This window comes from Andrographis paniculata, unplaced genomic scaffold (assembly GCF_009805555.1).
Source record: "Andrographis paniculata isolate CXL003 unplaced genomic scaffold, ASM980555v1 Contig15END, whole genome shotgun sequence".
NCBI lineage: Eukaryota > Viridiplantae > Streptophyta > Magnoliopsida > Lamiales > Acanthaceae > Andrographis > Andrographis paniculata.
In genome coordinates, this window is record NW_026137435.1 from 2,274,143 (window position 1) to 2,328,238 (window position 54,096).

At 30.2% G+C, this 54,096-nt stretch overlaps 4 protein-coding genes across 4 annotated transcripts; 2 read left to right on the forward strand and 2 right to left on the reverse strand.

Moving 5' to 3' along the window:
* Nucleotides 1-15,282: 15,282 nt before the first annotated feature.
* LOC127260607 (uncharacterized) lies at nucleotides 15,283-18,603 on the forward strand. Its single transcript, XM_051288433.1, has 6 exons — nucleotides 15,283-15,605; nucleotides 16,294-17,084; nucleotides 17,241-17,446; nucleotides 17,520-18,269; nucleotides 18,452-18,454; nucleotides 18,559-18,603. Exons 1-6 carry the CDS (start codon nucleotides 15,283-15,285, stop codon nucleotides 18,601-18,603), a joined length of 2,118 nt encoding a protein of 705 aa, XP_051144390.1.
* A 1,238-nt stretch (nucleotides 18,604-19,841) lies between these two features.
* Nucleotides 19,842-21,715, reverse strand: LOC127260613 (uncharacterized). The gene is made up of 6 exons (XM_051288445.1): nucleotides 21,677-21,715; nucleotides 21,395-21,592; nucleotides 21,084-21,253; nucleotides 20,825-21,005; nucleotides 20,462-20,740; nucleotides 19,842-20,381 (listed from the first exon to the last, which is right to left on the reverse strand). The coding sequence occupies exons 1-6, from the start codon at nucleotides 21,713-21,715 to the stop codon at nucleotides 20,130-20,132; spliced, it is 1,119 nt and encodes a 372-aa protein (XP_051144402.1). The 3' UTR covers nucleotides 19,842-20,129.
* A 9,096-nt stretch (nucleotides 21,716-30,811) lies between these two features.
* On the reverse strand, nucleotides 30,812-35,432 carry LOC127260621 (uncharacterized). The gene is made up of 7 exons (XM_051288456.1): nucleotides 35,393-35,432; nucleotides 34,233-34,361; nucleotides 33,723-33,802; nucleotides 33,532-33,608; nucleotides 32,056-32,846; nucleotides 31,694-31,899; nucleotides 30,812-31,621 (listed from the first exon to the last, which is right to left on the reverse strand). Exons 1-7 carry the CDS (start codon nucleotides 35,430-35,432, stop codon nucleotides 30,812-30,814), a joined length of 2,133 nt encoding a protein of 710 aa, XP_051144413.1.
* Nucleotides 35,433-44,815: 9,383 nt separating this feature from the next.
* LOC127260437 (cytochrome P450 76T24-like) lies at nucleotides 44,816-53,266 on the forward strand. The gene is made up of 2 exons (XM_051288173.1): nucleotides 44,816-45,702; nucleotides 52,569-53,266. Exons 1-2 carry the CDS (start codon nucleotides 44,818-44,820, stop codon nucleotides 53,166-53,168), a joined length of 1,485 nt encoding a protein of 494 aa, XP_051144130.1. The 5' UTR covers nucleotides 44,816-44,817; the 3' UTR covers nucleotides 53,169-53,266.
* Nucleotides 53,267-54,096: the final 830 nt, after the last annotated feature.

Genomic DNA, 54,096 nt, shown 5'->3' on the forward strand with positions numbered 1-54,096 from the left:
TTGAGCTCATACAAAGATTTTTTCAATTTGATGGAATATGATTCTTTTGGCTTTGATTTGAATGATTCAGGTATGTTAATCCCTTTTGGGATTTTCATGTAGAAGTCATTGTCTAAGGAGCCATAAAGATAGGCACTAATCACATCCATTAATCGCATATCAAGATTATTGTGTACTCCTAGGCTCACCAAATACCTGAATGTTATTCCATCCATGACCGGCGAATAAGTTTCTTCAAAGTCAATATCCGATCTCTGGGAAAAACCCTGGGATACAAGTCTTGCTTTATATCTTGTGATATCATTATTTTCATTTCTTTTTCTCACAAACACCCACTTGTAGCCAACAGGTTTTACATTTACAAGTGTTTGGACTATAGGGCCGAATATTTTTCATTTATTCAATGAGTCCAATTCAGACTTAATTGCGTCTTTCCATTTTGCTCAATCATCTCTTTGCTGACATTCATCAACTGATTTTGGTTCATAATCCTTGGCATCTTTCATTATATCGAATGTTATAGAATATGCAAATGCACTATCAATATTTGTTTTCTTTATGTTCCAATATTTTCCACTGGTGGTATAGTTAACGGAAGTTTCAATAACTTCATCATCACTTTCATCAGAATTTTTAGTATCAACCTCTTCAGGGGTTATACTGACCTTTTCAGGTATCTAATCATTATTGATCTATTCACCAATATTTACAATTTTCCTTTTTCGTGGATTCTTATCCTTGGAACCCAACGGTCTGCCACGTTTTACGCGGACATTATGCTCATTAGCACTCGGCACTTTCCCTTCTGGGATATTTATTTTAGTTGGTGTATTTGCTACTGCAATATATGAATTTGTAACTCTGGCAGCATCATTAAAAGCATCAGACAATTGATTTGCAGTTTTATGCAAATGCACAATTCTTTCAACTTCAAGTTCATTATGTTTCGTATGAGGATCAAATTCAAGTGGTATTTTTCACGATAATTTTTTTCAGTTGATTATTATTTCCCCCTAATTTCGGGAAATGAGATTCATCAAAGTGACAGTCTGCAAACCTTGCAGTAAATAAATCACTCGTTGTTGGTTCAAGATATTTTAGAATCGAGGGTGATTCATACCCGATATATATACTCAACCTTCTTTGAGGCCCATTTTTGTGCGTTGAGGTGGCGCAATTGGCACATAAAACAGCACACCCAAAATTTCTCAGGTGAGATATATTTGGTACTTTTCCAAATACCAATTGAGTAGGGGAATAACAGTGATAACTTGTCGGCCTTATTTTCACGAGGGTTGTTGCATGCAATATGGTTTGTCCCCAAGCTGATACGGAAAGTTTAGACCTCATTAACAATAGTCTAGCAATTAATTGCAATCTTTTGATAAGAGATTCAGCCAGACCATTTTGCGTATGTACATGGGGAACAAGATATTCCACAGTAATCCCAATTGACATGCAGTAATCATCAAATGTATGTTATGAGTATTCTCCAACATTATCTAAACGTATTTTTTTTATCGGATGATCTGGAAATTGTGCTTGTAATTTAATTATTTGTACAAGTAGTTTAGCGAAAGCCATATTGCAATAGATATATTTATAATTATATTTTATATATATGTTGTAATATTAGTATAGAATTAACCAATTGAAATATTAATTATTTCTACCGCTAACCACTATTTTACATATTGTATATAATAATATAGTATATCTATGTATTATATTGTATATATATGTATTTAAGTATATGTATGTACTACTATAGGAAATATTTATATATATATGTACGTATGATATGTGTATGTATGTAAAGTAAACAAGCATTAAAGAGAGAGGGAAGATATGAGTGATTGATAGAGTAAATAAAGTGTATATCATTTCATTGCTTTCAATCATATTTATATGTACAAATTAAAGCAGGTAAGTGTGTTTGAATGAACCACGCTGCATCCACGTAAATGTCATGTAGTGTCTATGTTGACACTACGTGTATCAACAATATATATGTATTTGTGTTGAAATACTTGAGTCAAATAGAGGAAGAGGTAGGACCATGGCTACTTAACTTAATGAAGGCCACTGCTCTTAGACCATACATAATGCAGAATTCAATTTTGTTGTTCTTCAAATTTTTTCTCTTTACCACTCCATTCTATGTTCACATTAACAAAATTATTATTTTACTTAATATAAAATAATTTTTTTAATATAATATTACATTCACCTCATAAGAAAAGTACGATGGACTTTTTGTATGTTAATCTTTGAATATTAATTATTATATTAATACGTAGTATAAATTAATGGGCGCATGAGATGCAATCTCCGTTAAATCCTAACAGAAGAGAGATTTTTCGCGATATTTTAAAAACTACAAGTAGGTTTTATGAAATTTTAGGACCATAGGAGGTTTTCAGCCAATTCGGGAAACCAAATGTGAGTCTTTTGTTATTTTGCCTAAAAGAAAATTGATATATGTATAAAATTAAAATAATTGGCGTGTGTTCGTGTAGTAATTCTGAAAACCTCATCAAAGTTAAAAGGGAAAACTATTTTTTAGTGTAATAATTGACCTTTTTTTATCATTTTTGTCTCATAACTAGAGCCTGTATAAAAATCATCACGTAAGTAAAAGATTTTTTTGCACAATTGGTCCTCCAGCTTGAATATGCGCACGTGGCACCTGTCTGGCACGCAGGAACACATATATCCACTAGGTAGGCACAAAAAGTCACTTATGGGAATAAAATGATAAGAGAACAGTTACGCGACTAATTTACGTGTCCATCTGGGGCACCTACCTAGCGGACACGTGTGCTTTGGCGTGCTAGACAGGTGACGCATGTGCATCTCCAGCGTCGGAGGACCAATTTTGCAAAAAAAAATATTTTTTTAGTCCCGTAAGTAGACATCTTTATCATTTTAGTCATATAATTGGATGATGTTTTAAAATGGTCTTATAAGTGGAAAATTTTCAAATTTAGTCATTTGGCGCTAGAGATACCTGCATGGGACGCCAGAAGATACGTTGATAATTAAAGTTTTCACATTTAGTCATCTGACGGACACGTAAATAATTAAAATTTTTAAAATAAAAAATTGGACCAAATACAAAAATAAAATAAAATAAAATACATCAATATTTAAAGTAAATTAATTAATTAAAAATCTACGTGTCCATCAAGTGATGTTTACATGATGGACACGTGTTCTCTGGCGTGCCACATGGGTGCCACGCAGGCATCTTCGGCGCCGTAGGACTAAATGTGCAAAAAAAAGTATTTACAGAACTATTTTAAGAGAGCCTCTACTTTCGGGACTAAAATAATAAAAATATCTAATTACGTGATTAAAAAATAGTTTACCCAAAAATCATTTATGAAACGATTTCTATATAGACTGTCGTTGCGGGACTAAATGATAAGGATGATTAGTTACGGGACGGATGACTGTTCAGGTCGAACTCATCAAATTAATTAACAAAAAAAAAAACAATGAGTTAATTTAATTGAATAGATGAAAAATAAGCTAGCTACTAAAACAAAATTTAATCTAGCTAAAATAATAATATAATATATGTATAATAAAGTAGAAACTGAATGAAACAATTGAAATAAGTGATAGCGGATTTTGAGCGAGTACAAAAATGTGGAGTCGATGTGGCGAAGTGTTTGTTTTGAGATCTATTGTGATACTTAATGGTTAGATTATCCTGGATGAGATGTGCAGGATGACATTAATGTTCTAACAAAGAATTTATGTATAAGCGCAAGATAGTTTTGAGAAATGAGTGTGATCACACTTGTTCATTTAAATTTGATTCATGACTCAATTGATACTTGACCTTAGGAATTACATTAGAATTTCAAATCCACAACTAAGAATATCATTTCAAAGCAAAGCCCGGATATTTCTATGACCTGATCGGCAAACATTTACGTCTAATTAATTATTCTCAAATTGTTTAACTAGTGGTTCTATCTTTCTGATATATTCTTTAATCAAGGTTAAATTTAACTAACAATTAGGCAGGTCGACAAGACTCTTATGTATTTAATTTCTACGAGTGGTCTATACCCTATTAACAATGTGATACGAGTTGTATTTCAGAATAAAAATATATAAAACAATCAAAAGCTCCCTAAGTATATATGGGATTTGGATGCCAAGTTCGCACACAACATGCAAGGACTTTGCTCACAAAATGTTAGAAGTTCGCGCAAAGAATGCACGGTTGGCTCAAAAGTGAAGAATTCGCCTATAAATGCCAAAGTTCCCGATGCCGGTTCTACAATATTGACTTCTTCTTTGAATAACAAATTACTGATTTTGAGGGGCAATTTGACCTTTATAAAAAGAGAAAAAAAAAAAAAAAAAAACACTCAATAAAAAATTATTTAAATGAAAATATGCCATTGTAAAGATTAATTAACTAAATTTTCTAATATTAAATACTTAAATGGCACTTAATAGATAATGCTTAAAAATCTAAATAAAAAAACACATCAGTTTAATTAATTTATACATAAAAATAACTATAAAATACTATTAAAAATTAACAAGTTATATTTTACAAATAAGATGCAACAAGTTCAATTATTAGAATAAATCATTATAAATAAGACCAAAGTTTGACATAAATATATAAATATAAGTCATAAAAAATGTCAAAATCAAGAATTATCAAATGTCTTTCGTACTTAACATTCATTTGTCCTATTGATGACAATTCAAGGCATTTGTCTAAGAGGGAAAAAGAAAAAACAAATAAATGACAAGAAATCAATATTGTCGGTAAAGTGTGTTGAGTCATTTATACATCATTGTTATTCCACAGATTATAAATTAAGCCTCCAAAATATATATTCAAACCCAATTATTAAGAAGAGTTTGTAGAGATAATGCAACGTGTCAAAACTTTAATTATATCACCACAAAATTACTCCGTACAATAAATTAAGAGTTATTTGTTTGGGAGTTTTTATTTGCACAGTAAATTTTTTAATACGAATGTTGTTTGATATAATATAAATTTGACTTTTGTGATATTTTAAATATAAAATTAATTTTGTATAATACAAAAAATAAAAAAAAAATTAGATATTTAATTTAATATTTTTGGAGAGAAGAAAACTTATGAACAATTAAAATTAAAAAAAAAATATCACTCAAAGGAACACACCCTAAGATATAAGGCGGCCCGGTAGACTTTATTACGAATAAATAAATTAGCTACGATTTTTTTTATTATTATTTTTTTTTTTGTCATGTTAAGTTACATGTTAAGATAGTTGGCATACTCTTCACACTTGTTGTTTGTTAATCTTATTTTTAAGAACAAAATTCAACATTTTTGCTACCAAGGGCATTAAAAAGTAAACTAGAGTTTAAAAAATTAAATTAAGTGTGGAATACATGAAATGAAATGAAGGGGATATTATATAATTAACTTTACTAAAATTATCATTTATATTTATACTTAAAAGAATTTCAATTATTGACACATATTCAAATTCCAACTTAGTTAGGCGTAATAAATATTGATTGACCGAATAAAATAACAAATTTCGATGCTAATTTAATTTAGATAAAAATTAGACATGACTTATGAAGTAAAGTAAGGATTAAACTAGGCTAGACTAGGAAATAAAACTAAGCTAGCTAGATTTTTTTTTTTTTTTAAATAAAAAATAAAAAAATCTCTAAGCCTAAACCAACTAATAGATTATGGGATTACAACTTAAAGAGCCAAATACTCTCCAAGCCTAAACCATGGTGTGTTTGAAATTAGTGGATTATATATATATATATATATATATATAACTAATTAACTACTAAGTAAGAAAGCAACAAGTTATACTAAGAATTTATTATGTCTTGATATAGCAATATAACTATAAATTCGTGACTATGGGATCATAAGTTCAAACTTTTAATGTATCTCTAGATTTTATTTACCGTACACTCAAATAGTAATAGAACAAAATAAAAATAAAATCAAACTTTAACCTAATCGAATGATAACAAATATGATCTACTACTGCCAACATAATTAATTAAAAAAAAAAATTAGTAAGAGTCCGTTTAAATTAGTTTAAAATATAAATAGAAACAATTTAATTTTATATTTGAATAAATTTTTATAAAAGCATATTAAAACTGAAAGTGACTTGAAAGTGTCAAAATTACAAAAGAAAATAAATAAATTGTTAATGCAAATATATTTTTCTATTAAATTCTTATAATTTATTTTAAATTTTATTAACTATATTAAAAATTTTAAATAGTCTAATATAATTAAAAATATATTTATTTAATTTGGTAAATTATGGGTTTGTCTGGTTGTAATTTGAAACTAATTTGAAATGAGATATTGATTTGAATTTTTGTTTAAATAATAGGGTAAATTATATAACACATCCTTGTGTTTTACTAAAAATGCACAAAACACCCTGTATTTTATTTATTGCGTGAAACCCTTTTGTGTTAATGGAAAGTTTGCATGAAACACCTTCCTTGTCCAAAACTGATGTTTGGTTCGAAATAAAGACCTAAATTACGTAAGTTTTATACAAATAAAAAAGGTAAAATATCTTAAATAATTTTTTTGAATAAAATAAATAAATAAATAATTGATCAATCATTTATTTTTATAAAAATTAGACAACAATTTGTCTCAAAAACTATAAAATGAAGGATTAATCAATTATTTATTTATTTAATGCAAAAAAATTATTTAAAATATTTTGCATTTTTTATTTGTATAAAACTTGCGTAATTTAAGTATTTATTTAGAACTAAATATTAGTTTTTAACAAAAAAAAGTGTTTCATGCAAACTTTACATTAACACAAGAAGGTTTCACGCAATAAATAAAACACATAGCGTTTTGTGCATTTTTACTAAAACACAAAAAAGTTTTATATAATTTACCCTAAGTAATATTTTTATTGCAAGCTATGCATAATGAATAGTCTTAATTTTGATTTAATCGGTAAAAGAAAAAATTATATTTTAAAATTTTAATTTAATTATAATATATAAATTATAAATAAATTTACGTTGTAACTTTAAATTAATTGAATCTTTATGATTTATTTTAAAAATTTATTAGTTATGGTATTTAATAATTTTAGATTATTTAGTATAATTAAAAAATTATTTAAAATTTGATATATCAATTATGATTTTAAATTTTAAATTAAAACATAACATATATGTTAAAATTATAAATACATTTATAGTTTTAAAATTTAATTTAAATATAATATATAAATGAATTGTTTTTATATTATTATTATTAAAAATAAAAACAATAATTTTAGTTTAAAAATGTTATTATTTTTTTTTTCAGAAGTTGCAAAAACTTACTTCTACTTGAAATACAAGTGCTATTTTTTCGAAGTAGAAGTAAAAGTGTTTGGCAAAAACAGTGTAAAGGAGGTCTAAATTCGACAATCTAACTTAATGCTTCTTTATTAGAAAAGAAACTAACCTAAGAAATAATTACTACATACGCCCGTCTTTAAGGATCTCGTATACTTTTTACGTGTTATTTTTTAAATATTAATTATTATATCGAAACGTTGTACAAATTAAGTAAAAATTACAAAAATACTTCCATTAGTTTCTTATAATACTAATAGAAGGACATTTGTACAATAAATTATACAAATATAAGAATGTTTTTAATGTTAAATACAATTACACAAAAGATAAATGTGATCTTTAAAGTCAGAGACGTAGGAAGTATTAACTAATCAGCAAATCAACTAGTATGCCTATATATACAATTTGAACATAGCTCAGACAAATTTAGGATTAAAACGCACTCTATAGACACTGTTCAAATTTTAAAATTAAAATCCTAACCTTCTTAACCTACAACTGTAGCCTTTACTTTTTTCCACAGAAATTGTCGAGAAATATTATATTTTTTAAAACGTCACATCATAAACATAAAATATTATTATATTTAATAATATAAAATATTATACTCCCTCCATCCACAAAAAAAATATACAATTACTTTTGGTGCGGTGTTTAAGAAATAATAGTATTTTAATTATAGTAGGTAGTTAAAAGTAGTGTAATGACATTTTTGCTCTTGTTTTTTAGTGTAAAAGTAATGATGTGATGTAAAGTAGGGGTATTTGTGAAAAAAAGTAAAGTATTTAATGAAATGTTTACTTTGTAATTGGACGTCCCAAAATAGAAATATGTATACTTTGTAGCTGGACGGAGGGAGTATTTAATTAAAATTATCTATCAAATCAACTTTTACACACACAACATAAACAAATATTATATTACACACACAACATAAATTATTTAATAATATAAAATATTTATATTTTTTAAAACGTCACATCAAACTTTCATTTTAATCATTTCAAAAATATTTTTTAATTATATCTAAATATCATTTAATTCAAACTATCACATCAACGTATCATCTCTCTCAATAAAATAATAATTTCTTCCAATATAATCATTACAAAATTCAATCCCCCAAACAAACACAACTTACAAATTCATACTTTAAAATCCTCAAAAATCCAATTCCAAAATCCAATCCCCAAACAAACACACCCTTAATTGCTCATTCAGTCCCGCTAAATTTTTAACATTAATGTGTATACAAGAATTATGTAAAATATAATTATTAAATAATTAATAAAATATATTAATAAAAATAATTATTGTATAATAAAATAATTATAGAGTAAAATTATGAAAATTAAATGATTTAATTAAACTTAAGTAATTTAAAAATTATGAAATTTATAATGTGATTAAAGTATAGGGTAAACTGTTTTTTTAGTCCGTAACTGGACCCCCTTATCACTTTAGTTCTGTAAGTGGAGCATGTCGCAAACTAGTCCCATAAGTGAAAGATTTTCGCTGTGTTAGTCCTCCAGCGCCGGAGATGCCTGCGTGGCTCGCCGGAGGTGACGTGTCCGCCAGGTGTTGCTGACCTGGCAGACACGTGGATTTTTTTATTTTTTTTTCATTTTTTTAAAATTATTTTAAAACTTATTTTTATTTTTATTTTCATTTTTTTGTATTTTTTTATTTTGTCTAATTAAAAAAAAACTAAAAAAAAAAATCCACGTGTCCGCCAGGTGTCGCTGACCTGGCGGGACACCTGGTGGACACGTCACCTCCGGCGAGCCACGCGGGCGTCTCCGACGTCGGAGGACTAAAACAGCGAAAATTTTTCACTTATGGGACTAGTTTGCGACAGACTCCACTTACAGGACTAAAATGATAAAGAGGTCCAGTTACGGGACTAAAAAACCAGTTTACCCTAAAGTATATAATCATATTTTAAAAAAAATAATACTTCCTCCGTCCCGTAACAAACTATCAATTTTCTTATTTTGGTATTTCCCATAACAAACTATTCATTTCTATTTTTAGCAACGGTATTCTCTACCTCACATTACAAATACCCTTACAACTTACAATATATTACACAAATGTTCGTTTCTACTTTATTCCTACTATATATCAATATAATACTAACATAAATAAAACTACATACAAAATGTAAATGAATATTTATTTATAGAATAGAGGGAGTAAATTATATGGAACAAGTAAAAAATTAAGATATTTTATGTGAGACAAAAAAAAAATAAAAAATTAATTAATTAATTAATTAATTGACACAAAGACAACTATTACATAATGATCTATGAAAGCACTAAGCTAGTTTACACTATCAAAACAGAGTCTAGGCTAAAACCTACCATAACTATGTATGTTATACACTTGGCTAAAATAGATTCCAAGAGGCTAACTAGCAAGTTAATAATTTATGTTTAAAATAATTGATTGTTATTAGATGATAATAAATGAGTATTTTATTTAAAAGTTGGACTGATGCACATAGTTTATTTATTCATATATATTATCGGAGTTAATCAAACACGTCATCTTCAAAGTGAATATACACTACGAACGAATTTTGTCTGGAATTAGAAGTGGATCATTGTAATAATAGAATATTTATCCATCAATCCACGTATGCCCAAAAGGTATTAAAACAATTTTACATTGATAAATCTCACTATCTAAGTACATCAATGATTGACAGATTCCCTAATCCTAGTAAAGATCCATTTAGGCCAAGAGAAGAAAATAAAGAAATACCTGGCCCCGAGGTACTATATTTCAGCACTATTAGCGCATTGATGTACCTTGCAAATTGTACCAGGCAAGATATATCATTTTCAGTAAATCTACTTGCCAGGTTTAGCGCATTTCCCACAAAGCGCCACTGGAATAAGATCAAGCACATTTTTCGTTATCTTCAGGGGACTCATGACCTTGGTTTATTTTATTCGAGTGAATCTCGAAATGAATTAATGGGTTATGTTGACGCTAGTTATCTGTCTGATCCACACAAAGTAAAATTTCAAACTGGCTATTTATTTACTTGTGGCGGAACCGCAATCTCTTGGAGATCTGCTAAACAGACGATAACAGCTACTTTTTCAAACCATGCTGAAGTTTTAGCAATTCACGAAGCCATTCGTGAATGTGTTTAGTTGAGGTCTATGACTTATCATATTTAGAAAAATTGTGGCTTGATTTCTGATGATATATTACCTCCTACAATATTATTTGAAGGTAATGCAGCTTATATAGCTCGGTTAAAAATAGGATATATTAAACACGATCAGACAAAGCACATATCTCCGAAGTTCTTTTTCACTCACGATCTTAAAAAAAAGTGGTGAAATTAATGTGCAACAAATTCGATCGTCTGAAAATTTTGCAGATTTGTTTACGAAGTCGCTACCGACTGCAACATTCAAAAAATTGGTGCAAGGAATTGGAATGCGTCGGATGAAAGACATCAAATAAAGTTCAAAACAGGGGGAGCACATTAATACAAGAATGATGTACTTTTTTCCTTCGCTATGATTTTTTCTCACAGAGTTTTTTCATAGTAAAGTTTTAACGAGACATATTATTCGTATAAAGCATCCAAGGGGGAGTGTTGTACACATCTTAAATACGTGTACATATAATGGATGCATTAATGGCTTATACGTTTATGATACGTAGGCAAATTGTGGACAAATTTATAGCCATTTGTTGATTATTCCTTTTACTATAAATATAGCTATCTTATATATTTAATAGAGTACAGGAAGTAAAATACAATCTCTCTCTGATTTTCTTTATTTTTTTTCCTAATTCTCGTATACCCACGCACAATAATATATATATATATATAATATAATATATATACCTATCTAAATATATTTACATCATATACATAAAAACTACCATATATATTTTAATATTAAATATAAATATTTAATACTTTCAAACATTATTTATATTACATATTATATATTTTATTGAAATAAAATATTTAAATATACTGTAGTATTTTAATTTTTTAATTATACGTATAAATGATTAAAAAATCAATAACATGACTCAATAAAAATAATAAAATAATATTTTAATATAATGTTGTTAATTAAGTGGTGGGTGCCCAAAAACAATCAAAATAGTCAAAATAGTATGGCGGCACATTTGGTTTGCAAAGTTCATATTTCCAAATGTATTATTAAGAATGTGTTTATTTTGAGGGAGTTCGAAAAAATTGGCTTTAACTTTGAATTAAATATAAATTTTAAGATAAATTTGAATTTTTTTTATTTTATTTTTAAATTGGTAGACTTTCGGGATTTTCATATATATATATATTGATTTAGTAATTAAAAAATATTAATGATGTAAATATGTAATATTAAATTAAATTTATAAAATTAATAGTAATATGATTTGAGTATTAATTTATGTTAATTATAAATAAATATTCTTTATTTATTTATTTGTATTATATAAAAAAAATTATCTACAAATTATATACATGTCATATATTTTTCTCGTACTAATATAGTTGACATTTTTAATTATGGACACAATATTTAATGTAATGATATTTAATTAATTAATAATTATGAGTTATGATATTATTTTTATATAATTAATAATATTGATAGTTTTAAAAAATAAATTTAATATATGTGATTAAAAAAATTAAAAAATATATTTAAATTTTTTAAAAATTATTTCCTCCGTCCCACATAATTTGTCCCTATTTTCTATTTTCGTCCGTCCCACATAACTTGATCTTTCTATTTTTGGAAATATAATTATGCACTTTAATCGCATTTTAAATTTTAAGTTTTATAATTTTCTTAATTTTAATTCAACTATTTACTTATCTTAATCTTAATCTATAATTATTTTTACTAAATAATAATTATTTTTACTAATACACTTCTTAATTACTTACTAATTATACTTTACCTAAATTCTCGTGTCTACAGTAATACACCCATATTACATGGGACGGAGGGAGTATATGGTAAGAAAAAATATATGTAATATTGATATCATTTTGTAGATAATAATTTTTTTTATAATATAAGTAAAATAAAAAAATATTTTTATTTATAATTAAAATTAATTAATTTTATAAGATGTGAAATTTTAAATATAAATAAAAATATTTATTTTTCTAAAAAAAAAAATTTAATTGCTAAATATATTTTAATTTAATAAACTTTATGTAAAATAAAAATATATCAATTGTAATAAACGAAAAATATATATTTTATTAAAATTTAAAATTTAAAATAATTAAATAATTAATTTGTTACATTATTGCGCGGTCATCCAAAACAATCCTATGTTTAATTTAAATAAATAAATAAATAAATAAATAAAGGAAATGCACACCCAACAAACAGTCAGCTTACAGAGGGCCATGGGAATAGATATGCATGTCATTGTCATAGTATTGAAGCCAAACTATGCTCACAAAGTTAAAAAAATCCTCAAATCATACTGAAAATACATACTCATAATTCCTTATTTTTTTATTATTAATTGTCTATTTATGTTACAAAAAATAAAATTTAATTTAATAATTTTAGTTGAAAAGACACAACCAGATAAAGGGTCGTTGACTTAAAAAATTAGTATAAGTCAAAAGTAGAAGCAGTTCGATTTTATATTTGGATAAATCATTATAAAAATAGCTTTTTGTAAAAAAATTGTTTCGATATTACAGAGTTGAAAGTGCTTTTAAACTATTAAAATTACTTAAAATGACATGTTGCTAATATAATAGTATTTTTCTATAATATTTTTATAATTTATTTTAAAAATATAAATTATATTTAAAGATTTTAAATTAAAGTATAAAAAATATACTTTTAAAATTTGATTATTTATATTTTAAAATTTTAATTCAAGGTTAATATATCAATTAAAAAAAAAATTACAATATAATATTAAATTATTTGTATTTTATAATTTAATCTAAAATTTTATTAATTATATTTAATAATTTAAGTATAATTAAAAAATTTATATATTTCTATTTAAATTTGGTCTTTCAATTTTAAATTTTACTCCAAATATAATACATAAATTAAAAATAATAATTTAATTATATTTTTGTATTTTTATTAAAATATAATATATAAATTATTTATTTTTATATTATATTATATTATTGTATTGTATTTATTATTATTATTATTATTATTATTAAAGATAAAAAAAAGTAATTTTAACTAAAAAGTGCTTCGGAATATTCCAAAAGCTACCATCAATGTGCTTTCGAAAAAAAACACTTTTCACCTTCAAAACTGTTTCTGCTTTTGGACAGAAGTCGATACAAACAAGTGCAAAATGTTTTTAGAAGTAGAAACAAAGCTTATGTAAGAAGTCAATTCAAATGGGCCAAACTCAAGATCACTAACACAGGGGCCCATTAAAAAAAAAAGTAGAAAAACAATTAACCATTTTTCTGGTGGTAATTGCATGACAATAGCGCTGATGAAAATTCAACGATTTTCATTTAATTATAAGAAATAGGTTGGGTTAGGCAACTCGATCATAATGTGACAATAATCTGATTATAATATATTAATATTAATTAATTTATTTATTTATTATATATAAGAATAATTCTAATTTGATAATTAGATTTCTTATTAATTTAAATTAAGTTCAATCCTAAATGATTTAGGGCATGTTTGACAATTAGCTTATAGCTATTACCTGATTCAATTAGCTGATAGTTGTTAGCTGATTCAATTAGCTGGTTTGACTAGCTGATTCGATTAGCTGTTTGTATTAAAATGTTTGGTAAAATATAATGACAATTGAGGACATTTCTATTTTATGTTTATTTCTAATATATTCAAATGTTATTTTGAGTTTAGAATGTTTAAAATTTTTTTGTTATTAGTTATTGAAAATCGTAGAAGTGTTATAAAAATATTTATTTTTATTACAGTTAGATTTAAAAAAATAATATATTTTTATTAAAATATATAAATAGTTTTTTCTAGTAAAATATAAAATAATAAATTTTTCGTGTATATATTTATTATGTTAGTTATCGATTAGTTCACTATATTTATAATTTTCAATAAATTTAACGGACAATTGGGCAAAAAATCCCTCTGTCCATTTATCATTTGGGATTCAGTCCCTAATGATAAAAAATTGTTCTGCACTCCCCCCTTTTTCCTTCTTCCTTCTTCTTCCTCCCTAATCGTATTTCTCTTCATTCTGTTTCTCTTCGCGCAAAAAATTCTTGTCAAGCCGTTGTCCTCTTCCGTGAGCTCAAAAGCCACATCCCGCACAGGTAAGGTTCTTAATTGTTCGCCCGATTTTACATCGCCGCTTCTTGTCTGGTTCGATTGAAAAATTTCCTAGGGCACTCTCCGAATCCTGTTCCGGTTCCCTGTCGTCGGCGGTCGGTTGATTCGGTCGAAGAACTACCGAAGGCTGTCACCGGTTCCGTGGCCCGTATTTCTTGGTCTCCGGTGAAATTAGATGTACCAAGTGTGTTTTTGTGTCGGTTGATTCGGTCGAAGAACTACCGAAGGCTGTAACCGGTTTCCTGGCCCGTCTTTCTTGTTCTCCGGCGAAATTAGATGTACCAGGTGTGTTTTTGTATCGATATCTTAGTTGAAAAATTATTATCTGGAAGAAAATGTTTGGGTATTATTTAGGGTGATTTTGATAATAAATTTTGTTGCTATTTAGGGTTTAAGGGTAATATTTATTTTGTGAAATGGGTAATGTGTTGCTATTGAGGATCAAGACATTTCTAGAATTCCGTAAGAACATATGATTTTAGTGTATTTTGTGTAAGATTATCTAATCGCCCATACGACCTAATATAGTTCATACATTCATCGGTTGGATCGCTAGGTTCCGATGGACATGGAGCAAAGTAGTCTGAAATTATTAATTATATGTTCCTACGAGGGTGAGCATCATGTAATTCGTTTAGAAGAGGGCACCACGCTGGAGGATCTTTACCGGAATATATCGAAAAGATGGAATAAAGTGAGTATTGAGGCGGTAAAACTCCAATATATTGCACCTATTCAGAAAAGCTACGTGACATTATTGTGTGACGATGATGTCGCCAATATGTGGAGAATGCATATCTTGTTAAAGGTAATGTTTGTGGATATGATTGCACGGTGCAGAAGCGAGCACCAGAGCGTGCCTCTCCGAAGCACGGTTGGACGCAGGTACGTTACTCATCATTTGTAATTAAGTAGTCTTTATTAAACTTTGTTATAGAATGCAGTCACTATTGTTCCTTATGAAAGAATGCAGTCTGTAAGCACTTATAATGCAGTATGTAAGAATGCAGTCTGTAAGCGCTTATAATGTCATGTTCAACACATGTAAAAACATATTGTTTATAGGTTACGTTAGTAATAATTCTTTCATGATATTGGCATACAACAATACCGTGGTATATTGTTGCGATGTTGTTTGTAGGTAGTAAGTATCCACCTCCGCGATTTTGTAGCAGCGCGGTGCAGAACGAACCACTGAAGAGATTGTAAAGATATGTAGTGGGGCTATAACGTCTTGAAGGTATTTAACGATTTTCACTCCTTCTTCACACGCCACTGTCAATATCCTCTAGCAATCCGGTTTAGGTAGGTGTACCATGATCGATGCGTTGAAATTTCTGTAGCCCATGGCATTTACTGCATCACGTAGCCTGCTGCGGTGAATAGATGCAGTTGTTCTTTTAAATACCCTGGATGACACGGTAGGTAACCATAGACACCGTGGACATACTCGGTTGAGTAAGATGGGTACCCATGTTTTTCCATTTACTCTGAAAATATCTATTACCATATAAAATTAGAACTACTTACATCTGATATAATTTTCATTCTTATTATTGTATTTGTAATGTAGGGGCGAGGCCGAATGTTCTGGATTGAACGAAGATTGCGCCGATGGTATCTTTATTCCCGACGAAAGTACTAGTCTAATTGCAATGCAGAGATGCATTGTCGGGGAAGGGCAGACATTCAAGGGACCGCAGGAGTTTGGAAAGTTACTGAAGAATTATTCTATTGCCACTCAGAAACACTTCAGGTACCAAAAGAATGATTCGAGCAAAATTATTGCGGTGTGCATCGACAAAGGCTGTGGTTGGCGTATTTATACATCCTTCCATGCTCGTGATGCATCATTCAGCATTCGTAAGTGCAATTTACATCACATATGTACTATGAGTCTATTGCAATCAAGAGATCATCCAGCAGCCGATGCGAACTGGATTTCTGAGGTCTACAAAGATAAGATACGTTCTATGCCAGCGTATAAGGCATCCGACATCCGGGAGCATATCCAAACAGATTATGGGATTGACGTGAAATATCATAAAGCATGGCGTGGCAAAGAGAATGCGATAAGGGCAATTAATGGTGGAGGTAGAGACAGTTTCTCACAACTTCCATGGTACTGTCATGCACTTCGGGAGTCAAATCCGGGAAGTATTATAGACTGCGAAGTTGAGCAGGCAACCAAACGTTTCCAACGCCTTTTTGTTTGTTTAGGTGCATGCCGGCTGGGTTTTTTGAGGGGTTGCAGGCCCCTACTCTTTCTTGATGGGACACATATAAAAAACAAACACAAAGGGTGTCTGCTAAGTGCAATTGCAGTGGATGGGGATGATGGGATGTTTACTTTAGCATTTTCTGGTACGTAATTTGATATTAGCTACAGTTGTCATTTTGTTAGAATGCTGGGTATAGCTGTTCGTGTATGCTGTTTTCCATGCTCTCTTTAGGCACGTATGTACCCTTATACGTTGGAAACCTTTGTAGTTATTTGTGTTCTTATTTGTTGACTTGCAGCTGTGTCTACGGAAAATGATGAAAATTGGGAGTGGTTTTGCTGGAAGCTGCGATCTGTTTTAGAATGTGAGGGACGTACGGATTGGAAACAGTACACATTCTTCTCGGATCGGCACTCGGGTTTACTAAAGTCAATCTCGTGCGTCTTTCCCGGAGCACATCATGCGTACTGTCTCCGACACTTAGTGGACAACTTCCGTACCCAGGTATATGTACGTCAATATTAATCTGTAATGAACATCACTGGTTATGATCAGCCATAAAATGTCTTTTTTTTAGGTTATGCGGAGATACCCAATGCATAATAAGAAACGATGGACCGCTGTCTTCAATAAGGCCGCCTATGCTCCGTTGAGGAGAGATTTCGAAAACCACATTAGTTCTGTGGTCGAATCAATGCCATTGGCCAGGGACTTCATTACCCAATCACACCCAGAATGTTGGGCAAATTCACTATTCAGAGGCACTCGTTGGGGAATAATAAATAATAACATTGCTGAGTCATGGAATAGTTGGGTGAGATCCGCGAGGTCAATGCCATTCGTTGGGATGTTATATACCATTAGAAGGCAAGTGATGGTAATGATGAATGAACGCCGCGAAAAGTCGGAGATAATGCACGGAAGGCTCTGTCCAAAACAGGAGAGCAAGTTGGCACTATCGTACATGGCGTCTCGACGGCTACAGTGCAGTTCATCCTCTAGAACTGTATTCGAGGTAACAGATTGTAATGAAAGATACGCAGTCGATTTGGAGGCGCGCAAATGCTCTTGTCGAGAATGGCAAATGTTCCGATTGCCCTGCAAGCATGCCTGCGCTTGCATTGAAAAATGCAGTATGTCAATTTATGATTTTTGCGATCTTTACTATAGCATTGAATCTTACAGAAAAACGTACCAGGAGCCAATAAATCCCGTACCGACGCATGATATGGACGTGATTGTTGAAATTCAGGCGGACCAAATTCACCCTCCTCCGTCGTCTGTCCAACCAGGCCGGCCAAAGAAGCGAAGGTTCGAGTCCCAGCAGGTAAAGAATGCACGGAAATGTGGTCGTTGTGGGCGTCTTGGACATAATAGAAGAAGTTGCAAGCAACAAATAGCTTAGCGAACCTTTTTTTCATTGTACATCTTTTTGGCTTCCAGGAGTATATATTAAGACAGTAGGTACATATTCAATAGCTATATTGTAATTGTTTTTTGTGTCTCTAGGATGTAACCGGTTGGATCCATCGACTTATTTGCAGTAGTAAGTGGTATGTAGCCCTCTCACGCAGGTATATGATGAAGTTGTGAAGGTTCATAGTTATATTCTGCAGGTATATTTTTCATGTACTGAGGCATTTGATGATGTAGCTCTGTAGGGACGGATGGTTAATGTAATCTCTAATTGTTTTGAAAGTACATGCTATCCTATTTTTGGGTTATTACTAGGAGGTATAGTTGTTGTATTACACTCGTCATACTAACCAAGTGCATGTGTCATACAACTTAAGTATTTGTTGATGCCTTCTTTAACCATCAGCAGTAAATAAATGCTATTTGAAGAAAAAAAAAAAAAGACCGTTTCCCCAGCCACAGGTAACCAGGGCATACATAATTGCAACTGAAGTATAATGTCACGGTTGTTGTAAGTACGCAATAGCTTACAGAGGGTATATGAATAATGATTCCAACATATAGGGTTGCGGTCCGAGTACAAACCATATTTTATTTTGTTTATACAGTATTCTAATTGTATTACCGTGTAATAACTTGGAGGCGTAGCATTGATTAAAATTCAGCACACAGCTACGTACCAGACTTCCATATGCCACATAACTATATTGCGGTTATATTATCGTGTCTATTCTATTGTGTTCTAATTCAATTAACGGGTAAGCGATGTAAGTATAATCTGTGGCCTAAAACACGCCATTCAAGATTATGGGGTTGACGAGCAACACTACCATGGTTAAGCCAATACACTCTTACCATCAGTTCATGAATATTTTAAGAGAAAAGGCCGAGTCCCCACCCGTAGGGTACTAGAGCATTTGAAATGGTAACGGAAGTATAAAGGCTATTTCCGTAGGTACATAATAGATACTATAGGGTATTTGTAATAATGACTCCGTTACTTATGCATCCGAGCTAAGTACCAGACTCGCTGAACGAGGTACACAGATTGCGTATGCGGGCATCTGTGTTGTAGTTGTAGGTATCCTAGTTGTAGGTATAGTAGCACTTCTCTGTAACCACGTGTTGCTTAGCATTCCGCAGGAAATAGTTGATTGTAATCTAGACGTTGGCCCACACGCAATTACCAGACACCTATGTCCCGCACAAATATTTTGTTGTAATATGATCATGTTTTTTTAGTATTGTTTGTTTTAAATTAACGAGTAAGCCCTTGCAGTATCTCCGGTCGATTAAAACATGGCGTCCAGTAGGGTTTTATGAGAAACGCCGACACGGTTGAACTGATTCAAAGTGAACGCTATTTCAGTGATCAGTGCAAAAGAAATGACCAGTCCCACAAACGCAAATGACTAGAGCATGTAATATATAAATGGAAGTACATACTAGTTTTCCGTAGGCACATAAAAGCTATCAACGGGTATCACCACACAACGCAGGTATATAATGAAGATGACAAATCAATCCACATAAAAGACATTTACCAATTCCATCACCTCGATACACAATGCAATAACTTCCCAGATCAATCCAAATTGAAGACATTAAACAAATCCATCACCTCCACACAACACAATAACTTCCCAGATCAATCCAAACTGAAGACATTCAACAAATCCATCACCTCGCCACACAACGCAAAAACTTCCCAAATCAATCCAAATTCATTACATGTGTTAACCTGCCCTATTTTTCCATCGGGGTCTACGTTTCAGAAGGGGGGACCTTTCAATATCCTCGCCGCAATCGTGCCTCGGTAGCTCTTGACATCGCCGAAGTCCTCGCCGAGGACACCAACGAGATTGACATCTGGACCTGCCCGCGCATAACACTCTGCGAACATGCAGACTAAAGGTCCACAGTCCAACGTTTCACCCTGGTGTCGGCATCTAATGTACTCGGGCATGTCGCTGACCATAGGCCATAGTCGTGACGCGTTCATATACAACGATAAAAATCGCGTCTGCACAAATAACGTTACTCTTTCGTTAAGGCATTCACCCTACCCATAGGCAATTAATTATGATCATTCGAAAGACGTACCAATTTCTTTGCATTCCCCTGGCCGAAGGGGTCGCGCATTGAGTTACACTCCAACACAACACGTTTGACGGTATCCAGTATGCAGAGATGCCAGTGGAACCGGGTGTGTACGGGTAGAAATATGTACCGGCACCCAGACCGGATTTTGTCCATGATTCCGGCAATCTCTTGGCCTACGGTCACTTGCAGCGAGTTGGCAAACGCGAGTACATTACCCTTATTGATGCTCGGCTTTTTCGCTCCCCTGCTTGGTCGTGATAGCGCGTCGTTCACGGCTTTCTGAAAATCGAACACAGCAACCAACGCAATAATAACAATGTGATTTGTAATACTAACCGTATAAATTCCAAACAGGATACTCACCGCTACGAACCATGGCACACAACCACACCGCACCTGCGGATTGTGTTGGAGCTGATATTCATTGCTGCATAGATGATATAGGTACGCGTCGATGACTTCGCCTTTCACAGCTTCGTCAAACAGTAGTTCTAAAACGGCATCGGACGAGACAGACACGACGCCCTGCTGCCATACAGTGTCCCTACAACATGATAGTCGCAAACGGATAAAAACATCGATTGAGATAAATATATAAAGCCTTAATAGTGAATAGCAATACCGGACAGCGAATGACGCGAGAAAATGTTCAATGGTGTTCGTCTCATCCTCAGATAAGGAACCCTTTCCACAGTAGCTGTCATTATTGCGATATCCCTCCCACTTTTGTGCTCCAGGGTCTGCTACAACCTTAGCATCCGAGTCCCCATCGTCGCCGACGACAAATGGTTCCTGAACCAACAATGAAGATAATCATGTTTCCGTAGGTATCTGTATTTATTGTACAGGTATTGACGCAGAAACACTAGGTATTTAAGAATCTATCTGAAGTATTTTGAGCCAGACGACTTATATTTGTATGGAACTACGTACCAGCTCATTATTGACGTCGACCGCTGACTTTCCTTTCGCCCTCCGTGTTTTTCTCGCTTTCTCAATTCGCGGTGTCGACACAGGTGTCACGAATTCAGGCTTCTTCTTTCTCTTCCGATCCTTACGTGCCATTACACCACGTACAATCGATGAATCTGCGGCCCTGCTACAAGTCTCACGGTCGGAGTCATCGCCCTGCTACAATTTCAACAAAGCAAATAATCATTCAACAGATAGACAACTACGACCTACAAATTGTACTTACTATATTAATTAGCTTACCTTGACATCTATCGGTGCAACATAAGGAACAATGGCCATCAATTGGTTAAACTCTAACAGGCTACCAACCCCTTCGTCATCTGACTCGTTTATCGGATCAACTTCGGCCAAAAGGATGTCCATTTTTTTTTGCTTCGGCGCTCGGTATTCGCTTGCTCTTCCGCTGCCTCCTCGGGATCCTCCTCAGTCTGACTCTCCTCCTCCCCAGTTTTTTCCTCCTTCTCCTCCTCCTCCTCCTCTTCACCCTGACTCTCCTCCTCCTGACCTTGCTTCTCCTCCATGTCGGCCTGCTTCTCTTTCCTCTCAGACTCCACAGCCATCCGGTCTGCTGTCTCTTCATCCCCATAGTTTGCATCACCCTCCTCGCCATCGCTCTCGTCCTCACCCTCACCTTCACTGTCGTCATCGACAACACCGGCTCTAGATCTTTGTAATTTATGAGCAAGTCTGGCAATTGCAGTGTCTTTCTTCCGCAGCTCCACCTTCAATGCCGCAATTTGCTGCGCTGCTTCCTGCAACATATGTTAATAATGTCATATAAGAAATTATTTTATCCATTTACAACGGTAGCAACATTGAATAATGCATTTACCTCTGAAGCATGACAAATTGCACGAACGAACTTTTCTTCCGTGCCTATCCGATAGAATTCCTGAACATCTGACCGCTTTAGGGATGTCAATTCACCAACTGCATGAACCCTGGACATTGGACCGAGGCTATTCAGCCACCGAAAGAGACGCGGTACCTTCGGAAGGCACCGTGCCTTGTCCAGAGTTGGGACCCTCTCATTGAACCACCCCTGCACATATTGTAATAGACATTACTGCCAACAATAATACATATTGTGCAATATACCAAAATAAGTAGAAAAAATTAACAAATCCGATATTACATTGCTTACCAACAAACCCGCGGTGCAGCCTGTCAAATATTTTTTCCCGGACTTGAAGTCGCTTATAGACTTCAACAGATAACGGTGACTCGCGGGTCCCCACGCGTAGTCACCAATCGCACTCAGGTCTTCCACATACGGTAACAAAAAAAGGGGTACAGAATAATTCGAAGAACAAAATAAAATATTTGCAAAAACAAACATAATAAAAAGACGAGCAACATCCGCAACAGAAAGAGGCTCCAGCCCCTGCAACAGAGCCTCACGCAGCTTCTGCAACACCTGCCCGCGGGTTACAGAACGTGGCTTGCTCCCAAAAATTCGAACAAACCATTCGCTTTCGACCGATGTATTTTCGGTCACGTAGACTCCTTTCGCGTGTAGTCCTAAGACTACAAAATATTCTTCAACTTCAAACGGAAGCTCAATGTCACTTCCAATCTTGAAGGACATAGATTCCGAACTGAAGCTATTGACGAGGGCAACAAGTCGGTGCCATGGAAACTTCATTTTCGGGCAATCCAGAAAATGCCCGAATGGTGTCATGTTTATAGCTGCGATGTGTTGGTCTCTCATGTGTTGCTTCAGTTTGGCCAGCTCATTATGAAAAAAAGGTAATGCAAATCGGTTGATCACCGATTTGTGCTCCTTGCCTGGCCTGTAAGTAAAAACCATAAGTCCACGTTATCCAAATCTCTAATTTAGTTAAAAGTTTTTCACAATTTAGCAGGAGTAAAAACGCATTCCGAGTATACAACAGTGCCGTTCAGGTATATTAATTGGCAAATTAGACCAAACAAATTAAACTCCTGGTGCCTAATATTACCGCATTTATCAACCCACAAATATGACTATTTACCGAACAATCCACCAAAAAACCTAAAATATGCAACTTCGAGTAACTAAACAAAATATACATCTCCAAAATTAACAAAATCAAAGATAAAAACAGATAAAATCACCCAAAATCGGCCGAACCGGGTTTCCTGGCCAAAAATTCGAACAATTTCAAACCACCCGTTGAACTAACACAACACCGAACACCCAGGGCTCCTCATCACTAAACCGAGGCATACAAACACGGGACCAAGGCTTCTACCCAAACAATCGAGTAAACTACGATATAAAATTCGATTGTCAACAAAATCATAAAACGAAAAGGGTTTCGACCAGACACTTACTTTTTTGAACTCCTCGTGGGGGATCGCGGCGGATTCGCGGTTTTTCTCACCATTTCGCTGAACAAAATGTCTTACTGCTGATCGTCGAGTTCGCGAGGGACGATTTCCTTCTCGAAGAACTAGGGCTTGAACGGAGAGTGAGTGAGGGGAGTTAGGGAATGTTTCAGTTTTTAAATCGTGCATATTTTCTGTGATTTTTTTTTAAAAAAAATCATCACAAAATAAGGTACGCAGTATTTAAATGGAATTATCTAATCGTATACTGGGGGTAGAGCGGGAGGTAATGTAGGTATATATTATAAAATTGGGAGTATTTATTAATCAATCGTAAGTACATGTTGCATATACAATTGTGATGGAGTACAAAATACAAGAAGGGAGTTATAACATATCTAATCAATAAAGTAGGGACTGCAGATCAATTAATTTACAGTGGGGACTGAATTGCAAGCAAAATACACTGACAGGGATTTTAGTCCAAGTCTCCCTAAATTTAATTTATTTAATATATTTTTAGTATAAAATTTATATAATGTAATTTTAATATAAAAATAAATTATTAATATTTATATTTTCTATTTTATGTTGATTTTAATAAATTTATATATTTTACAATTAAAATAATTTTTATATAAAATTAATTATTTTAAATTTATAAAAGTAAAACTATATTATAATAAAATATTCTAATATAATTAATAAATAATCAAAATATATTTATTTGTGTAAAATGCATAATAGATTTTTAAGGGCATATAAGGAATAAATTTTTTTTAATTGAAAAAGCTATTTCAAAACGCTGGGTAAGTTAGCTTTTCAAAAATTAAATTTTTGAGTCGAAAAAGCTATTCCAAAAAGCTAATTTAGCAAACACCTAAATTAATTTTTTAACTGATCAAACAGCTAAAAGCTAATAAAACTATTTGCCAAACATCCCAATCATATTCACTATACATATTATATTGGAATCAACAAAAATTAACATTATATGACAATCTCATACAAAATAATTGAATATAAGTCAAATATTTCAATTAATTTATACATATGAGTCAACACGAATCCAATATTATAATAAACAAGTCAAATCAAAACTTAGATATTTATCCATTTAAAATATTTAATTTGATACAAATCGATGCCTCGTCACCCAATCTATTGTGGGTCACGTGGATATCACATGGGAACCACATAAGCACATAAGACAAAGAGTTTTGTCGTGACAACTACAGACAAAAGTTGCATTGATAGCAAACAGGGGCCGACCCAAAAGGTTGACATGGGGGCTGCTAACCAACCAAAATCGAGCAAGACAAAGACTCTCTACTCTAATAAATTTTATAATTTATAATTTATTTTTAATTTAATGAAATTATCTAAATTTAAATTTATAATTATTTTTATTAAAATAATACTCCCTCCGTCTCAAATACTGTATCTGCTACACTGTAGACACGGTATTTTAGGAGGGGTGTAATTAGTAGATAATTAAGAATGTATTAGTAAAAATAATTATCTTATAATATAAATAATTATAAATTAATATTAAAATAACTAATTAGTTTAATTAAAATTTTAAAAAATAAAATTAAAAAATTTAAAATCAGATTAAAGTGTGTAATCATTTTCCAAAAAAAAAATGACATGATATGTGGGACGGACAGAAACGGCAACGTAGACTTGGTATCTGGGACGGAGGGAGTATAATTTATAATTTATTTTTAATTTAATGAAATTATTTAAATTTAAATTTAAATTTATAATTTTTTTTAATTAAATAATAATTATTATTTAATTAATTTTTAATTAATATTTTTTCCAAATTTCTGAATCTAAACTAATTAAGATATTTTTACTAGACGCAGAGAGTTTGTTTTAATGACCTTATTAAATTTTTTAAGATTAATTTTGTTTACTCAAATAAATTTTTACCGATATCATTCCAATATATAATACTCTTTTCATTTTAATTTAAAGACTATTTTTAAATTTTGTAGTAGATTAAAAAAAACAATACTAATATTATTGATTTGTAGAAATTTGTAAGATAATTTGTTAAAAAAAATACTAATATTATATAATACTAATAAATAAAAAAATATATTTATTTATGTATAATAAACATAAGATAATTTTATAAAAATATAGATAAAAATATTTATTTATTGAGGATAGATAGAAGTAAAAAAAATAAAAAAAATTAATGAGTTCCACATGCATGTGTAGGAGGTTTGAAATTTTATTAAATTGATTTATATTTGTTAAATATGTTTAAAAATTAAATTGTTAAATTTACTATAAATAGAATTATAGATCTTATTTGGGATGGACGAAAAAAAAAAAAAAAAAAAAAAGGGTGGCGGGACGAAAGAAATACTAATTTTTTATCATCACACAAAAAATTAATAGTTGACATAAAATATTATTTTTTTATAATTTATTTTATTTCAAATAAAAAAAAATTAAAGCAAACTAAAATACTAAACAAACAATTATTTTTAATAATATTATGCTTATGTGTGTGTGTGTTTTTTTTTTTTTTTTTTTGTCAAAAACAAACCAATCATTTTTTTAAACAAAAATTAATATATTACACACATTTATTATTTTTAAATTACCGCACAATTTCTTATAATATATAAAAAAGTACTTTTAAACTATTCTGCAAAATAGACCCACAATAATTTTATGGTAGAAATTTTATACTATAATAAATAAAAACATAAAACGAACCTTTGTTTCAATTTTTAAATTTGAATTTTGATTTAAATATATTGTATATGTATTGTTATATTATTTTATGATTGTAGATAATAGTTTGTTTGTTTTGTGTTTCAATTCAATTTTTTTACTAGTAAATTTGTATTATTTTAATAAAAATATATTACTCCCGCTATTTCATAATAAAATATCTATTTTTCTATTTTAGCCCGTTTCAATCTTTATATCACACGTACTAATAAGGTTATTTTAGTCATTTCTACTTTATTCCTACTACTACATGTAAAAAATAAATGAATATTTAATTATGGGACGGAGGGAGTATTATTTTTTTTTATATAAAATATCAAAATAAAATAAAGGGAGACTTGGACTAAAATCCCTGTCAGTGTAATTTACTTACAATTCAGTCCCCATTGTAAATTAATTGATCTGCAGTCCCTACTTTATTGATTAGATATGTTATAACTCTCTTTTTGTATTTTCTACTCAATCACAATTGTATATGCAACATGTACTTACGATTGATTAATAAATACTTCCAATTTTATAATATATACATACATTACTTCCCGCTCTACCCCCAGTATACGATTAGATAATTCCATTTAAATACTTCGTACCTTATTTTGTGATTTTTTTTTTTAAAAAAAATCACAGAAAATATGCACGAATTAAAAACTGAAACCTTCCCTAACTCCCCTCACTCTCCGTTCAAGCCCTAGTTCTTCGAGAAGGAAATCGTCCCTCGCGAACTCGACGATCAGCAGTAAGACATTTTGTTCAGCGAAATGGTGAGAAAAACTGCGAATCCGCCGCGATCCCCCACAAGGAGTTCAAAAAAATAAGTGTCTGGTCGAAACCCTTTTCGTTTTATGATTTTGTTGACAATCGAATTTTATATCGTAGTTTATTCGATTGTTTGGGGTAGAAGCCTTGGTCCCGTGTTTGTATGCCTCGGTTCAGTGATGAGGAGCCCTGGGTGTTCGGTGTTGTGTTTGTTCAACGGGTGGTTTGAAATTGTTCGAATTTTTGGCCAGGAAACCCGGTTCGGCCGATTTTGGGTGATTTTATCTGTTTTATCTTTGATTTTGTTAATTTTGGAGATGTATATTTTGTTTAGTTACTCGAAGTTGCATGTTTTAGGTTTTTTGGTGGATTGTTCGGTAATTAGTCATATTTGTGGGTTGACAAATGCGGTATTATTAGGCACCAGGAGTTTCATTTGTTTGGTCTAATTTGCCAATTAATATACCTGAACGACACTATTGTATACTCGGAATGCGTTTTTACTCCTGCTAAATTGTGAAAAACTTTTAACTAAATTAGAGATTTGGATAACGTGGACTTATGGTTTTTACTTACAGGCCAGGGAAAGAGCAGAAATCGGTAATCAGCCGATTTGCATTACCATTTTTTCATAATGAGCTGGGCAAACTGAAGCAACACATGACAGACGAACACATCACAGCTATAAAAATGACACCGTTCGGGCATTTTCTGGATTGCCCGAAAATGAAGTTTCCATGGCACCGACTTGTTGCCCTCGTCAATAGCTTTAGTTCGGAATCTATGTCCTTCAAGATTGGAAGTGACATTGAGCTTCCGTTTGAAGTTGAAGAATATTCTGTAGTCTTAGGACTACATGCGAAAGGAGTCTACGTGACCGAAAACACATCGGTCGAAAGCGAATGGTTTGTTCGGATTTTTGGGAGCAAGCCACGTTCTGTAACCCGCGGCCAGGTGTTGCAGAAGCTGCGTGAGGCTCTGTTGCAGGGGCTGGAGCCTCTTTCTGTTGCGGATGTTGCTCGTCTCTTTATTTTGCTTGTTTTTGCAAATATTTTATTTTGTTCTGCGAATTATTCTGTAGCCCTTTTTTTATTACCGTATGTGGAAGACCTGAGTACGATTGGTGACTACGCGTGGGGACCCGCGAGTCACCGTTATCTGTTGAAGTCTATAAGCGACTTCAAGTCCGGGAAAAAATATTTGACAGGCTGCACCGCGGGTTTGTTGGTAAGCAATGTAATATCGGATTTGTTAATTTTTTTTACTTATTTTGGTATATTGCACAATATGTATTATTGTTGGCAGTAATGTCTATTACAATATGTGCAGGCTTGGTTCAATGAGAGGGTCCCAACTCTGGACAAGGCACGGGGCCTTCCGAAGGTACCGCGTCTCTTTCGGTGGCTGAATAGCCTCGGTCCAATGTCCAGGGTTCATGCAGTTGGTGAATTGACATCCCTAAAGCGGTCAGATATTCAGGAATTCTATCGGATAGGCACGGAAGAAAAGTTTGTTCATGCAATTTGCCATGCTTCAGAGGTAAATGTATTATTCAATGTTGCTACCATTGTAAATGGATAAAATAATTTCTTATATGACATTATTAACATATGTTGCAGGAAGCAGCTCAACAAATTGCGGCATTGAAGGTGGAGCTGCGGAAGAAAGACACTGCAATTGCTAGACTTGCTCATAAATTGCAAAGATCTAGAGCCGGTGTTGTCGATGACGACAGTGAAGGTGAGGGCGAGGACGAGAGCGATGGCGAGGAGGGTGATGCAAAATAGGGCAGGTTAACACATGTAATGAATTTGGATTGATTTGGGAAGTTTTTGCGTTGTGTGGCAAGGTGATGGATTTGTTGAATGTCTTCAGTTTGGATTGATCTGGGAAGTTATTCTGTTGTGTGGAGGTGATGGATTTTTTTAATGTCTTCAATTTGGATTGATCTGGGAAGTTATTGCATTGTGTATCGAGGTGATGGAATTGGTAAATGTCTTTTATGTGGATTGATTTGTCATCTTCATTATATACCTGCGTTGTGTGGTGATACCCGTTGATAGCTTTTATGTGCCTACGGAAAACTAGTATGTACTTCAATTTATATATTACATGCTCCAGTCACTTGCGTTTGTGGGACTGGTCATTTCTTTTGCACTGATCACTGAAATAGCGTTCACTTTGAATCAGTTCAACCGTGTCGGCGTTTCTCATAAAACCCTACTGGACGCCATGTTTTAATCGACCGGAGATACTGCAAGGGCTTACTCATTAATTTAAAACAAACAGTACTAAAAAAACATGATAATATTACAACAAAATATTTGTGCGGGACATAGGTGTCTGGTAATTGTGTGTGGGCCAACGTCTAGATTACAATCAACTATTTCCTGCGGAATGCTAAGCAACACGTGGTTAAAGATAAGTGCTACTATACCTACAACTAGGATACCTACAACTACAATACAGATACCCGCATACGCAATCTGTGTACCTCGTTCAGCGACTCCGGTACTCAGCTCAGATGCATAAGTAACGGAGTCATTACTACAAATACCCTATAGTATCTATTATGTACCTACGGAAATAGCCTTTATACTTCTGTTACCATTTCAAATGCTCTGGTACCCTACGGGTGGGGACTTGGCCTTTTCTCTTAAAATATTCACGAAATGATGGTAAGAGTGTATTGGCTTAACCATGGTAGTGTTTCTCGTCAACCCCATAATCTTGAATGGCGTGTTTTAGGCCACAGATAAAACTTACATCGCTTACCCGTTAATTGAATTAGAACACAATAGAATAGACACGATAATATAACCACAATATAGTTGTGTGGCATATGGAAGTCTGGTACGTAGCTGTGTGCTGAATTTTAATCAATACTACGCCTCCAAGTTATTACACGGTAATACAATTTAAATACCGTATAAACAAAATAAAATATGGTTTGTACTCGGACCGCAACCCTATATGTTGGAATCATTATTCATATACCCTCTGTAAGCTATTGCGTACTTACAACAACCGTGACATTATACTTCAGTTGCAATTATGTATGCCCTGGTTACCTGTGGCTGGGGAAACGGTCTTTTTTTTTTTTTTTTTACTTCAAATAGCATGTACTTATTGTTGATGGTTAAAGAAGGCATCAACAAATACTTAAGTTGTATGACATATGCACTTGGTTAGTATGACGAGTTTAATACAACAACTATACCTCCTAGTAATGACCCAAAAATAGGATAGCATGTACTTTCAAAACAATTATATATTACATTAACCATCCGTCCCTACAGAGCTACATCATCAAATGCCTCAGTACATGAAAAATATACCTGCAGAATCTAACTATGAACCTTCAAAACTTCATCATATACCTGCGTGAGAGGGCTACATACCACTTACTACTGCAAATAAGTCGGTGGATCCAACCGGTTACATCCTAGAGACACAAAAAACAATTACAATATAGCTATTGAATACGTACCTACTGTCTTAATATATACTCCTGGAAGCCAAAAAGATGTACAATGAAAAAAAGGTTCGCTAATCTATTTGTTGCTTGCAACTTCTTCTATTATGTCCAAGACGCCCACAACGACCACATTTTCGTGGATTCTTTACCTGCTGGGACTCAAACCTTCGCTTCTTTGACCGGCCTGGTTGGACAGACGACGGAGGAGGGTGAATTTGGTCCGCCTGAATTTCAACAATCACGTCCATATCATGCGTCGGTACGGGATTTATTGGCTCCTGGTACGTTTTATAGTAGCATTCGCAAAAATCATAAATTGACATACTGCATTTTTCAATGCAAGCGCAGGCATGCTTGCAGGGCAATCTGAATATTTGCCATTCTCGACAAGAGCATTTGCGCGCCTCCAAATCGACTGCGTATCTTTCATTACAATCTGTTACCTCGAATACAGTTCTAGAGGATGAACTGCACTGCAGCCGTCGAGACGCCATGTACGATAGTGCCAACTTGCTCTCCTGTTTTGGACAGAGCCTTCCGTGCATTATCTCTGACTTTTCGCGGCGTTCATTCATCATTACCATCACTTGCCTTCTAATGGTATCCAACATCCCAACGAATGGCATTGACCTCGCGGATCTCACCCAACTATTCCATGACTCAGCAATGTTATTATTTATTATTCCCCAACGAGTGCCTCTGAATAGTGAATTTGCCCAACATTCTGGGTGTGATTGGGTAATGAAGTCCCTAGCCAATGGCATTGATTCGACCACAGAACTAATGTGGTTTTCGAAATCTCTCCTCAACGTAGCATAGGCGGCCTTATTGAAGACAGCGGTCCATCGTTTCTTATTATACATTGGGTATCTCCGCATAACCTAAAAAAAGATATTTTTTGGCTGATCATAACTAGTGATGTTCATTACAAATTAATATTGACGTACATATACCTGGGTACGGAAGTTGTCCACTAAGTGTCGGAGACAGTACGCATGATGTGCTCCGGGAAAGACGCACGAGATTGACTTTAGTAAACCCGAGTGCCGATCCGAGAAGAATGTGTACTGTTTCCAATCAGTACGTCTCTCACATTCTAAAACAGATCGCAGCTTCCAGCAAAACCACTCCCAATTTTCATCATTTTCCGTAGACACAGCTGCAAGTCAACAAATAAGAACACAAATAACTACAAAGGTTTCCAACGTATAAGGGTACATACGTGCCTAAAGAGAGCATGGAAAACAGCATACACGAACAGCTATACCTAGCATTCTAAAAAAATGACAACTGTAGCTAATATCAAATTACGTACCAGAAAATGCTAAAGTAAACATCCCATCATCCCCATCCACTGCAATTGCACTTAGCAGACACCCTTTGTGTTTGTTTTTTATATGTGTCCCATCAAGAAAGAGTAGGGGCCTGCAACCCCTTAAAAAACCCAACCGGCATGCACCTAAACAAACAAAAAGGCGCTGGAAACGTTTGGTTGCCTGCTCAACTTCGCAGTCTATAATACTTCCTGGATTTGACTCTCGAAGTGCATGACAGTACCACGGAAGTTGTGAGAAACTGTCTCTACCTCCACCATTAATTGCTCTTATCACATTCTCCTTGCCACGCCATGCTTTATGATATTTCACGTCAATCCCATAATCTGTTTGGATATGCTCCCGGATGTCGGATGCCTTATACGCTGGCATAGAACGTATCTTATCTTTGTAGACCTCAGAAATCCAGTTCGCATCAGCTGCTGGATGATCTCTTGATTGCAATAGACTCATAGTACATGTGTGATGTAAATTGCACTTACGACTGCTGAATGATGCATCACGAGCATGGAAGGATGCATAAATACGCCAACCACAGCCTTTGTCGATGCACACCGCAATAATTTTGCTCGAATCATTCTTTTGGTACCTGAAGTGTTTCTGAGTGGCAATAGAATAATTCTTCAGTAACTTTCTAAACTCCTGCGGTCCCTTGAATGTCTGACCTTCCCCGACAATGCATCTCTGCATTGCAATTAGACTAGTACTTTCGTCGGGAATAAAGATACCATCTGCGCAATCTTCGTTCAATCCCGAACATTCAGCCTCACCCCTACATTACAAATACAATAATGAGAATGAAAATTATATCAGATGTAAGTAGTTCTAATTTTATATGGTAATAGATATTTTCTTCGTAAATAGAAAAGCATGGGTACCCATCTTACTCAACCGAGTATGTCCACGGTGTCTATGGTTACCTACCGTGTCATCCAGGGTATTTAAAACAACAACTGCATCTATTCACCGCAGCAGGCTACATGATGCAATAAATGCCATGGGTTATAGAAATTTCAACGCATCGATCATGGTACACCTACCTAAACCGGATTGCTAGAGGATATTGACAGTGGCGTGTAAAGAAGGAGTGAAAATCGTTAAATACCTTCAAGATGTTATATCCCCACTACATATCTTTACAATCTCTTCAGTGGTTCGTTCTGCACCGCGCTACTACAAAATTGCGGAGGTGGATACTTACTACCTACAAACAACATCGCAACAATATACCACGGTATTGTTGTATGCCAATATCATGAAAGAATTATTAACGTAACCTATAAACAATATGTTTTTAGATGTGTTGAACATGACATTATAAGTGCTTACAGACTACATTCTTACATACTGCATTATAAGTGCTTACAGACTGCATTCTTTCATAAGGAACAATTGTGACTGCATTCTATAACAAAGTTTAATAAATACTACTTAATTACAAATGATGAGTAACGTACCTGCGTCCAACCGTGCTTCGGAGAGGCACGCTCTGGTGCTCGCTTCTACACCGTGCAATCATATCCACAAACATTACCTTTAACAAGATATGCATTTTCCACATATTGGCGACATCATCGTCACACAATAACGTCACGTAGCTTTTCTGAATAGGTGCAATATATTGGAGTTTTACCGCCTCAATACTCACTTTATTCCATCTTTTCGATATATTCTGGTAAAGATCCTCCAGCGTGGTGCCCTCTTCTAAACGAATTACATGATGCTCACCTTCGTAGGAACATATAATTAATAATTTCAGACTACTTTGCTCCATGTCCATCGGAACCTAACGATCCAACCAATGAATGTATGAACTATATTAGGTCGTATGGGCGATTAGATAATCTTACAAAAAATACACTAAAATCATATGTTCTTACGGAATTCTAGTAATGTCTTGATCCTCAATAGCAACAAATTACCCATTTCACAAAATAAATATTACCCTTAAACCCTAAATAGCAACAAAATTTATTATCAAAATCACCCAAAATAATACCCAAACATTTTCTTCCAAATAATAATTTTCCAACTAAGATATCGATACAAAAATACACCTGGTACATCTAATTTCGCCGGAGAACAAGAAAGACGGGCCAGGGAACCGGTGACAGCCTTCGGTCGTTTTTCGACCGAATCAACCGACACAAAAACACACCTGGTACATCTAATTTCACCGGAGAACAAGAAATACGGGCTAGGGAACTGGTGACAGCCTTCGGTAGTTCTTCGACCGAATCAACCAACCGCCGACGACAGGGAACCGGAACAGGATTCGGAGAGTGCCCTAGGAAATTTTTCAATCGAACTAGACAAGAAGCAGCGATGTAAAATCGGGCGAACAATTAAGAACCTTACCTGTGCGGGATGTGGCTTTCGAGCTCACGGAAGAGGACAACGGATTGAGAAGAATTTTTTGTGCGAAGAGAAATAAAATGAAGAAAAATACGAGTAGGGAGGAAGAAGAAGGAAGAAGGAAAAAGGGGGAGTGCAGACAAATTTTTTATCATTAGGGACTGAATCCCAATTGATAAATGGACAGAGGGATTTTTGCCCAATTATCCCTAAAATAAATAAAAACTAAATTTTTTAATCAAAACAAATTGATATATATATATATATATTCTATAGATAACTGAACAATTAAACAATAAAAAGTAAAAAATTAATATAAAAATAACAAATCCTCATGATATATATTATGTACTTTATTCTAATACATATTTTCAACTATGCATTCAATTATCAATCTTCGACAAGTATGAAATCAAAATCAAAACCAAACACAACCCAATGTTTTTCCTATATAATTTCTAGTTCATTATTCTTTGGATGTATATCTCACAAAATTCAATGACAATTGTAACTTTTTGAAACTTTATTTTATATATTTGTAATATTTTTTAAATGAAAAATATTGAATTAATTACTATATTTTATAAAATAAATAAATAATTTTATTTTTTTTTAAGAAAAAATGTTAAATTACATAATACTCCCTCCGTCCCACATAAGTTGTCCCTATTTTTTATTTTCGTCCGTCCCACATAATTTATCATTTTTATTTTTGGAAATATAATTATGTATTTTAATCACATTTTAAATTTTAAATTTTATAATTTTCTTAATTTTAATTAAACTATTTACTTATTTTAATCTCAATCTATAATTATTTTTCCTAAATAATAATTATTTTTACTAATATACTTATTAATTATTTATTAATTATACTTTACCTAAATTTTCGTATCTACCGTAATAAACCTAAAATATGTCGGAGGAGTAACAATCTAGTGTAATTATCATGAACTTGATTACCATTCGTTAGGGCAACTCCAACCCCTCTAAATTCCCCCATTTTTGTAGCCCGCTACAGTGTTACTCCATAACATTGTACACTCCACTCCATTTTTGGAGTGAAGTTTGTTTGGTGTTTTGTGGTATTTGTGTAGTTTTATTATTTTTTTGGAATATATTGTGTAATTTTATTTTTTTGAAAAATTATGTATAATTTTATTTTCTGAAAAATGATATAATTTTATTTTTTATAAATAATGTATAATTTTATTTTTTTAAAAAGTGATATATAATTTTACCTTTCGAAAAGTGATATATAGTTATATAGTTTTTTAAAAATAATGTGTAATTATATATATTTGGATTATATTGTAAAAATAAATTAAAATTGTGGTGTAATTTATAAATATAAAAAGTTATGTAAAATAATATAAAAGATGAATATATATAAAATATACTTTTTAGAGTGAAACATTGAAGTTTATAGTTGGAGTAAAATTACTGTAGATCAACTGCATTTTTACTGTAGCTACTGCAAAAATGAAGGAATGGATCGGAGATATCTTAATAAGATACAATCATGATAGTGACGTTCTCTTAATTAGTATTTATTGTTTCAGTTACAATATTGTTAAATCAATATAGAAATATAAGGCGGACAATAAATATTTGATACTTTTTTTTATAATATAATATACCATAAATATATTTTGACACTATATAATACTCCCTTCGTCCAAAAAAAAAAAAGTATATAATTATTTTTGGCACGATGTTTAAGAAATAATAGTATTATAATTATAGTGGATAGTTAAAAGTAATATAATGACATTTTTGTCTTTGCTTTTTGGTGTAAAAGTAATGATGTGATGTAAAGTAGAGGTATTTGTGAAAAAAAATAAGGTATTTAATGAAATATTTACTTTGTAATTGGACGTCCCAAAATAGAAACATGTATACTTTTTAGCCGGACGGAGGGAGTATAATTTTATTTAATATTTCATCCGTCTCGAAACTATAGTCTTGATTGTGTTGGACACGAAATTTAAGAAATTTTGATATTATATTGATAGTGGATAAAAAATATAGGTAAAAAATATTTTTGCCCTTGTGAGTATATTAGCGTAAAAGGTAGTGACAATTGTGTAATAATAATGAAAGAGTAAGGTTAGTTTTATAATGATATGGTTATTTGTGAAAATAAGACTATTGTTTTGAAATGGACAAAAATAGTAAACAAGACTATTGTATTGGGACGGAGGGAGTACATTTATATAAGTAATTTTAACATAAAATATATTTATATTTATATTTATATTTATATAATATAATACATAGTTCTGTACAATATCATATTATATTGTTCTATATAAAAAAATGAACTATCAGTCTAATATGTATTGCCTTCGTCCTACCACAATTGATACTATTTCTATTTTGTCTGTCCTATTACAATCGACACTTTTCTATTTTTAGTAATATCAAAATATATTTAACAAATATAAATCAACTTAATTAGCTAAGTAACATACAACATTATAAATGGCATACGACTCACTCTCAAAACCTATTTATTTTTATCTCTCTCCTCAAAAAAGTAAATATTTTTATCTATATTTAAAACTACACATATTTTATAAAATTGATTTATGTTAATTATAAATAAACAAAAATATTTGTTTCATTTACTTGTATTATAGAAAATTTTATTCTTTATAAAATGATATCCATATTGTATATATTTTTTAATTGCTATATAATTTTTAAATATTTAAACATATATTTTAAGTTTTTTAATTATATATATTAAATTTACTTTAAAACTATAAATATTATTAATTATAAAAAAGAATAATATGATAATATCATAACTAATTATTATTAACTAATTAAATATTATTACCTTAAATATATATCGTATACCCAATCACCGGACTCAATTCAAATGGGACGGATGGAGTATATGATTTGACCGGCATGATAACCGTCTAGTATATATTACATAAATTAAAATACCATAAAATGATGAGCAAGAAGTCAAATTTATTTAGGTTTGGTAGACTTATATTAGGGTGGTCATACAGAATATTTTTTTCTAATAAGATTGGCAATATATAATATTTATATTCTACTTATTTATTATTATTATTTTACAAAATTTAATAATCTAATACAAAATATTATTTATTATATTACTAATATAATTACTCATCACCCATATCATAAAAACATTTCAAACTACAATACTAAATAAATAATTTTATTTTGTATTAATTATAAAGTTTATTTAAAAATTTTATATTCTTCATATCTGTATTTAAAATATTATTAAAAAATACTCTATCCGAGTCAAATGTATCTATTTGATTTTTGCAAACAGATTTAAGTATATTACTCTATTAGTCTAGGATAAATTGTCCACTAGACACAAAAATTTAGATAAAGTATAATTAATAAATAATTAAAAATATATATTAATAAAAAAATTATGCTCTAATAAAAATAATTATAAATTAAAATTAAGATAATTAAATAATATAATTAAGATTAAGATTAAGAAAATTATAAATTATGTAATTTGAAATTCGATTAAAATGCATAATTATATTTCAAAAAAAAACAAAAAATGATAAATTATGTGAGACAGACCGGAACTAGAAAATATGGACAATTTATGTGGGATAGAGAAAGTAATATTTTATAGATAGGTGAATTTAAAATCTATTTTAATGAAATTATATGAAAACTAAAAGTATTTTGGTATTTAATTGAAATGCATTTGTAGAGTATTTTGGTATATAATTGAGATGCATTTGTGTTCAAAAAAAGAAATTAATACTTTTGACTTAGACATACAAAAATATTGAAATGGATATCTTTAATTCCGATGAAGAAAGTATAATTTTGTTTCCTTGAGTTTTATATCCGTTATTCATCCCATTTTTTTCCCAAAAAAATCAAATCAAACACATATTTTTTATTTTTTATATTATACTAAAAATCAATTTTACATTCAAAACATCACATCAATACCTATTTATATCGCATCATACAACTATTCAAATTCAAAATTTTTACTATTCAAATCCCGACTCAAAATCCAAACCCCAAAACAAACACACCCTAAATAAATGCATTATATTTTTTCACAAAATATATTATAAAAACTACTATTCAAAGTTTAAACCAACTCCCAAAGTTTGTACTATTAAATTCAAAATTTTGAATGATTTCAAAAAAAATTGTTCGATTTTCATCGGTTTGAACATACTTTTGTAACCACAGTGAATAGTGAAGTGATAGATATTAAATCAACTGATTAAATTGATTTATAAATTATTTTGTTTAAAAATATATATTAAAAAAAAAGAATTTGTTTGATTTTTATTTGGAATTGATTATCTAATTTGACTTTTTATTTAAATTAATAATTTAAGGTGATATTTTGTAATAGAATAATAATATATTTTTATACACGAAACCAAGATTTGTTTTATCTGGTATTAAACGGGAGCTATGAATAATATTGAAATATATTAAATATTTAATTTTATATTTAATAAATTTATATTTAGATTTGATCTTATTCATACTTATATTGTCTATCGAGTTCGTTTTATATCGTCTATATATATATACACGCCATTTATTTTGACGAGTTTATTTTGTATTGTCTATATATATATATATATATATGCCATTTATTTTGATTATCAATAACACAATTTTATTATTTTCTCTAAAAAAAATTCAAATACAAAATAATACGAATTAAATAATAGTTTAATAATATTTTGGAACTATTGGAAAAGTCTACTTGAAACGGTGGAAGAAGACAGATGACAAGCACAACCTTGCGATCTTCCTGGGTAGTTTATGAGTTTTGATACGTCCGGCCAAAAAATATAAATATCCCGTCCTTATTTTATTATTTTATATATTATAAAAATATTTTAAATTATACTTCTTTTATACCAATTCAAAATATTATTTTATCGAAATATTATCGTTTGTTTCACTTCAAAGTATCCATTTTTTATTTTTTTATAAATAAATCATACACTAATACCAAAATACTTTTAATTTTATTTACATTACAATCAGACCATTACACATGGAGTTACTTTATACGTAAAGTTAAAGGACAAAAATATTAAAAACTCTTACACACCTCCGCTAACTAATAAAATATTATTATTTTTAATCTACTATAAAACTCCAAAAGATCCGGGGCATGTTTGGCAATTAGCTGATAGTTGTTAGCTGTTAGCTGATTCAATTAGCTAATAGCTGTTAGCTGATTCAATTAGCTGGTTTGACTAGCTGATTCGATTAGCTGTTTGTATTAAAATGTTTGGTAAAACAACTGTTTGATATTAACTGTTTATACATAAAATGACAATTGAGGACATTTCTATTTTATTCTTGTTTCTAATATATTCAATTATGTTTTTTTGAGTTTAGAATGTTTAAATTTTTTTGTTATTAGTTATTGAAAATTGTAAAAGTGTTATAAAAGTATTTATTTTTACTACAGTTAGATTTTAAAAATAATATATTTTTATTAAAATATATAAATAGTTTTTTTTTATTGAAAATGATGTAAAATATAAAATAATAAATTTTTTGTGTATATATTTATTATGATAGTTATCGATTAGTTCATCATATTTATAATTTTCAATAAATTTAATTTATTTTTAGTATAAAATTTAAATAAAAAATATAATTATTAATAATTTATTTTTAGTATAAAATTTATTGTTGAAAAAATACATCAACAATATCATTTTGTAAAAAATATTTTTTTAATAAAATAGAAAAAAATTATCCAAAGAAAAATATATATATTTTAAAATTTGTTGGTTGTACAGATATAAAAAATATATATTTATATAATTTATTATATTTCTTTCTCTCATCTTTCTATCCGGACCGACTACCTACTAGACAGTTCTCCTCTTTGTCATCCAACTAATTCAGTATATATATCATTTCGTAGAAAATAATTTTTTAATAAAATAGAAAAAAATTATCCAAAGAATTTTTTTTTTAAAATTGGTTGGTTGCACAGATATAAAAAATATATATTTATATAATTTATTATATTTATTTCTTTCCTCTTTTTGTCCCAACCGACTACCTACTGGACGGTTCTCCTCTTGTTATCCGACCAATTCAGTATATATATCATTTCGTAGAAAATAATTTTTTAATAAAAGAATTTTTTTTTTTAAAATTGGTTGGTTGCACAGATATAAAAAATATATACTTATATGATTTATTATATTTATTTCTCTCATCTTTTTATCCCAATCGACTACTTACTGGACGGTTATCTTCCTCTTTGTCAGCCGACCAATTCAGTATATATCATTTTGTAAAAAATATTTTTTTAATAAAATAGGAAAAAAATATCCAAATAAAAATATATATTTTTTTAAATTGGTTGGTAGCAAAAATATAAAAAAAATATATATTTATATAATTTATTATATTTATTTATCTCATCTTTTTATCCCAACCGACTACCTACTGGACGGTTCTCCTCTTTGTCATCCGACCAATTCAGTATATATATATCATTTTGTAGAAAATAATTTTTAAATAAAATAGAAAAAAAACTATCCAAAGAAAAATATATATTTTTTTAAATTGGTTGGTTGCACACATATAAAAAGGTCCGTGAAAAGGAGGTTGGACGAAGAAAGATGAGACAACAGACACGGAGGTTGGGCGAAAGGAAGTTGGGGGAAGAATGATAAAACGGCAGACACGGAAGTCGGGCGAAAGGAAGTTGGGCGAAGAAAGAGGAGACGGCAGACACGGAGGTCGGGCGAAAGGAGGTCGGGGGAAGAAAGATGAGACGGCGATACGGAGGTCGGGCGAAAGGAAGTGGGGGGGAAGAAAGACGAGACGGCAGACAGGGAGGTCGGGCGAAAGGAGGTTGGGCGAGCCAGTCGGATGGTCCACAGTCGGTTGGTTCGCCGTCGGTTGGTTCTCAATCAGATTAGTACGTCGGATAAGCAGGTCGGATGGTCTGCAGTCGGATAGGTAAGTCGAGCGGTCCGCAGTCAGTTGGACTGTGGTCGGACCAAATGAGGTCAGTTGATAGTGAAGTCGGTTGCTGCGGAGGTCTGCCGATACAGAGATCGGCTGATATCGAGGTCGGTTGCTGCGGAGGTTGGGCGAGCCAGTCGGTTGGTTCGCCGTCGGTTGATTCTCAGTCAGATTAGTAGGTCGGATAAGCAGGTCAGATGGTCCGCAGTCGGATAGGTAAGTCGGACGGTCCGCAGTCGGTTGGACTGTGGTCAGACCAAATGAGGTCAGTTGATAGCGAAGTCGGTTGCTGCGGAGGTCTGCTAATACAGAGGTCGGCTGATATCGAGGTTGGTTGCTGCAGAGGTCGGCTGATATCGAAGTCGGTTGCTGCGGAGGTCGGCTGCTATGGAGGTCGGTCGAAAGAGTAGACGGCTGATTTGGTCGCATGAGAAGTAGGTGAACCGTCCAGTCGGGCTCACATAAAAATTTCAATAAATAAATAATATAATATAATATAATATAAATATATGTATTCAACAGCCGTCCGGTCGGCCGCAATTTTTTGTTTTGCGTGCCCATCAAATTCAAAAACCCTGCATTAGTTTCAAATGCATTTTTAATATATCATAGATTTAAAATATTATAACTAAATTATTGTATTAAAGTAAATTTTACGATCTACAAAATGATATCCATATCAATATATTTTCTACAACTAAATCACTACAAATTAACTAATGGAATTGAAAAAACACAAACCTCAACAATACACAATATCTTCAGTATAGGGGTAAATTGACAAATTTAGCCATACTTGCCAACAATATTACCGGTACGTATAACTAAGGTAATTTAGTAGGAGGGGTAAAATAGTCATTTTATGTAGTCATTTTCACATCTTGGTATATGTAAGTATTAGGATATATAAACAATTGTTTGATCTTAGATATTTTTATGATTTTGTTTTGTTGATTATACCCTTCGTCCCAAAAGAGTTGTCTTGTTTTTTTTATTTTCGTCCGTTCCAAAACAATTGTCTTGTTTCCTTATTTAATAATCGTAGTCCCCCACTTTATAACAAAATTATTCATACTTTTTCAAACAACTCCTAATTATTACTCTAACCTACTTTTTAAAATCTTTAAAAAAAACGAAAGTATTTTAGTCTTTTACATTTTACTTTATAGACATTTTCAATTAAATACTATTATTTTTTAATTCTCGTGCCAACTCCCAACAAGACATCTCTTCTGGGACGGAAGGAGTATTATATTTCTCTCTTTATTTTGGTTTCTTACAAAATCAATAGGGTGAGCAGGCTTCTACAATACAAGACAATAGCAATTGTATCTATATGTAAGTAGTGACAAATCTAAAGAAAGGCTTGAGGATTCGCAGACCTCCTATAAAGCCCAAAATTTTACTTAATTATTTAGTGTTGATATACTTTTTATAATATAATTATGCTAATTTATCCCTCAAAATATTAAGATTACCATCTTGTTATGTCTTTATTTTTCGTAATTAATATTTAGACAGTGCATAATCTTGGATTATTCTTTTGACTTGTTTAGATATAAACCATATGCTTGTACTATTTTTTGCTTTTGTAACTTATTTCGAACCAATTCTTCGGGTCGGCGGTGTTTTGAAACACATATACAATAATAATACATTGTCATAGAATTATAAATTTTAAGATAATTGTTGAAATAAATTATTATAGTGATTTCTTAAATCATGATCGAAATATTTTTTTAAATAAAAAATAATCTTAGAATGGGATACTTTTTTTTAATGTAAAAATAAGGTTAAAAAACCATTCAAATATTAGTAGATTTTTTTGTCTTATTCTTCATACTAAAAATTAAAATATATATATATATATATTATGATACTTCAAATAAAGAATAGTTTATTATTATTATTATTATTATTATTATTATTATTATTATTATTATTATTATGTAATAGTATTCTCAAATAAATAAACATGTTGCATATGATACAATCTAGATAATTATTTATATGTAAATAATATAAAATTTAAATTCAAATAAAAAAATGCGTTTTTTTTTTTTTGAATTCATGCCAGTACAATATTTTGCATTAAAATGGTTTATTTGATTTATATCATGCATTCATATTTATATTTAAATACTTATTTTATACACTCCTCTGTTGCTCAGTACTAAGGCCATCTCCAATCCATCTACTCTATTTATTCAGTTTTAACTTAAAATGTGCAGTTGCTACGATAATTTTACTCCAACCATAACTCTAATTTTCACTATTATTTTTCAAATATTCAAATTTTCCTATTATTTTAAACAAATTTTTATTTTTATAATTTAAAATAAAATTTTAAAAATTTTAAAAAATAAAAATTAAATTTTAAAAATTAAAAAAATTAAAAAATATATATAGCAACCCAAAAATTGGCGTTGAACGTTGGATTTAGCTTGGGTTGGAGACAACCCACGCCAAAAATACCAACCCAGCGCCGTTAAAGGCGTTGGGTTGGAGATGCCCTAATTAATTATGTCGTTTTATTTGGATAGAAAAACTCTCTTTAGTCTCTAATAATTAATTATGCTATTTTATTTGGACACAAAAATTAAAAGTAATAATAGTTTAATATATGAGTGGAATAAGCAAAAAAATAAAATAGAATATTTTAAAATTTTACTAAAGAATCGATAAAAAAAAAAAAATTATATAAAAAAAAACTAATAACAAATTAATTATTTTTATTAAAATAAAAATATTTAATTTAATAGATTGCATATAAGAAAAATGTAATTATAGCGACCAAAAAATAATATACTATCTCCGTCAATTTACAATATTTATATTTATTTTTTGTGTATTAAATTTTTAATATTAATTATTATATTAAATCATAGTATAGGTTTAAAAAAATGATAAAAATTATTAATGTCTTATAATATTAATATAATAATATTTGTATAAAAAATTGTATAAATATAAAAATATTTTTAATACTAAATAGAATTATGCAAAATAGTTAATGGCAGGCGTACAAGCGAAGTATTATCGAACACGTAGCAAAATTTTCTAAGGGTGTTTTTGTTTGGGGGTTGAATTTTGGATTGAAATTGAATAGTAAAAATTTTGAATGTCAATAATTGTATAATGTGATATAAATATGTGTTGATGTGATGTTTTGAATGTAAAATTAATTTTTAATATAATATAAAAAATAAAAACAGGTATTTGATTGAATGTTTTTAAAAGGAAAAAAATTGAATGAATAATAAAATTTGAAAAAAATCCCCGAACAAACACATCCTAATAGTTGGTACGCCTAATTCTCTCTATATGTATCTATATATATATATATATAAATTGGGCAACAATCAAACTTGAGTACTCAAAAAATCATGGACCTGATTTTCACACTACTCGTCTTCATCTCTCTCGCCGCCGCCCTATGGTTTCGCCGCGCCCTCAAGCGAGGTCCGGGGCTCAAGCTCCCGCCAGGGCCCCTCCCGCTTCCCATCTTCGGCAACATTTTCTCACTCGGCCGGAAGCCCCACCAGTCCCTGGCCCGGCTAGCCCAAATCCACGGCCCCATCATGCTCCTTAAACTCGGCAGCCGGAGCACCGTCGTGATATCCTCGCCGGAATCCGCCAGGGCCGTCCTCCAGAAGCAAGACCAAGCCTTCTGCAACCGCTCCACCCCTGACGCCATCCGAGCCCTCCGCCACGACACCCACTCCGTCGCCTGGATGCCCGTCGGCGACCAGTGGCGCACCATCCGCAGGCTCTGCAAGGACAAGATGTTCTCCGGCCAGCGCCTGGACGCCGGCGGCGGCGTGAGGATGGAGAAGCTGAAGAAACTGGTCGGACACGTGGACCAGTGCTGCGAGTCGGGCCGGGCCGTGGACGTCGGGAAAGCGGCCTTTACGACGTCGTTGAACCTGATGTGGGCGTCGCTGTTCTCCGCCGACGCGGCGGAGATCGGGTCGCACTCCTCCGGCGAGTTCCGCGACATTGTGAGCGGGATAATGGAGCTCATCGGAAAACCTAACTTGTCGGACTTTTTTCCGATCCTCCGGGCGGTGGATCCGCAGGGGATTTTGAAGAGCAACACGGCTTACTTTGAGAAATGCTTTGCCGTGTTCGACGAGATTATTGATCGGAGGGTGGAGATGAAATCGGCCGGCGATCGGACGGTGTGGAATGACATACTGGAAGCACTGCTGGAATTCTACCGTGAAGATCAATCTGGATTGACTCTTGAACACGTGAAGCATTTACTTCTGGTAAGATCGCATACTATCCCACCACACCACACATAATAACAATAAATAATATTTACTTCTACCCACTTAATTTGTCTAATATATAATTTATCGTTTCATTTTTTTTTATCTAAATATAGTTATACATTTTAATCATATTTTAAAATTCATCATTTATAAAATTTTTATTATAATTAAACCATTCAGCAATCTTAATCTTTAATTTATAAGTATTTTTATTAAATTATAATTATTTTTACTGATATATTTATTAATTATTTACTAATTATATAATACCTAAAAGTTTGTGGCTAATTAAGGTAAACAAACAAATTAAATTGGATAGATAGAGTAATAATAATGATAATAAGCTTTGGACTAATTATACTATATTATTGGATATGAATTAAAAAATAATAATATTTTAATATAAAAATATATAGATAAAAAATAAAGTAGATATTTTATAAAAGAAATTATTAAAATAATTATAAAATAATGATATGATAAATAAATAAATAGTAATAAATTGATTATTAATTAAAGTAAAAATAATAAAATTGTCTATAAATAAAGTTATTTAATATAAATAGATTGTGTGGACAAATATATATACATATAATTATAGGGAAGGGAAGAGTATTATATTTTCATATTAGTATTTTTTAAGACAAGATTAAGGATTTGATTGTTTTCTAATTTCATATCACTTTTTACATATTAAAAATATAATAGTATTTCTTTCATCTAATATAAAATGTTCAAATTTTTTTATTTGTCCTACATAATTTGTTTTTTTATTTTTTTAAATATAATTATATACTTTATATTTTTTAAATTTTAATTAAATTATTTTATTATTTTACTATAAATATATAATTATTTTTACTAATATACTTATGAATTATTTATTAATTATATTTTATATAAATTTATGTATCTACGGTAATATAAATAATTTATCAAGAATGGATGGATTCTATAAATTATTATATCAAAATAATATTTAAAATCAAAATTTTATTTTCAAATCAAAATCAACGTACTCGTTTAAAAGTTAGTAATTAACTTTTGAATTAAAATAAATTGAATGTAAAAATATGTAAGATATATCAATAGCGGTACAAATAAATGAAAATTAATAAAGTAGAAAATCAAAATGATTGATTTTTTTTTTTTATTAAATATATTTTGAGATAAATAAACTAATATAGTAAAATCAATACACTTGTGTAAAAGAGAATAATACTTGATACTCCATCTATTGCACCTTAATTATCCTGTTTATTGTATATAATGAGAAATTAAAAAATTGTAATTAGTAAATAATTAAAAGATGTATTAAAAAAATTATTATTGTATACTATAAATAAGGAAAAAAATCTCAATATAACTAAAATTATAAAATTCTTATCAATTTTGGTCCCAATATAACCAAAACTCATCATTTTTTGTTTCAATATAACCAAAACTCATCATTTTTTGTCATAATATAATCAAACATTATCTTTTTTGGTCCCACCGTCAACAAACCGACGAAAAATTCTGACGTGGACTTGCAAGATTATACAATTTCTTCAAATATAAATATAAAGTTTGATTTCTTTTCACGTCAGCATTTTCCGTCGCTTTGTTGACGGTGTTACAAAAAAAGATAAGGTTTTATTATATTGGGACAAAAAATGATGAATTTTGGTTATATTGAGACTAAAATTGATAAAATTTTTATATTGAGACCAAAAATAATTTTTCCCTATAAATAATTATATATTAAAATTAAAATAACTAATTAATTTAATTAATATTAAAGAAATTATAAAATAGTATAAAATTTACAATGAAATTATAATATATAATTATTTTTTTTAAAAAATAATACATTATATATGAAACGAATAAAAATAAAAAATATAAATAATTTAGGTGAAACTAAAAAAAGTATTATATATTTATATAATTAGTTAATTATATACTCTCTCCGTCCCAAAAAATATGAGACTATTATTGTAGATACGAGAATTTAGGTAAAGTATAATTAGTAAGTAATTAAGAAGTATATTAATAAAAATAATTATTATTTAGTAAAAATAATTATAGATTAAGATTAAGATAAGTAAATAGTTTAATTAAAATTAAGAAAATTATAAAATTTAAAATACGCATAATTATATTTCCAAAAATAAAAAAGACAGAAACGGATGAAAATAAAAAATAAAGACAAATTATGTGGGACGGAGGACTATAAAACAAGGTCGGGACTCAAATGGTGCTATGTCCTTTTCGTGTGGGCGGCTGATGTGACTTTGTGTTTAAATAGAGACTTCAAAATTAAACCAACTTTGGTCGTATTTTGTTGTCGTTTCAAATTTTGTTAGTACTACTTTAGCAATATATTAATATTTTATTTAAAATATCTCTAAATATGTTTAAGGCAAAATCATAATACTCAATCCGTCGTAATAAAATAATCTTATTTATTATATTTGTTTGTCTTAAAACAATAGTCTTATTTCCATAAATAACTATATCATCGTAAAATTACCTATACTTTTTTCATTTTTATTACACAATTGCTACTACTTTTTACACTAATACACTCACAAGGGTAAAAAAATTTTTTATCCATACTTTTTACCCGCTAATATAATATTAATACTTTTTAAATCTCGTGTCCAACCCAATTAAAACTATATTTATGAGACGAATGAAGTATATATTTATAATCACATTTGTCTCTCTTGCGAATAAATAAATAAATAAATAAAGATGTGGTACCATTTGAATTTAAATTAATATTATATTTTTAATTCTTTTTTCAAATATTACATTCACTTGAGATTTATTCATAAGCCTTTTTTTTTTTCCTATTTGTTCAATAAATAAATATGTATGTAATTAAAATTTCAAAGGTATTTTTGGTTTGTACTTACTTTCAGATTGTAATTTGATTTTTTTAAAAAATAATATTTTAATTAATATTTTGTGTGATGAATTAACGAATTTCTATTAAAAAGGGTGTAGATTGGAGAATATATATTTTATTTGAAATAAAAAAACAAATTAATCTTATTTTTTTATTTAATTTATGTTAATTATATATTTTCTCTGTTCACTGATAAATTTTCTTTTGCCATTTTATTTTGTTAAAATAAAAACTTCTTATTTTTTTTAAAAAAAATATTCTTCAATTAAATACTAAAATATTCATACTTTTTACTTTTTTATATTACTTTTCAAAAGTAAAATAGATATTATATTATTTTATTACACTAGATATTTATAAAATATTAATTTACTTTAATTCACGTGTAAATTCAAATAAAAAATTTACCGGCAAGCGGAGGGAGTATATAATTTATTTGTTTTATATAAAATTTTAAAGTATGCTTATTATTGATTTTAAATAAAAACTATACAATCCAGTTTTAAATAAAAATATACTCCCTCGGTCCCAAAACAATATGGACACTTGAGATTGACACGAAAATTAAAGAACAATAATATTATATAAATAGTTAGTGTAAAAGTGTTTCTTAATAAACTAAAATACCCTTACATTATGTAATTATTGTAAAAAAATTGGAATAATTTTGTAAATTTGTGGAAAGTTAATTACCGGAAATAGAAATGAGACTATTGTTTTGAAACGGATGGAATATTTTTTTTTTATAAAATATTTTATCCAAATATTATTTAAACTAAATTTCAAATAAAAAATTTGAGCCAAAACCAACAAACACTTATTTTTTTATGAGATCATTTATATTATAGTCCCTCCGTTCCAAAACAATAGTTCTGTTTTGCCATTTTCGTCCGTCTCAAAACAATAGTTTTATTTTTATTTTTAGTAACTAACTCTCCATCTTTTTACAAAATTATTTCCATTTTTTTACAATAATTAAATAGAGTAAAGGTATTTTGGTCTTTTAAAAATACATTCACACCCACTATAAATATAATATTATTATTCTTTAATTTTCGTGTCAATCCCAAACGTCTCTATTGTTTTGGGACAGAAAAAATATATTTTTTTATATTAATATTTCAATAGGTAGTTCAAAATTTCTTTTAATCTCATATATATTGGGTCTATTAGCTTTGGTTTTTTAGTTTTAGGTGTTATATTAGGTATGAGAAAGTATATGTTATTATATAAAAAAGGAAAAAATATATATTTTGTATTAAATTATTAATTTTTCAATACATGCATATATTGTATTAAAATATATGTATATATATATTGTATAAAATATATGTATATATATATTGTATTAATTAAATAAATCTTTCATAATACAACTTTCAACTTAAACCCGACTGACGTGTGTTTGATAAGGTTTGAAATTTTTGATTAGTTTTGTAATGATAAATAATAATAATAATAATAATAAAAATAAATTTGAATATAAAATAAATACTTATATAAACAAATATTGAATGCCATAGTTTTGAATAGATATTAGTGTTTCTTTATAGCATAACTTTCAAATTTCGAGGAGTGTTTGATTGGGGCTTGGATTTTGAGTTGGAATTTGAATAGTAAAAATTTTAAATTTGAATAGTTATATGATGTGATATAAATAGGTGTTGATGTGATGTTTTGAATGTAAAATTGATTTTTAGTATAATATAAAAAATAAAAAATAGGTGTTTAATTTGATATTTTTTGGGGGAAAAAATGGGATGAATAGTGGTAATCTAATCCAATCCCCCAAACAAACACACATTTGAATTCTGAAAAAAAAAACATATACTCCTTCCGTCCCCCGCAAGAAGGTTGTCATTTGGTTTTTGCTTTATTGTACTTAACATTAAAAATATTCTTATATTTGAATAATTTACTCAAAAAAATCATTGTATTTATGTTATAAGAGACTAACAAACGTATTTTTGTTTTTTTTTTCTCTTGATTTCAAGAGTGTATTGATATAATAATTAATATTCAAAGATCAACATACAAAAAAGTCATGACAACTTTCTTGCGGGACGGAGGAAGTATATTTTTTTCATTCACAAGATATTATATTATATATTATTTTAATACTAAATTCAAATTATAATTTTTTCAAACCCCGTCAAAAGGTTTTTATTTAATAATTTAAATAAAAATGAGCTTTGATGAATAATGACAAAGACATGTTTAAAATAATAAATACAGGTTAAATATATTTAAAGATATTAAAAACTTGTATTTTTTCTTTTCTTATTTTTAGATTTTTTATAATATTTTTACTATTCTATTTTTTTTTCTCTTCAAAATATTAAATCATATAATTATTTTTTATTTTTTTATATTATATTATAAAATAAATTTACATTCAAAATATTATAGTAATATCTATTTATATCAAATGAAGAATTATTTAAATTCAAGGTGTGTTTCTTTTGATTGAGTTTAAGAAAAATTTGTTTGAATTTGGTATTAGAGTAATATTTAATGAGATATTTTTTGAACGAAAAATATGTATTTCTTTTTCAGCAAATACATAGCTAAAATAATATAATTTAGGAAAATTTTATTAAAAAAACATATTTTATTATTCAAAAATCAAAACCACAATAAAAAATTTACAAACAAAAATATTATAAATTCAGCAATAATCAGAAAAATCAATTAAAATTCATAAACACGTAAACAAGACAACTTATATATTTTTATAAATGTAATTTATATTAATAATTAATAAAATATACGTATTTATTTATTGAGATAGTCTTTAAGGGTGTGGTAGTTATGAATTTGAATTTAGCTTTTATTTTGAATAGTAAATTTTAAAATAAAATTAATTTTTTAATTTGATATAAATAATATTTTATGCAAAATTTTAATGTAAACTAAATTTTTATTATAATATAATAAATAAGTATTTGATTTTAATTTTTTATGGCCGAATTTTCTTGAAAATTACTAAAAAAATCTTCAAAATCACACGAACAAATTTTAACATATACTCTATCAGTCTTAGTTGATAAGCATACATTTTTTTTTTTCATTTTTGGTTATCCAAAGAGAGAGTATTTATTTATTTTTTAATAATAAGTACAAATATCACTACATATTACAAATACAGTAAGACTCATACTTATTTACATCAATATTCTTATAATAATTTTACACATCCTCAAGGTAAAATAAAATAATTTTTACATACAAAATTAATATTTATTAATTCCATGTAAAAAGTAAAAAAATACTTATAAAATGAAAGGAGAAAGTATTTTAAATTAATTTCAACTAAATATATACTCCATCCCTTCAATAGTAAATTTTTAATTTTACGAGTTTAGTTTGTCTAAGTCGGAACTTTTTATTTCTTTTTTTTTTTAGTAAATATAATTTTCAACTAAATACCAAACTACCGTTACTTTTTACTTTTTTTATAAAATACTCCATCCGTTCTTTAAAATTAGCCCATTTGGGTTCAATACGAGATTACAAGAAATTAATATTTTATTAAAAATATGAGAGGTAATTAGAGGTATTTTGAAAATTTGATTGGAAATTAAAGTAAATAAACAAATAATGTAATAAAGTTAATGGTATTTGTTGTAAATACGCGTTGAATGGAGGGTAATAATTAAATGTTGATTTGTTGACTTTTCTAAAATTAATAATGGGATAAATTTATCAGACGAACTAAAAAAAAATTAAAATTAATTTGACGTGAAAGTATTAATTTATCTTAACTTACTTGCAAAAGTCAAATAAAAATTTTACCGGAAACGAAGAGAGTATTAAATTACTTATCAAATATGACAAAATAAAAAGGAACATGGTTATATATTTATATATATATATTATTTTCTTACTATGTATACTTACGCTGCCACTAGAATAAAGATACATTATATTTTATCATAAAACATCACATCAAACTCTTTTACAGGATCTATTTGTTGCGGGTTCCGACACGACATCGAGCACAGTGGAGTGGGCTATGACGGAGCTCATCCGAAACCCCGACAAGATGCAAAAGGCTAAACATGAGCTGAGAACTGTTCTAAGCCTTGACCAACTCGTCCAAGAATCGGACATATCCCAACTTCCATACCTCCGATCAATCGTCAAAGAAACCTTCCGCCTCCATCCGACGGTGCCGTTGCTGGTGCCCCGGAGGGCGACGGAGGACACAAAATTCAATGGCTACATAATCCCGAAGAACGCCCAAATCATGATCAACGCGTGGGCCATTGGCAGAGACACGAGTGTGTGGCAAGATGCCGATAAGTTCTTGCCAGAGCGGTTTCTAGATAAGGATATAGATTTTCGAGGGCAGCATTTCGAGCTTATTCCATTTGGCGGCGGACGGCGGATTTGCGTCGGGATGCCGCTGGCGCATCGAATGATTCACATGATGCTTGCGAGTTTGGTGAAGGATTATGAATGGAAATTAGAGGAAGGAATTATGGAAGTTGGCATGGAAGAGAAGTTTGGGCTCACTTTGCAGAAGGCGATCCCTCTTAGAATTGTCCCTAACAAGGTGTAATATTTGTTGTTGTTGTTGTAATATTTTCAAATTTCTTTTTCTTTTTTCTTAAATTTGAATTTGAATAAGGACATTTGCTTGTGTTATGATTTATTAGAGTCTGGATCCAATTTTTTTTTTTTGTTTTTTTGTTTTTTTTTTGTTTTTTTTTTTTTTTTTTTTTTTTTTTTAAACTTAATTTTGTTTAAATAGGAGTTTTTGAAAACTTCTTTATATTTTACATATATAAATAGATGCTCGTGAATTTATTAACAACTTATACATATATATACTAGTATCCATGCGGGCTACGTTCCGTTGAACCGAGTTTGTAAATACATGTTTAAGTTATATATATATTTTTTTGGATGACGTGGAAACCCGCAGTCACTACTCGAAAGTACGTACTGGATAAATCTCCGCCGATAATTGTGATAATTGTGCTGATAAACATCTCAAATCCGTTGCATAATTATTTGGTGATAATTGTACTAATTAAAATGTATATACTTCTCTAAATTAAAGACACTTGTCTCTTGACTGAAATGTTCATTTGTGTTTATTTTCTAGTTTGTCAACAGTTGCTAGGAAGAGACCTTGCTTTTATAATGCTTTTGAGTCTTGTTTGAATTGCACATACTCTATTATATATATATATATATATTTCATATTGTTCCTATTTGATAGTTGTTTATAAGCAATTTGGTTATTATAGTAAGATCATCACAAAGCATCACATTGTTTGCTACCGTTAATTACTCATTCCGTCCGACGTAGGGATAGGAGAAATTTACCGAATATACCGAAATACCGACTTATCTATCGTGTCGAAAATATAAAAAATTTCGGTACGGTATGGATATCGTACCGAAGTTTTCGGTACGGTATCGGTATGAATTTTCGAAGAGTTTGGTATTTCGGTATGATACCGTACCAATATTATTTTTAT

Bases quoted from the DNA above. Each gene is read 5' to 3' on its own strand.
- LOC127260607 (XM_051288433.1), top strand. From the start codon at position 15,283: ATGGACATGGAGCAAAGTAGTCTGAAATTATTAATTATATGTTCCTAC. The intron at 15,606-16,293 runs GTACGTTACTCA...TTTGTAATGTAG, and splicing joins CGAAGCACGGTTGGACGCAG to GGGCGAGGCCGAATGTTCTG. The intron at 17,085-17,240 runs GTACGTAATTTG...GTTGACTTGCAG, and splicing joins GTTTACTTTAGCATTTTCTG to CTGTGTCTACGGAAAATGAT.
- LOC127260613 (XM_051288445.1), bottom strand. From the start codon at position 21,715: ATGGCCATTGTTCCTTATGTTGCACCGATAGATGTCAAG. The intron at 21,254-21,394 runs GTACGTAGTTCC...TTGTTGGTTCAG, and splicing joins TCGACGTCAATAATGAGCTG to GAACCATTTGTCGTCGGCGA. The intron at 20,382-20,461 runs GTACGTCTTTCG...TTATTTGTGCAG, and splicing joins AGGGGAATGCAAAGAAATTG to ACGCGATTTTTATCGTTGTA.
- LOC127260437 (XM_051288173.1), top strand. From the start codon at position 44,818: ATGGACCTGATTTTCACACTACTCGTCTTCATCTCTCTCGCCGCCGCC. The intron at 45,703-52,568 runs GTAAGATCGCAT...ACTCTTTTACAG, and splicing joins ACGTGAAGCATTTACTTCTG to GATCTATTTGTTGCGGGTTC.
- LOC127260621 (XM_051288456.1), bottom strand. From the start codon at position 35,432: ATGGGGGAATTTAGAGGGGTTGGAGTTGCCCTAACGAATG. The intron at 34,362-35,392 runs GTAATCAAGTTC...AAAATTTCCTAG, and splicing joins TGGAGTTGCCCTAACGAATG to GGCACTCTCCGAATCCTGTT. The intron at 33,803-34,232 runs GTGTGTTTTTGT...GTTCCTACGAAG, and splicing joins GGTGAAATTAGATGTACCAG to GTGAGCATCATGTAATTCGT.